General features: G+C 33.5%; 6 protein-coding genes across 9 annotated transcripts; 2 read left to right on the top strand and 4 right to left on the bottom strand.

Moving 5' to 3' along the window:
• Positions 1 to 10,043: 10,043 nt before the first annotated feature.
• On the top strand, positions 10,044 to 11,503 carry LOC111373544 (probable sugar phosphate/phosphate translocator At2g25520). The gene has a single exon (XM_022996087.1). The coding sequence runs from the start codon at positions 10,079 to 10,081 to the stop codon at positions 11,234 to 11,236; it is 1,158 nt and encodes a 385-aa protein (XP_022851855.1). The 5' UTR covers positions 10,044 to 10,078; the 3' UTR covers positions 11,237 to 11,503.
• A 2,750-nt stretch (positions 11,504 to 14,253) lies between these two features.
• On the top strand, positions 14,254 to 16,478 carry LOC111373545 (pentatricopeptide repeat-containing protein At2g17525, mitochondrial). The gene has a single exon (XM_022996088.1). It carries the CDS (start codon positions 14,478 to 14,480, stop codon positions 16,398 to 16,400), a length of 1,923 nt encoding a protein of 640 aa, XP_022851856.1. The 5' UTR covers positions 14,254 to 14,477; the 3' UTR covers positions 16,401 to 16,478.
• A 166-nt stretch (positions 16,479 to 16,644) lies between these two features.
• On the bottom strand, positions 16,645 to 23,571 carry LOC111373546 (protein OVEREXPRESSOR OF CATIONIC PEROXIDASE 3). Of its 4 annotated transcripts, none has more exons than XM_022996090.1 (5): positions 23,231 to 23,571; positions 22,380 to 22,765; positions 21,248 to 21,568; positions 19,011 to 19,129; positions 16,645 to 16,808 (listed from the first exon to the last, which is right to left on the bottom strand). In XM_022996090.1, exons 1-5 carry the CDS (start codon positions 23,436 to 23,438, stop codon positions 16,748 to 16,750), a joined length of 1,095 nt encoding a protein of 364 aa, XP_022851858.1. In that variant the 5' UTR covers positions 23,439 to 23,571; the 3' UTR covers positions 16,645 to 16,747. The 4 variants fall into 4 exon arrangements, with proteins under 4 accessions (XP_022851858.1, XP_022851857.1, XP_022851859.1 ...); XM_022996089.1 differs by having other exon boundaries at positions 16,653 to 16,808; positions 22,380 to 22,763; positions 23,226 to 23,567; XM_022996091.1 differs by lacking the exon at positions 16,645 to 16,808 and adding an exon at positions 18,643 to 18,664 and having other exon boundaries at positions 22,380 to 22,763; positions 23,226 to 23,566.
• A 1,690-nt stretch (positions 23,572 to 25,261) lies between these two features.
• Positions 25,262 to 32,774, bottom strand: LOC111373547 (polyadenylate-binding protein-interacting protein 7). Its single transcript, XM_022996093.1, has 6 exons — positions 32,498 to 32,774; positions 30,817 to 31,728; positions 28,263 to 28,704; positions 28,091 to 28,161; positions 26,812 to 26,936; positions 25,262 to 25,949 (listed from the first exon to the last, which is right to left on the bottom strand). Exons 2-6 carry the CDS (start codon positions 31,600 to 31,602, stop codon positions 25,661 to 25,663), a joined length of 1,713 nt encoding a protein of 570 aa, XP_022851861.1. The 5' UTR covers positions 31,603 to 31,728; positions 32,498 to 32,774; the 3' UTR covers positions 25,262 to 25,660.
• Positions 32,775 to 46,641: 13,867 nt separating this feature from the next.
• On the bottom strand, positions 46,642 to 48,320 carry LOC111373548 (serine-rich adhesin for platelets-like). Its single transcript, XM_022996094.1, has 2 exons — positions 47,793 to 48,320; positions 46,642 to 47,259 (listed from the first exon to the last, which is right to left on the bottom strand). Exons 1-2 carry the CDS (start codon positions 48,116 to 48,118, stop codon positions 46,821 to 46,823), a joined length of 765 nt encoding a protein of 254 aa, XP_022851862.1. The 5' UTR covers positions 48,119 to 48,320; the 3' UTR covers positions 46,642 to 46,820.
• A 20,448-nt stretch (positions 48,321 to 68,768) lies between these two features.
• Positions 68,769 to 70,809, bottom strand: LOC111373549. Its single transcript, XM_022996095.1, has 2 exons — positions 70,588 to 70,809; positions 68,769 to 69,519 (listed from the first exon to the last, which is right to left on the bottom strand). The coding sequence occupies exons 1-2, from the start codon at positions 70,658 to 70,660 to the stop codon at positions 68,915 to 68,917; spliced, it is 678 nt and encodes a 225-aa protein (XP_022851863.1). The 5' UTR covers positions 70,661 to 70,809; the 3' UTR covers positions 68,769 to 68,914.
• Between the last annotated feature and the right edge of the window lie 1,280 nt (positions 70,810 to 72,089).

A 72,089-nucleotide genomic window follows, 5' to 3' on the forward strand; every position in this document is an offset into this window, starting at 1 on the left:
CGTTTCTTTCTTGAATATTCTTTGCCTTTTTTATAAGAAAAAACTTACTCCTTTTCATTATTATTATTATTATTATTATTATTTTACATAAACATAACTAAGTAGAAAAAATTTTGTTCGTGCAAAAAACAATTCTTGAATTTCTTGTTGCAATTTTGAATGTGAATGACTCAAAGAATGATTGTGAAGACTTGACGAAAGAGAGACAAAGAAATTAGAATAGGAAATCAAATAGAAAAGATAAAGATTGTACTTAATGTTAGAGCAAAAGCTCTGATTGGTACTTATGTGAACCCCGTTGTAGGATTTATCTGAGAACCCACACAAGATTTGATATAAATTCCAAGAAACCTTATAATTAATGATTGTGAATGATTGAATTCCACAAAAATTGAAAACTTTGATAAGTTTAGGATAGTTATTTAAGAATAAGATTGAAAGCAAAAAATTCACTTTATAATTAATTTCTTATATGTGTTATTCTTGGGTGTACAGTGAATATTCTTGTATAGGCAGACTTAAAACCCTATTCTACTTCGAAAAAATTCAAAAAATACTAGACACATAGAGTTCTAATCAAAACAAAAAATTAAAATCCATAAAAAAATTTATACCAGGAGTGGGCATGGTATTAATCCTTGCCTGGACATGGTTCAACCGCTTTACTCTTGACTTCTGCAATTTTGATGCTTGCATGTGCAAGGAAATTTAAATCCTTGCGTGGGTATGTCTTTCTTGATCAGCTCCCTCTGAATCAAATGCACAATTTTTTGTTCTTCCTTCATGCACATCTTAATACTCTTGACTTCTTTACTCTTTTATTGGTACATCCACAATATTCGAAGGATATCCTTGCTAACTTGTGCTCCATGATTTTCATTAGTGCACAAGCCCATTTGAATACCTAATAGTAAAAGTATGCACCAGGCAATACCATGATATAAATTTACGTAGTTGAGATTTGTTATTTAGTTTGATTTGTGCTCTATTTTATCATGTTATCTAGTTGTTTTATAAATTAGCTAGGATAGTTTGAGTCCGTCTATATAAATCTTTATTTATTGTAGAAAGAAGAACACATTGTTTGATTAATTATAAAGTGAGAATTCACTTTCAATGTCACTTAATTGAACTATCTAGAACTTATCAGAGATTTTCAAGCTTTGTGGTTTTTAACCCTTTCAGACTTGGCTCTTGATTCTAGAAATCATTGGGGTCAAGATTCTTAATCTGATTTTAGCTTTCGTGGGGTTCGTATCAAATCGTATTTTGGTTCTGGGGTGTACATGCAACATGTATCAAAATGCTCGGGTACTTATGTCAACGCACCCAAATGCACCAAATGGGTCAAATGTACAAATTGCAAGGAAACGTATTAGAAACTAATGAGAACCATGGGACGAAGGCGAGAAAGGATATTTTGATTGTGAAAGAATGACCAATGATGAGAAGGAAGCCATGTGATTACTTTGTTCAAGCCATGTGGGTTGAGACATCAATTGCAACGAGCAAAATATTAAGTTTCAAGATGGGCATGAAAGAAGAACCAACCTCAGTGCACTTAATTCAAGCTAAGTTAGAAGAAGTGAATCCTGGAGTGTAGCCAAAAAGTTGGCAAGTGGATAGGCAAAATAGGTCGCGCTCACACGGAAGTAAAGTTTCAACCTATCTAAATCAATTTGAATGGCATGCACGTAAGAGAATACACACTGTGCACGTGCAGTACAAAAATCTAAAGTCAGTTTAATTTTTCCTTTTTCGTTTAGAACTCTATTTGTTTGGTGTTTTCTTGATGTTTTACGTTATTTAGGTTCTTTTTTTATTCCTTGTCATATATTGCTTCATTCTTTCCAAGTAAATCAATTAATTTTTCAGAGATTAAATCAAAGCAAGGTTGCTTTCTTCTTGTTCTTCAATAAACTGAATTTTTATAACTTATCAAGGATTCATCTTTGTGGTGTTCAACAACTTCATTGCAAAGTTTGTAATTTCTATGATTAAGGGTTCAAGTTCCTTTAAGGCTTCGGTTACTTGATTCAATAAATTATTGGATCAAGCTTCAAATCGGGATTTTAATTTTCTTGGGGTTGTGATTCAATCTTGGGTGAGTTACAGAGCTACTATTGCTACGAGAGTTCATATCAATTGGTATAAAGCTTTGGCTCCAAAATCATGGTTTTATCTTCATTTTTTTGCACTTTTTCCTTACTCACATCTTCCTCATTTAGTCTTCATCTTCTTTTCAATTTTCATTATCTTCTTGAGACCTCATCATCTTCTTGAGTCTTTTACGTCAACACAAATACCAAGAATATTAAAAAATTATTTTGTGCATTAAATATAGTGCACCAATACAAATTTTTTCTGATCGTTCCTTTGTTGACTTTTCCCAAAACATTTAGTGCCAAAAAAATGAAAATTCTGAAAAAAATAATTCTAACAAAAAGAAAAATAAGATTCCAAGCCTTTTTAAGCTGATTTAATTTCAAGAAACACTTATTTGAAAACTCTTGAATCACAATTTCTTTCAGAAATAGGTTTGTTCAATACCTAAATCATCCATTGGTATCATTATTATAGTGGAAAAGGCATAAAATTGATTTCAAGAAAACGCTTTCTTGAAATTCTAGGTTGTGTTTTCATTCAATTCTGTCATTCCTTCTTTTCCTAAGTCCTTTTTATGAAGTCATTATCCTTCTTAAATTCCTTGTTCTTGTGGGTGTGAACTTCACAAGGGCGGAAAATTTTTAATTGAGATCAATTAGTTCCTTACAAATCTTGAAATTCTAGGTTGTGTTTTCATTCAATTCTGTCATTCCTTCTTTTCCTAAGTCCTTTTTATGAAGTCATTATCCTTCTTAAATTCCTTGTTCTTGTCTATGTGAACTCCACAAGGGTGGAAGATTTTTAATGAGATCAATTTGTTCCTTAGAGAAGTTGAAAGAAAGCATTAAGAGTAAAAAGGCAAGGGTGGTGAGATTTTTAGAGGGAAAAAGCCAAATTTGAGTGACACAAGGCATACAAACTCTAGTTATTAGGATGTTTGATTTGATAAAGAAGAATCAATATCTAAAGAGGTAAACAATCAATCCTTCAGATGAGAGCCATGAAACAACCTGGAGGAGTTCCTAACATTAGGAGGTGAGGTAGGCGTGATCCTAGAGTTGAATCTGATGACGAGGACAAAGTGGATAGTGATGAGGAATATTGGATATAGGTGGAAAGGGAGCCTAGAGGAGATCTGTAGACTTTGGTAGAGATAGGGTCAATCGGAATTTGGGTAGCTTTAAGATGAAAATTCCTTCATTTCAAGGTAGAAACAATCCGGAGTTATATTTAGAGTTGAAAAAGAAGTTGGAATTGATCTTTGATTGCCATAATTATTCAGAGAAGAGAAAATTGAAACTATTGGTAATGGAGTTTACCTATTATGGAATCATATGGTGGGATTAATTAGCAACAAATAGGAGGAGGAATCATGAGAGGCCTATTGAAACATAGGGTGAGTTTCATAGATATCATGAGGAAGAGATTTGTACATTGTCAATATTATTGATATCTTTGTCAAAGACTTCACAACCTTAGTCAATGTTCGAGGAGTGTGGAGGATTACCTTAAGGAGAGAGTGATAGCAATGATTAGGGCGAATGTTGAAGAGGATCGGGAAGCCACAATGCCTAGATTTTTGAATGGTTTGAATAGGGAGACAGCTAATATAGTGGAACTACAACATTTTATGGAATTGGTGGACATGTTACATGTGGCTATGAAGTTGGGGAGACAATTACAAACAAAATGCACTAGGTGCTGTTCGGGTTCTAATCCTCCCTGAAAATCGAAGTGGGATAATAATAAAAGTGCTGGGGCTATTTCAAAGGTGGAGACCGAACCGCCAAATGAAAAAGAGGAAGTACCTCACAAAATAAAAACCAAGGCAAATTCTCAGCCTCCTAGAAATAAGGATATCAAGTGTTTTAGATGCTTGGTTCCAAAGCACATTGCTTCTCAATGTCCAAACAAAAGGGCAATGATCTTATGAGATAATGGGAAAGTGGTGAGTAATAGTGAAAGTGATGAGATGCCCAAATTGGAGGATGCTAACGATGGCGATAGAGTAGAGTACCAACTGATAGGTGAAACACTTATCACAAGGCTTGCTCTCAGTACACGAATCAAGATGGTTGACATGGAACGACAAAGGGAGTGTTTCTTTCTGACTAGTTGCCATGACAACAAGGTATGTAGAATGATTATTGATGGTGGAGTTGTACTAGTGTTTCGAGTACTACCCTTGTAGAAAAATTGGACTTGACAATGCTAAAATATTTTCTAGTGGTTGAATGAATGTGGGGAGGTTAGTATTAATAGACAAGTCTTAGTCTTCACAATTGTTATAATGATGAGTGATGTAACGTGGTTTTTATGCATGTTGGGCATATCTTGTTGGGGAGGCCATGGTAGTATGATAGTAAATTGATACATGTCTGGTGCAAAAATAAATATAGCTTTGTCAAAGATAGGAAATTTGTTACTCTTGTTCTATTTACCCCAAAACAGGTCTATGGTGATCAATTAAAATGGAAAGGTGAGAAAGAGAAGAAAAATAAAGAGAGGCAAAAGGGAGTAACATTGATACTTCAAGGAAGAGAAAGAAATAGTGAAGTGGCTGGTGGTAAAGAGAAAATAGTGGAAACACATGAGAAAAGAAAAATTAAAAGTGAGTTTCCTTGTAAAAGAGAGTGAAATAAAGAGGGCTTTAGTGGAAAACTAGCATATATTGCTAGTCTACAAGGAATCATACCTCATTTTGAGGAAACTGCCCAACCCCTCCCCTAGTTTGGCTATTTCTTTGTTGATGAATTTGGAGACTTGTTTCATGAATATATGCCCAGTGGGTTAACACCCATTCAAGGCATTGGGTATGATATTAATTTTTATATCTGTAGCTGTTATTCCAAGCCAGCCAACTTATAGAAGTAATCTCAAGGAGACAAAAGGAGTTTCAAAAGCAAGTGCTAAAATTGATGAGCAAAGGGTATATGAGAGAGAGCATGAGTCCATGTGACATGTTAGTGCTACTTATCCTTAAAAAAGATGGGACTTGGAGAATGCACATTGTCTGTAGGGTAATCAACAGCATAATGGTAAAGTATCGTCATCCCAGACCGAAAACTTACGGGTTCTATTGAATGTTTGGTTGAAAATATTTTTGGGGAAAGTGATTTTTAAAAAATCTCTCCCAAACAAAACCCGTAAGTTCATATTTTATTGTTATACCCCTCTCTAGACATTTGATTTATTGGGGTTCAGTCATTTTTTAGATTTCCATTTCGGATATGAATTTGCAAGAGTATTAGATTAGATGTCTCTTGCTCTAATCCACATGATACTTTACAAATGTTACCTGTTATGGCTGTCGGATATGGATTTTTTAGGACTAAATCCACACGTAAAGCTTGACTAATGTTCGTTGCTGTTTTGTTAGCGTGGTTATTGTTGCTTGAGTATTACAATCAACTGTTGCTTGACATATTTCTGATGAAACTTGTTTTGTTGACACGCGCTAACAATCTCTATCCTTTCTCTGTGTAGTATCTAGTTTTTTATTAGTGTAATAACATTTCTTTCACAAATCTTTTGATTTGATGCAGTGCCATCTTAATTCTGTTGATGTGTTATTGGCAACATGCACCAGTCCTTGTGTGAAAGATGGGAAGAACTAGTTCATTGAACCTTGGTTCATGGATTTCTTTGAATCTCCAAACCCAGTTAATTGGAAGACATTGATGTTCTCCTTGTCTGTGCTCGACGCCATAGAAAATTGTACAACTTTGTTAAATTTGCCTGGCTTTGTACTAATAATTTGGTGACATTATACCTTGCTCTGGATTTATCTTTACCTGGTTAGGTTGTTTAATGTACTGAGGAGAGTATTTTCGAGAGAAGCAAAATCAGTAAACAGCCACAAATGGGTGGTGGCTCGACTTTACTGCGTTCATTTCAAGTAGTTGGCACAAGTACTCAGATTTGTTAGATTGTGGGCTCCATTTTAAATATATATTCGGTTAAGTTGCGTAGATGCTATATATTTGCTGAACAAGGTAGGCCTCTGGGTTTACTTTGTGCTTTTTTGAGTTCATATAACTTGCAAGGCAGTCTTTCATTAGTAATTTGATTGCTATAATTTATAATTATTGGGAACTTTAAAATTTCTTGATGTTCAAATTTATGAGAAAAGTGGGTCTTACTTATGAGTGAAGAAGTCAAAAATGACGGTCGGAATTGTGAAATAATGATCAAAAATTTGCTATCAAAGGGGGCTTAATCAGGCAAAACAATAATATCTTTGGATTGTTGATTGTTTGACATATGTTTGGGTAACATTTGAAGTAAATAAGAGTTTAGTTAAAGTCAATTTTCATTTCAACTACACTTTCAAAGTTACCACCTTTTGTGTTTTTTACCACTATATCAATAATCTTTTTTGAATTGTGAGACCTTTAAAAAAAAAAATTTGAATTGAGAGACCTTTCAAAAAAATCTTCTATTGGTTGATAAATTATCGGCGAACATGAGACAATTTTTTGAAAAAAAGAAGATAGCTTTTGTAGAATTGAACGAGAATCAGAATTAGACGGTTTGGTTCCAATTTAGTTTCGTTTGGTCCTCATTAAATAAATTTTATTTTATTTTTTCTCTTTTATTTTTAAATATACAATTTTACATAAAATAATATTACACGTAAATTGAAAATCTTTTTGTCTTTTTCAACTATTCATTTTTTTTTAAAAAAAATTATTCCATCCATTTTCATTTCCAAAAAATGGATGTCAATAGTTTTAGTGATTTCAATTCTATTTACAGAAGAAAAAAATTTATGATTTGGTTTTGTGATTCATGAAATGAATTGAGCTATCTGATGTCCATTGTATTTGTCCACATGCATTTTTGTGTTTTACATAACTAAATTCTTTTAGAAAATTGAATAATTCACAATATGTAGATTATATGGATACATTTTATTTAATTCATGGTAGATGTTAAAATCTAGATTTTAATTTAAATTAGATTTTAGTCTAAATAAAAATTAAAAATTAATTTAGTCATATATTTAATGTGATTCATATCTTTCAACCACAGTTCTTCAATTTTTATTAAAATTGACTAAAAATCGAATTTTAATCCTATCAAATGGGCATAATAATATCTGAATATAGTTAACCTATGTGAGATTTCAAATTTACGTTGGGCCCACCAAAATAATATTCCTGTGGTATTATACGAGCTGCCTCTTAGTCGTGGCCTCTTCTCCTTGGAAACGAACAAATTCAAATATTCTAAAATCCAAATACCTAACGATTCTCATTTTTTCCATGTTTTGGTTACGGCTGCTTTCAAATTTAGACCAAAGAGGAGACTTATTCTAAGTTAACAATCATCATACATATAATTATTGCTCGGTTAAATGTGTGCGACAGATTTAAATTTAGAAGAATAGTCGAGGGTAAAACTCGATATTGCTTGAATATTAAACTTAGATGTTGACATTTTATTTAAGATTGTAATTTATAATTTAATAATATCAAAGTTCAACAAATTGAAGTACATTCTATATGATTTTATATTTATTATTATCTTCATGGTGTTTAAAATCCAATTAGTCAAGTCTCTGTTTGGTAGAAATTTTTTAAACTAAATTTTGTGAAAATAAATTTTTTGATTTTGAAAAATTTGCGGCTAAAAAGTAGGAAAAATTGAGTTATCTTTTTTGTCAAGGGATCCAGGAATACAAGGTGTCACGTATATTAGCTCGAGGATGTGAAAGACGTTGTATGATGGGTCGAGGAGCCTCCTGAATTTATTGTTTCAATTCTCCTTCTCTCTCACATTTTTCTTTGTATTGAGGATAATTTTGTCTTTCTATACATATTTGAGGCAATGTCGGTAGAAAATTTGTTGAAGACGATGACAAGTGGCTTAAGAAAGATTGAGAATAATAACGTTAAAAAATAAATGTCGAAATTAAAAGTGTAGAACTAATCAAAGAATGGAATCGAATATGACTTCAAAATGGGTTCTCTAAGATAGGGAATATGCGAATATAAAGGGCATTAAACGAAAAGGATAAAAACCTCAAGAAAATGGGTTCTCTAAGCAGGTTTGGACAAGTTTTGTCTTGCTCAGATAAGTAAACGAAAAATATTTTAATTAAATAACAAATATTACTATAAAATTGTTTGTGAATCAAATTTTTTATATTTTTTAATCAAATATTCTCTGAAAATTAACTTTTTAACAAATTTATTCTAAAAAATCTACATCAAACATACCTATATACTAACATATTCCTATTCATGTTTGTTTTAACAATAAAAGTAATTTGCTTATGAAGTCTAGTTATTCATGATATTTCTCAAGAACAAAATCTTTTTCATAAATTATTTGTAATATGTGCAAAATCGCGCAGATAATAAAAAGTACATACAAATTTGGTTTTTTTTTTCCCTTTATTTTCTAATTAATGTTGACATTTAAGAAACTACATATATTTAGGAATGGAAGCAAATTAAAATCTTGAAATCATACGCGTCAAGAAAAGAAAATGCAAATGTGTTCTAATATCAGATTGTTTCATCGAAAAGGAAAGTATTAAGATATTTTTGACGTATTACTTTAAAGTTTCAACAATTCGATTTTTCTCCATTTCATCTGAACTGCCATCATATTACTTATAAATATTCGAAAAGAGAAAAAAATAAAAATAAAAAAATCTTCCGAATGTTAAAGAAGAAAGAAATAGATAAAATTGTTAAACATATCTTGGATTTTCAATTTAATTTCAATAAATGCTAAATCCAAAACACCACCAGTGTTCTTCCATATAAACCCTAAGGAGTGCACTCTCAATTGAAAAATGACTAAAATTTACATTATAAATCAATAAATAATTTTCCTTGACGACCCCAATTTACATTAACATGTGTACTTATTTATTGTTCTATTAAGATGTCTATGAAGACGTATATAAAATTATAAATATTCGCATTCAAAGAAGTAATAACACCTTCAGGGTCTGTTCGATGGTGACTATGATAATTGATTTTTTTGACAAAAAGAGAGAAAAATGGGTTTTATATGTCAGTGAGAAAGTAAAAAATGATGATTGAAATAGTAAAATAACGATCAAAAAATTGATTTTTTGGAATGAGAAATCGCTACCAAACGGGCATAAGTTTCTATTTTGTGATTTCCACGTAACATCAAATAATTCGCCAATTTTGCCACTTAGACACGTTTTGGTGGCTAATGGTGGTAGTAATTTTCATGCTTGATCATTGACAATCATGTACTACTTTTCTCAAAAACTGCAATATTGCAATTCACATGTCTACCGTGTCAACCTCACCTTTCTGTGTATTAATAAATGCATTAAACAAAAATTAAGTTTTCAGTAAATTTTATTAAAAATTAGTGGAATATATTATTAAGCCCCTGCTTAAGTCCCATTATTTTGATTAATATATTTGAAATAGTAATTTTTCGAATAATATATGATTAAAAAGTGAGGAAATTATTTTAATTACGTTTAAAATTATTTTATTAGAAAAATGTATGATTGAAGAAGAATTTTAGAAAAAAATACATTTTAGGAAACGAGGCTCAAACTAGTGTTAAAAATTGTGAATCCAGTAAAAATATGGTTAAATTAATTGTTGAAACCAAATATTTCTAAAGCAAGCAATTCAAATATTTAATTCTTAAAACCATGCATGTCGTAGATTTTTTTATATATATTCAAGTAAATATTAGAAAATATCGTTAAATGCAAAATCAGTATGAATTTTTTTCAAATGTATATATGAATCTCAAGTCTCAACATAATATTTCAATAATTTTTTTTATCCTTTTGTCTAAATAATCCATAATATTGCTTCTTTTTTTCTCTCTTTTTTAAAAAAAAAAATTAAAATGTTGTTTTCTACCTAATAACAAAGAAGAAAGAAATAATTAATTTTTTTCCAAAAAAAAACAAAAATAATAAACAAATTCGCAGCCAGATCCACCTTATATTGACTTCATGAGTGTACCTTTTTCCACATCCCACTACCATTTTGTTTCTACCTCAAATTTTCCGAATCTCTACCATCCACCACCATCGCCGCCGCCGCCTACGCCACCAATGGGGAAAGGCGGATCACTCTCTGATGGGGTGGTGAAAAAAATTATCCTTTCCTACACTTACGTAGCCACATGGATCTTCCTCTCATTCACAGTAATAGTCTACAACAAGTACATCTTAGATCGAAAGCTCTACAACTGGCCTTTCCCCATCTCCCTCACCATGATTCACATGGCCTTTTGCTCTTCCTTGGCCATTATTGCCGTCCGAGTTTTCAAACTCGTCGAACCCGCCGCCCTCTCGCGGCGCGTGTACCTCACATCCGTCGTGCCCATCGGTGCCCTTTACTCCCTCTCCCTCTGGCTCTCCAACTCCGCATACATCTACCTATCCGTCTCCTTTATCCAGATGCTCAAAGCCCTGATGCCCGTTGCTGTGTACTCAATAGGCATCCTCTTCAAAAAGGATAGCTTCAAGAGCAACACCATGTTAAACATGCTCGCAATTTCAATCGGCGTCGCAATTGCTGCCTATGGAGAAGCTAAGTACGATTCCTGGGGTGTTTTTCTCCAATTGGGTGCAGTTGTTTTCGAGGCCACAAGATTGGTCATGATTCAGATTCTATTGACTTCCAAGGGTATTAATTTAAACCCCATTACTTCTCTATACTACGTTGCACCCAGTTGCTTTGCCTTTCTCTCCATTCCCTGGATTTTCGTCGAGTACCCAAAACTGAAGCAGAATTCGGGTTTTCATTTCGACTTCGTCATTTTTGGAACAAATTCCATATGCGCTTTCGCTTTGAACTTGGCCGTGTTCTTGCTCGTCGGAAAAACTTCTGCTTTGACCATGAATGTCGCCGGTGTGGTTAAGGATTGGCTGCTTATCGCTTTTTCATGGTCTGTGATTAAGGATACAGTGACTCCGGTGAACTTAATCGGGTACGGGTTGGCATTTTTGGGCGTTGCATACTACAACCATTTGAAATTGCAGGCGTTGAAGGCCAAGGAGGCGCAGAAGAAGGCACAGTCAGCCGATGAAGAGGCTGGAAAATTGCTGCAGGAAAGAGAAGGGGATGGAAATGGAAATGGGAGAAAAGGAGATTCACAGGCCTAAATTGAAAACATATGGGTATTTGCTATTTGAGATTCGCATTTCTTGCTCACAATTATGTTGTTGTACTTTTATAGAGTAAAAATCTCAACTTTTTCCAAATTTTTGCTACTGCACTGGGTAGAGATTTTTCTTGTCTCTATTTCTTTTTGTCTTGTTTGTATATGAACCTATTTGGCTTATATGAATCATTGCCATCTTTATGTCTTTCTGTCTATCAAAGATATTGAGATTGATTTGGTATATGAATCATTGCCATTTTTAGTTGCATTGTATTGCATATACTTGTCTCAGTACATCGAATGAAGCATAGTGACGCGTAAAGATTCATTTAGACCTCATATTTAGTGGCATATGGTGTGATTAGTGTTTCTGTAGTGAGAGTCCAAAAGGGTTAGTTGCTGTCAAATGTTGATGTTCTCTGTAGGTCAAAGATAGTATAAACTGCGGCTACTTGGTTAGCGGTGAACTTAACGGAATCATGCAAGGAGATTCATGTAGTATGTGTGTGTGGATGGGGTGGAGGGGGGGGGGGTACGATTAGTTTCTCATTGTGGTGTGATGCCTTTTTGAGTGATACCAGAAGTTGAACTTGTATTCAGTTTGTTTATTGTGTGTACTTTAGAGATGAATTTTGGCCATTGAAGGTTAGTTTTAGAGAATGAAGTTGAAGCTTTCATTGCAAAAGATAAAAGTTCTGTGGAAGCACGATTTGCTGTCTAGTTTGATGTCATATAGTGCTTGCTTGTTGCTCGAAGAAATTAGGTTCTGTGTATCGAGCTCTCTCCCTTATTCGACTTGTCCATCCTTCTTCACCAACCTGTTCAACAAAAGACCAAATTTTATATGTGGGTGGGGCAATACCATTTAATATAATGCTTCCGTCGACTGAAGCTCTCTTCGTTGTTCGGCTCCTTCATCCTCCTTCTCGAACTGTACAACAAGACAGAATTTTGTTTGTGGGTTGAGGCTTGTTGAGGCCTTCATTGCTGTTTATAGGGCCATGGCCTTCTTCCGCTACAATTCTACATTTTCCGCCAATTTTTCCGGTTCGCTCCTACATATTCCACGTCCTATGGCAACTGTACTGAAGTGGGTTGACATAATTTTGGACTTATTCTTTAATTGATATTTGAGTTTTCAATAATTTTCTCAGATGAACTCGTTCTCACGGTTGTAGTTTTTCCCAGGTAGGATTGGACTTGGGGGAGGTGGCATTTCGAGTGGTTCTTGTGTTGACTTAGATAAAAATAATATTTTTATTAGATTTTAATAAAAATTGATGGAATGTGTGGTTGGAAAGTTGTGATTTAATGAAATGTGTGGTTAAAATTAATTGTTGATTTTTGACTTATATTTTAATTCAGATTTTAGTTGAATCAAACCGAGCTTAGTAATATTTGGTTAAAAAAAATACAAGGGTAAAGTTAACAAAACATGACAATAGGAAACAAGGGCTGCAAATTTTTCCTGCTGAAACGTAAACCATATGTCTTTCAATGTTCCCCGTTTTCTTTAATTTTTCATAATTATTATTCATAAAGTTTGATTTGATTAGGCAAAAAAATTTGAGATCACAAGCTGATGAATTTCATAAAATGTGTTGTTAAAAGATGGATAAAAGTTGTCGATTCAATAATATGTGTCGTTAAAATTGACATTTGATTGACTTAAAATTTGAGGAACTTTACCGAACGAGAGCTCAATGTTCGGTATAAATAAACTAATAAATTAAAGTCCAACTTATAAATAGTGATTTTTCTATAAATGATTTCTGAATACAAAATAATCTTGTAATTTTCTACTATTGTTCTTAATGAGGAATTTGACATACTCATTTCCTTTCAACACACTCGTAAGGTGTTTGGTAGGAATTTTGAGAATTGATTTTTTGATCGTTACAGGAAAAAGTGAGTCATATCTGTGAGAGAACAATTCAAAAATGTCGGCTGAAATATTAAAATAACGTTCAAAAAATTAATTTTAATTGGCTTAAAAAGCCCTACCAAACACCTCAATAAGCTTTTTCATCGAGTAAATTTAACCAATGCTCATTGAACTTTACACTTGGTTACTACTTGCTCACTCATCTTTCATGGGTTACTGAATGCTCACTCATCTTTTCATATAATTAATTATCTACCACTCGTCTCTTCAAATAATTAGGCGACTTTTGCGGCAACTTTTCGACAACTTTCGACCACCAAGAATGTCAAATTTTGATACCGTTGGAAAGCTCACGATGTCTTCTTCAATTACCACCCAAAATCTCCTTATAACTCCAAGGGATTCAATCGAAAAATTGCCTTGATAGTCGTCCAAAAATTCTGAAAATCTGCCTAGATTTTCAAATTTTTTGGGCGACTTTTAAGGCAAATTTTCGACAACTTCCGACCATCAAAATTGCTGGATTCTGATACCGTTGGAAATTCCACAATTTCCTCTTCAATTATCACCCAAAATTTCCCCATAACTCCAAAAAATTCGATCAAAATAAACCCACAAAGTTAGCATTCTGAAAAGGCGAAAATTTGGACACAGTTCGGGATGCTGATTTTATGGGTTTATTCCGACCGAATCCTTTGGAGTTGTAGGGAAATTTTGGATGGTAATTGAAGAGGATATCGTGGGCTTTCCAACGGTATCAAAATCCGGCAATTTTGATGGTCGGAAGTTGCAGAAAAATTGCCTTAAGAGTTGCCCAAAAATTTTGAAAATCTAGACAGATTTTCAGAATTTTTGGGCTAATTTTAAGGCAATTTTCTAATCGAATTCCTTGGAGTTATATGGAGATTTTGGGTGGTAATTGAAGAGGATATCGTGGACTTTCCAACGGTATCAAAATTCGACATTCTTGGTGGTCGAAAGTTGTAGAAAAGTTGCCGCAAAAGTCGTCCAATTATTTGAAGAAACGAGTGATGGATGAGTAAATATATTGAAAGATGAGTAAGCATTCAATAATCCGTGAAAAATGAGTGAGCAACTAATAACCAAGTGTAAAGTTCATTAGTTAAATTTACTCCTTTCTCATCTAAATTCTCAGTCCCATCTAAATTTCCAGCATAGGTTGAAAAAGTTTTCAAGATCAGCGTTTCAGGTGTTTGATAAATTTCCTAACCGAGCTTTATTCCTCTGTCTTCAATGTGCTGGACTCTGCATTCTCCATTATCTTGCTTTCGATTTTTTTTTCCCAAAAATGCCGGCAATGGATAATCTTTCAACTAACAATGGATAATTGGTGCTGATGCAGTTTTTGACTATTAACAACTCCATGCCCAACATCTACATCAACCTGTCAAAACACTTGAGGAAAATAGTCAACCGACAATTTCTTCTCCTTCGCATTGGATCAAAACCCATCTCAACCACCACTGTCCTAGTCCCCACCCACGAGCAAATAGCCCATCTCATTTTGGATCAAAAATCCGCAAGCCAAGCTCTCGAGACCTTCAGATGGGCATCCGGACTCACCAATTTCACTCACAATCTATCCACATACAGAGTCTTGATACACAAGATATGCAATTTCCGGCAATTCGACATTGTCAAACAAGTGCTTGACGAAATGCCGAACTCAATAGGTTTGCCTCCCGATGATGACATTTTCGTCACCATAGTACGCAGTCTTGGGAGGGCTAAAATGACCCGGGAAGTGATCGGCGTACTGGACTTGGTTTCTAAGTTTGGAAAGGGCCCTCCATCTTTGAAACTGTTAAATTCAATTCTTGACATTCTTGTCAAGGAAGATATTGACGTTGCAAGAGAATTCTACAGGGTGAAAATGATGCGGAGTGGGGTTCAGGGTGATGATTACACTTATGGAATTTTGATGAAAGGACTTTGCTTGACAAATAGAATTGGTGATGGGTTTAAACTTCTGCAAGTAATGAAGACTCGCGGCAAGAAGCCAAATGTTGTCGTCTATAACACGTTGATCAATGCTCTTTGCAAGAATGGCAAGGTCGGGAGAGCCAGGAGCTTAATGAGTGAAATGAAGGAATTTAATGACGTGACTTTCAATATTTTCATATCAGCATATAGTAACGAGAATAATATCGTGCAGGCTCTTACTATGATCGAGAAGTGCTTTAGTAATGGGTTTGTGCCGGATATTGTACCTCTGACTAAGGTGATTGACATTCTGTGCAACGCAGGGCGGGTTTCAGAGGCAGTTGAGATTGTAGAGAGAATGGAGGAGAAAGGAGGGACAATTGACGTTGTGACTTATAATACTCTGATCAATGGTTTCGTCAGAATAGGGAAAGTTAGAGTGGGGTGTCGTTTTCTTAAGGAAATGGAGATAAAGGGATGTCTGCCGAACATTGACACATACAATGCCTTGATCTGTGGTTTCTGTGGATCCGGGATGTTGGATTCAGCTGTTGAAATGTTTCACGAAATGAAAAGAGTCGGTTTAGTTTGGAACTTTGTCACCTATGATACATTAATTTATGGTTTGTGTTCTGGTGGAAGGATGCAAGATGGGTTTAAGATCTTGGAATTGATGGGAGAGAGTGGAGGGGGTTCTATCAGTCGCCTCAGGCCTTATAATAGTATTATATATGGTTTATACAAAGACAACCGTTTGGATGAAGCACTCGATTTTCTAAAAAGCATGAGAAATTTGTTTCCTAAGGCTGTGGATAGGAGTTTGAGGATACTTGATTTCTGTCAGGAGGGTGGTACAAGGGAAGCAAAGAATGTTTTCAATAAGATGATTGAAGAATACAGTTTTCCAAGTGCTTTAATTTATGCAAGTTTAGTTCAAGGATTCTGCCAAAATGGATGTATGAAGGAAGCAGTCGAGCTAGTGAATGGGATGATGAGTGTCAGTTATTTTCCTGTTGCATCGACTTTTAATGCCTTAATCGGTGGGTTCTGCACGCAGGGAAACACTGGGAGCGCTTTGAAGTTCTTGGAGGACGTAATGGAGAGAGGATGTTTGCCTGATTCTGAAAGCTACGGTATTTTACTCAATGCGTTATGTAGTGAAGGGAACGTTCAAAAAGCTTCAATGTTGTTTCTGCAAATGGTCGAAAATGGTATTCTTCCTGACCATCATTCATGGAATGCATTGGTTCTCTGCCTTTGTAAGGGATCGGAATGGATAGAACGCAAGAATATTTTCCATGTGCATAAACTATTACAGTGCCTTACAGAAACCTGAGTTTTTACTATAAGAAATAGTCGTAAGAATCTTTGTTACAAACCTGAAGTTAAATATATAAATCTTTTTTATTCTATCTTTTTAAAGCTCAATTGAAAATACACAAGAACTTATTAAATCTTCTTAGATAAGAGAAATATTTTGTTAGGCAGGTTTTCAGAACTTAGGCTTCTCTTCATGTTCATTCGCGTTGCCAGCAAATCCATTTCTGACTGATTCCAGCAATGGCGGCTTCGTGGTCGGAGCTGATAAACTGCGCATATAAACTGGTGGTGCTTCCGCCATTCCACCACCTGTACTCAGGCAATGCCTTATCTCTGCCTTTTTCACTTGATTCAGTTCCTCAGCTATTTTTTCATTCCAAACTGAACCTGATGAGCCTTGCCTTCTGAATGATTTTGAAGATCTCTGCAAAGAAGCCATAAATGGAAAAATGGAAATTGTTACCGGATTTTGATGTGAATATATGCTTTGTTTTTAGGACTTTTATATGTTGAGGTAAAGAGAAAATTGTGAAATGAAGAATAAGCAAAAAGGCCATAATATTGAATCTATATGTTTGGTGGTTGGTTTCCCTGTAAAAACTCGCTTGTCTTTTGTATTAACTTGTAATGGTTAGGCTGTATAGGTCTACAGTGATGTTATTTTAACGTCATTGATATATATATTAATGACGTGGATTATATTACTTGACTTATTTTTTTCTTCCGTCTTTCATGTCATCAATCCGTACTTATTGATATAAAAAAGTTACAAGTAGGTTTCAACGAACTGTTATATCTTTAGTGAGTAGTGACTCTATTTTGTGCGTATATTGATCCAAAAACCCCTTTATTTGTCATCCAACTTTCCAAAGTTACAAGTCAGTCGATTAGGACCCAACTCTAGTCATACTATTTATTTTGTGGGACAAATAATTTGAGTGCGACAACTCAATCAATGAAAAGAAACCTCAAAAAATGTATATAAAAAAAAGTTGGAAAGTGAGGAAGTTTCAATTGAAGAAGAAAGAAAGGTAGTGAAGAACCGTTAAACACTTTCAATCGACCACTGAAGAAGGCGAAGGCAGGGCTAGAGACACCAATTAGAAACCCAAGATTAAGCCCCCCTCCCCCCAACAAAAAAAAAATTCGTTAAAATTTTAAATTTTGTATTATTATTAGTAGTAATTCTACATTTAGAAAGTAACATAAATCACCTAAAGTTAAGCTGTTTCTTATCTTAAGGATAAAAGTGGTTGTACAGTCCAAAGTCCCCTCAAAAAGGAGGGGCCCCGCATCTTTTTATTAGTGTGGATCCCCTCCTTTGTGAGAGTGCTGTAACCCGTGTTGTGTGCTAACTATGATTTATTGATTTTTCGATAAATTTTCAATTTGAGTGTGCTAATGTAATTTGACAACATGACTATTATTTATTGATTTTTCAATAATGATAGCACTGACCATTTATGTATATTTAGTAAGTTGAATTAAAAAAAAAAAAAAAAATTTGACTTAAAGAAGAACGACACCATGTCATAAAACAGGCTTGTCTAATCCAACACGCTGTGATAATTTGATAACTATACTTCACTTGTTCATAGCTCAAAATATGGCCCTTGTTTGAGTCCTAGAAAATGAATTTTTGAATAATGTATTGATGAAAAATACGTGGTTAAAAAACAAGTAAAATTTTTTGATTTGCGTATAATATTATTTTATTGAAGAATGTGTGGTTGAAATGATGTCAAATCACTGTTGAATAATGTATTTTAATTTAAAAATGGGGCTCTAACAAGGGCATGATGTTTTATTTACGAGCATGGTGTTTTATTTATCTCACTATTTTACACGACAAAAGTCACCATCTCTCTCTCTTATTTAATGTAATTTAAACCAACACTCGTGCAACTAAATAATACTATTTAGCACTATTGATATTTTACACCAGACTAGGTTTTAGCACTATTGATAAATTACACGCTTAATTAAATGAATCATATAATTTTGCATCTAATTGAACTTACCAAATAAACTGGTACTCTTAACACCAATGGTGCGTATTATTCTTTTGTAACTCATCTCATCAATGATTGACTTTGAAAATTTCTAATTTCTTATTTCCAGCAGCATAAAATTTGAAAAACAAGAACATCATTCTAAAAATAAGAATTTGAAAAAACAAGAACATCATTCTAAAAATAAGACAAACGAAGGCATAGAACTATACCACAAACTATCATAGGCATAAGACAAGATGAGAGCATAATAGGCCTTGTTCATGACCTACAATACAATATGTTTTCTTTCAAAAATAATATGAAATGATAATTCACAGGAATGTAATACTTGAAAATGCCAGTAGAAACATACACACAGACACACAAGATTGTCGTAAAATCAAACCAACTTATCATTGTGAGATGAATGGAAAACCAAAATGACCAGTTTCGGTCGGGGGCAAAAGCAAGGTTGAAATAACTTGGTGTCTAAAAGGAACTTGAGAAACTTGAATATCATGAAAAACTAGGTACAGTGTGAAATTGGTTTTATCTACAAAATAAAGCCAACTACAAATTACAAGGGAGAAAACAGAATATGTTAACTGGTAAAGACAGTTTCAGGAGCAGACCGTCGATAAGGAATGCGAGAGTCAGGAACCCCATCTTCAGCCCGTCTATCTTCAAACCATTTTACAACTTTTTTCCGAGGTAGATTTGTCACGTGCACAATGCTGCTAATCATGGCATTCTGCGTTGAACCCAAAGTGAAAATTACATAAGCTTAATGTTGAAGATCAATATTACATAAACAAATGTGTCACTCATCCTCTATGATCTCATGTAAAGATAGTCAGATCCAAAAACCAAATTTGATTCCTAGACAAACATAGTTACAAATTAGTCGAACAGGTTTGTAATGATAAAATTTGAGAAAGAATAGCACACCCCCAAATCTTGTGTAGTTGGTCATCATAAATTCATAATTAGTTTCTATACCAATATTTTCAGAATTTTTTTGGTGAAGTCGTAAGTAGGATCTAGGGACTGGCATGCTGCGAGGAGATGAAAAGGCAACCAGGACCGAACAAGAGGGGGAGAAAAAAGGGTCCTTTCATTCATTTTCTCCTTTTTCATTGCTATCTCCTTTCATTTTTCTGTTTTCATAAACAAGAAACTGAAAAAGTTCATTTTTCGATTAGAATATTGGTCTTTCTTTTATACCTACCGATAAGAGGTATGATGTAAACTGGAGCTTGATTAGAGGGAAGAATGACCTTTTTTATGTTTATCAATGGAATTTCTAGCTGAAGTTAATGGCAAGGACTAAAATGATTAAAACTTCATGTAAAATATTGCAATTTGGCTCAAACCAAAAGGGCAAAATTGAAAATTATATATGTATTGTGTGGTTCTGTGTATGACACAAATGAAGAACTATTCTCTGAGTTCTATACATTGAACTAGACCATTTACTAACAGAAGATGTTAATGATTTGCTACTGGCATATATTACTTCATATTTATTTTCTAATTAATTACTACAGATATTTTGATGCTATTCTTGGGTAATAAAATGTAATGTAATCCATCCATATAGTATCTTCACAATCACTACAATTTAGATATATAATATGGTGTCAGCCAGAATTGATCTCGATAGAAGTTAAACTGCAGAGCTCAGAGCTGCTTGATGGGAAATAAAGATGCTTTAGGAGAGATGGGATTAGCAATAGAGTTTAGTTTAGACTATGTTTTATTAGATTCGACAAACTAGTATTTTTTGGACTAGATCATCAAATACAACAGCTGCCAATGCTTTGTTGTGTCAGTTAACTTTTTCATCGTAGTCCTGGGTAACACTTCAACAAATTTCAACCTCCGGTGCTTTTCAATTTTTTTTTTAGTATGGTGAACACTACGAGAACAATACTTTCATGAGAATCTGGTGAGAGAAAACAGTAGTCTATAATACCAATTGAAGCACAACTCGATACAAAGAGAGCAGAAAGGAGAAGGAATAGAGAGAATAAGAGAGAAATAGAGAAGAGAGATAGAAAGAGGAAGAAGAGCAAGACGAAAATTTGGGGACAATTTCAATATATCAGTAATTCAATAATCACAATCCATTGAAATCCTATGTCCTCCTTTAAAAAGCAAGGGTCTAAATTCGAGGGGACATTTAGCCCCTGTTTAAGACCCATTTTTTAAAACTTATTTTTCTCCAAATTCAATTTCAATAATACATTTTTCCAATAAATAATTGTGCACGTAAACACTCAAAGATTCCGATATGGCGAAATGAACTGGAGATTATTCATCTATTGGGAGAAGTCACGAATGAGCCCTACAAATGAAATAGAGATTGAAAGAGTAAATATTCGCCCGCGAAAACCATTTTTTTCCAGTTGCAGTGATGTATGCAACTGAGGCATCCTAATAGACCAGTAGACTTGAACCTTTACTCTTTACCCAGCATTCTCCAAAAAAAAAAAACAAAATTCTCTCTTTACGAAATCTATTCTAAAAATTTGGGGCTCAAACAGGGGGCTTAATAAACTACAAACTTATCAAAATATCTAAAACAATATAATCCAAATAGATGGTGAGTCCTGATTAACCTACAACCAATCTAATACAAAATCAGAACCAGGTGAGTCCTGATTAACTTATAACCACGTTAGTCCGATTAACCGTCAACTTACACGTTCTCCATTTCTATTTTCTACAACTGTTCTTCATCATAATAACCTAGAGATGCCATCTACAGACTGCAGTCGGTTTACATTCTCTATCCTGATCTATTTGAGGGCACATTAATAAAACTTCTATCAATATATGGATTGAAAATGGAACTAATTTTACTCACAGTTGGGCGCTTTGTACGTCTGTAGACTTGTTCAAGAGTTTCAAGCTGTACTTTCTTCAGTCTTTTTTGAGCAGACCAGTTATTCTGCATAACATGAACTGGCAGTTTCGCCTCAGTTTCCGGCTTTCCATCACGAGTTGTGTTCATAGGGAGTGTGCCCGTGGGAACAGTTGTATCAGTTTTCTCTGCAGGCTCCAAGATTGTTGAAACAGGTTGATCTGGTAAAGCAACACTCATCATTACAAGATTTGGAGGAGGGTCACGAAGTAATTGAAGAACGACAGCTCTATCAAGACATAGTTCTGCAGCAAGATTTTTTATCTGCATAAAAGAAAGGAACAAATATCAGAGATCTACATAGAGATAGAGGGATATTCATCGGGAGTATGTTACTGTACAAAGATAAAAAGCTCTGCTTCTATTATTTGAATATTCTGCTATTTTTGAAAGTTATCTCTGATAACTTAAGAAAAACAAATTATATTGCTATACAGGAATTTCATTTAATTAATAAATATATAACTACAGAAGATACTTGAAGAAACATGAACAAAAGATGACTAAAATAAAAATTGGTTATATGAACTGTTCCAAACATCAATTTATAGGCAAACTACTAAGAAGAATATCAACTTTTGTCCAAAGTGGGATACGCATTTAACAGAGAAGCAGCTTATGCAAAATGAAGCAGATTAGTTTGGATTCAATCAATATTCATACCTTTAACAAAGAGCACATGCTAAAAATGTCCAAGTCAATATAGGTAATTTTTTTCTTTTTTTCAAGTAGGCAGATTAAAACCAGACTGAAAACTAATATGCCTTGATGACCTTAATTTGCATATCAATATCCACATATTCAGAAAGAAAAGTCAAGAGGGTACGATCATCACAAAAGTAAACATCAGAAATTAGATTACTAAATAGAAAGTTTCTGCTCCTTGTTTTACTCAATTTGGAACTATTTTTACATAATTAAAATCATATTGCACATGAAGTAGAGAATAATAATGGTTCTCAGTGCTCTGATTTGTACACACATGCGAAAGATTAAGTTTACAACCAAGAAGTGGTATGCATCCGCAACAATATAACAAGTACTACCTAAAGAATATTAGTAAAAAATAACTTACACTAGTCTTACGCCGACCATTTCTAAGAGCATATGCCAATCTCCTAAGTTGCCAATTCTTGAGATTTAAAGGCATTTCCTCTTCTTCTTCTTCATCATCGTCGCTTTCACCTTCATTTTCATCATCATCTTCTTCTTCAACTTCATTCTCAGTTTCTCCACCTACATTAGAAGCAAGTGCCCCTAATAATTCATCATCTGCCAAAGCCTCCGCTAATTCATGCTCGAGCTTCAACATTTCTTCCTCAGTTATATCATCGTCTTCACCATCTTTTACAGATAAATTATCATTTTTCAAGTCTTCTTCAAGCATGTGGAAAAGTGAATCGAAAGCATCTTCATCTATATTATCATCTTCTTTGACCGTTTTGTGAGTCAATTTTTTCTGTGCAAAATCATGTAACAAAAAAAACCAATGATTATCTTAAATACCAAACCAACCAATATTCGTTATCACTGATTCATTGATATTGAACCTGGTATCTACATATAAGCATTGCTCCAAGTCACAAACACAATTATACGCATACATTCATGTACAGAATGGAGCTCAAAAGGCCACAAAATAAATTAATCCCCTCAGAAAAATTCATTATTTACTTCCATTACATAAAGTTAAATGCATATTTAACCAAATGCATTTGTAACAAAAAAAAAAAAAAGAAAAAAGATATTTATTATATATTTCCAGCTGTCAATAAATGTAAAAATTTCACAGCTAAAATTCTAAAACCCGAAAATAAAAACCGAACTCCCCTTTAATTCTCTATTTTTATTTTTCTTCCCGACTAAAAAAATAAAAATAAATTTGAAGTTTACTATTATTTGTTGTTGTTGTTGTGAATACCTTGTTGACTTTCTTGGAAGCCATGGGAGAGGGGGCAGTGGTGTTCCGGCGGCGGCGGGAAAAAGTGAGGACAGAGGTGCGGAAAGAGGGATGATGTGGCAAGATAGGATAACTTATAGTGGTTCTGGGAGGGCCCAGAAATAGGGTTTCTTTGTGGGAAGTTGTACGGTGGAGTGCAATGGATACACCGATAGACGTAGAAGCAGAAGCCATTTTCGTTTTCCTCTTCGAGCTTTACTTGTCAAAATACACGATGTCTATCTCCAAATCAGTTGGCCTGGCAGCGATTTCATTTGGATTGGTTTCGACTCCAACTTGAAATCAAAATCAGTTTAGTCGGTTTGGGTGAATGTCAATATAAATCAACCCACAGTAACTCTAAAACTCGGTTTGGTTCAGTTGATCGCTTTGGACTTTTAGTTCAACTTGAATTTATAAAAAATAAATAAATAAAAATTGTTCAAATTTTGAGCTCAATTAGATTATAAAATTTAAAATAATTAAATAACTTTATATTACAAAAATTATCGACTAACAAATAAAATCAGGTTAATAGAAACAGATCAACAGAAAAACTTAGGAATTTCGTTGCCTTTTTGATTCATTATGTAATGTAGCTGTCTGAGTAGGGAATAATGCTAATTACAACATAATGATCTTGTGAAAGAAAATTTTCGGTACTATTACTCATCGGCGGCAACATCACAAATTGGAGAGATTCGTGATATAGTTATAACTTATGAGATTAGAGCTTATCTTTTGAATTTTTTTTTTAAAAAAAAAAGATAAACATATAAGTGGATTAAGTTTGTTCAATTAACCAATGATTTGAGGTTTCAATCCATGACTGATCCAATCAATCATGATTTTGTTTTAAAAAAAAAAATCAAACCAAATCAATTATCTGTGTCAAACCGACCCGAATCGGTTCGTTTTTCAACTATTTTGCCCAGGCCTAATCTGTAGCATCACAAATATAGGTAAATTTCACTTATGGCCACTGAACTTTGCACTTTGTACCACCATAGCCACTAAACTTTAATTTTGTTTCAGGCACCACTAAACTTTACCAAATGCTTCATTCAAAACCCCAAACCGATTTGACATCCATTTTTTAACTAAAATTCTTAAGCGTTCGTATACCATGTCATCCAAAGATTGGTCTAGTTTTGCATGTGAGACCATATCTCTATTTTTGGTCTTATTGCGAAATCAAAGGGAAGGTAGGCAAATTGACAATAGCATGATGTTGACGGTAGTGATTGAAAATGAGGTGAAGGACATAGTTTTTATAGGCACGGACACAGGTGAAGAAAATGACACATTTTAATTTACAAATTTTTTTATTTTGTCATTTTTATAAAATTAATTATTTTAAATGAGATAATTTTCCCATTTTGCCTTTCTTTTATTTAAGAAGGGAGAAAAATTGTCGTTTCACGTGACCTTAACGATTAAAACGGATGGAAACCGTGAAAAGGGATTGTCTACTTATTTTCCAAAAGATCGAGGATGGATGGTGTCAATAAAATAATAGCCCCTGTTTGGACTTCATTAAAATTAAATTTTGAGAAAAAAATATGTTTTCAAATAATAATTTTGTAGAGAATGTGTAGTTTAAAATTAAAAAAATATTTTTAATTTATATGTAATATTATTTTATCAGCGAGTGTGATCAAAAAATAAGGGGAAAAATTCTATTATTACAAAAATGGAGCTCAAACATGCATACATCCATTTTTTAAAGTATAGGAATGAAATGTACAATTTTCTAAAATAAGCCAACCAGTAGGCTCACTGACCCAGAACCCCAGCGCATTCGCCCTGTGGAAGTGGACACAATGCAGAGTTCCAAGTTAAGCAAAATAAAGTTATCAACTTTGTAACGAGCATAATATCACTGAAATTCAGCAGTTCAGGTCAAGTCCGAAACGCCGTGCCGCCAAGAACCCTGGACAGACCAAGGCTTTAAGCATATCATTCCAGGCTCTGCAACCTGAAATGAAAACTCAAGCCGTATGAAAACTCCAGAAGGCTGGATGAAATTTGAGCCATCTTATGTAAACGAATTCTATCAGTTTTACATCTGTGCAAATTTTAAAAAAATGAAACCAAAAGGCAAAAAAAATGAAGTTACAAAATTACAAAAAGAGGCCGATGCAGCATAAAAAGTGTATTTTTGAAGTCGGCCAGCTAAACATTAACAATACAGATTTCTAACTCCCCCTTGCTTCTTCTTTTTTTTTTTTTATTGTTTCCCCCTTTCATTTTTTAACATCCTTCATTTTTGTTCTACCTTTTTTCTTGTGCTGAGTAGTCCTACTCCAGATTTTCCCATTTACAGATACAACAAATTTTCCTTTTTCCTTTTTTTGGTGATTGATTGACCGATTTCCTGGGTTATGATGTGTCAAAAACTCCTATACCATCTTGACTCAGTATATAACAACTCGAAGGAGCCCTGGCTGTGGTTCAGAGAAGTCGAGACCCTCCTCCTCAAGCAGGTAGTGCTGAACAGCAGTAGGAAGTCGAGCAGGAGTACGGGAACCCCTGGTGTGGTGGCCAGTCCCAACACATATGTAAACCAGCAGGCGCTGATTTGCCAACCTTGCTGCATTCCTTATTACAGACAACTCGCGCTTTAGGACATGGATAGCTTCACTCACATGTAAACCATGCAGATCAATCATTTTCTCTCTCCCGTTTCCCTGTATCTCCGAATTCCTGCAAAATAATTAAACACCCACAATGACATCAAAGCCCACAATGCTGCCCAACAATTCTAAGAAGTCCCCCTCACCCCCCACAATGCAGGAAAAAAAAAAACCCTTGCTACAGGCAGAAAATGTGTCCACGGGATGGTGTTTGTGTCCACCAAATAATATAAGAATTAAGGGTGTGTTTGATAGGAGCCAATTTCATGAAAAATGAAATTCAAATTCCATTTTCCACCCAAATTGTAGTGTTTGATAGCACACTTTTTCCATGGAATTTCATTTTCTTGATTGTCTTGGAAAATGTTCTTTTCTTGGTTTTCCAACCTACTTTTACGTTTTTTTTTTTATTTGGCAATGGAAACAAATTTTAAGAATTATTGTAAAAAAATATTTCACTTTAATTGACAATTTTCATGTAAAATAAAGCCAAACGAACACCAAAAGATAGATGATTTTCTTGAATTTATTATTATTATTTTTTTGGTTGGCAATGGAAACAAATTTCATTCTCAATATAAGTAAAATCTATCCCTTTAATTGACAATTTTTATGTAAACCAAAGCCAAACGAACACTAAAAACCACTTTTATTTCAACATTTTTCACGTAGAAAATTATACCAATCAAACACAATAAATTGACAATTTCCAGAAAAACAATTTCTAGGCAATTCAATTCCCTGAAATTCGTTTTCTTTCTATCCAAATTCCATCTTTGTAATCAAACGGACCCTAATATTAAAAATATAGCAGGATTATATCTCTAGGACGTGGAATATTTTCTTTATGGTCTTCTGCTAGTATATCTTTTGGCCCTCTTTTAATTACTTCAGACACGAACAACAGTTAAAAGGTCCACAAAATCACAAACCTTTGACGATAAATAGATTCCTGAGCCTTCCCGTGAGCTGCCTTCATTTTCATGTTGTGCAACTGCCCTTTAATGCTCAACTCCTTGGCTAAAGCCTTATTACCGATGAGGTATGCCTGTCGTGCCTAATCTTATACACAAATTTCAGCAGACATAGATCAAACACAAGGAAAGACGTGGCAATTCACCAATGCTTACATACATTCAAAGTAAACTTCATATAGTAGTTCTGCCAGCAGAGTTCAATAAAATATATGATCCATGGCATGAGGTTGCCAATCACCAAAGTTGTGCAGGTTTCATTATTTTCCTTTTCTTCAATTGATCTTCAGACTTAATAGGGGAGGGGAGGGTAGGGTCGGGTTGGGGTAGGGCGGGGCGAAGATAAGTATCGACATCCATTAACATGTGCAAGCAGCGTGTTTTAAGCCAAATGCCAATCTACCAAATCCATAACGGAACAAATTATGACTCTTCAATCCATATATAACAAGTTTAAAGGACAAGTGCGAGGAGATGCGAATTATGGGGAGCCCACACACAAATGGGCAATTGCTTATACTCTTAAAAGTGAGAATGTGGGTGCTCACACACACCAACACATGCACACCAAGAAAGAGAGAGCCTGGTCAAATAACATACTCTCTCCACATAAAATTTATCTTGAAGAGTAGAATTAGAAGGTGAAGCACTCGGATGAAATGTTGTTCAAGACCAATGAACATTTCACAAGAAGGAAGGAAACAGTGTCTAACGAAGTGTACAACATTGCAACTTCTTTCCACAATACATGTGCATGTTTCGCTAACCTTATATGAAAAGTAAAAGTTACTTTCAAATAAATGAAGTGAGTTACTTTTGGCTTCTAAATATTTCTTACATGTGCTTTATTGTATGTTTAAGTTAATAAAAAAAAAAAAAAAAAAGGCTATTTATGTTAAAAGTAAGTTTTTCCTTCGGGTCAACAACTTGAGAATAAATACTTTTTTTTACTTGAACACTGCACTCATTTACTTATTAAGTGAACTGTTTAAGGGTAGACAAACATGCTCATAATCAGACATTATGTTTCATAGAAATGCATTACCCTCAAATCAAAATAACATATTATCAAAGTTGCAGTGTGTACATTGTGGTCCCCACCACGTGGAAGAGTAAAAGAAAACCAAGTCAAAAGCCTTAATAGAAGTAATAGAGAATGCAAATTAAGGAAGATATCATTCTTCATTTCTCATTCTTTTCATTTTCCCAATTTTATATGTCTACTCAAATGCCATACCTGTTCAAAGTATACGTTACGTAGGCGTGCATGATCACGAGCTTCCTCCCGCATTTCAGAATACATATTTGCTGCCATCTCAACAATGTTAAAGCATATATACATAAAAAGCATTTGTTCTGCAACTAAAGTTTTGCAGAACAAGTGAAATTTATTGCCTCAAAAATATTACCAACTGCTTCTCCAGTTTCAAGCCAGGCAGGAGCTGGACGAGCTGATCCCCTATTTTGCAACCTATCGCCATAAATGCCTCTCCCCTGGCCACTGTTGTAAGAGCTCATGGGCATTTGTGAACTTCTACTTGATCCTATGCTGGTACCTGAAGAACCATTTGTACCGTATTTCCAAATGCTAGAGTCTTGAGGTGCCATTTTCTTGACGGCAGAAGCAAAATCTATAGCGCCTCTGGAAGAACTAGATCTAAATAAAAGTGTGCTTTCCTTTCCTGAAGACTGATAAGGACTACTGTGTTGCTGGAGATCATCATTAGTAAAATTTGGCAAGCCATTTTGACCTTCTGTTCCTGAAAGTGCAGGAAAATCCAATGCGCTAAGATTTGGAACCGACAAGGCCTTTGAATTTGGATTCTGATTGAAACCTCCATCAACCTGAAGCTGCAATCACAACTCGTACTGTGAGAGCTAAATGGGATATTGTGTCAAAATTGCCAATATATCTGCACATCGCTTAAAAAACACGCACATCTAGTACAATAATAGGGAAGAAGTTACTCTCAAATTCTGTTTATTATACCAAATAAAGAAATGGACAATAACTGTTGCAAGCCTAATTAAATAAACAAAATTATCTAGTACAGCATAGAATGCTTGGCATTCCCTCATGTATTATCAGTAAATCACTTAATTTTTGACTCTATCGCATTTACCTCCTCATCCATCACCTCCCCGAGAAACTAAAAACTAGCATAAGAATTACAAAATGCATTATGGAATCTCAAAAATCTAATAGGAAGAAATACATTCCCTGTGAAGAGGGCATCAAAAGAACTCGTTCCCCTTTCCCCAACTCTTCTGAAAATAAATAACTCCTTTTCATCTTATATGGACATTTAACATATATCAGATACCAACACTCGCCATCGCACCAGGCATGTATCGATACATGTCGGACTTGCCAAGTACCAGGTCCACCTTTTTAGGTTTTTATATCGGACACATATTCGACACAGCATAAGCAATGCGGAGACACCGACAAAATCTTGTACAGTAAATAATTTGAAAGAAAAATAGAAACTAACATGGAAAGTGATTGGAAGAGAGAAGGGAGACAACTTGTATTTATAAACCCTACAAAGTAATGGTATGTCTTGAACTAAAGGAATTTCAGCCATAAAATATGGTTTTCCTATTTCACAATACATTTCATTAATTTAGAAAATGAGACACATTATTGGAAGGCACGTCTTTATCTCCAACTGCAAAAGACCCATGCATTTTTAACTCTAATAGCAAAAAGACCCGGGTGACTTAACTCATCTTGCAGAAAGAGCTGCACAATTAGGAAGACTATAAAAATTTCAAAAATGATTCTACACTATTGAAAAAAATAAAAAAATTAACATTATTTAATATACGTGCCCCCAACATGTTGTCCCCTACTTCATGAAAAATCACGTGTCGGCCAGCCTGAATAGTGCCGTGTCCATGCCTGTGTCTCGTGTGTTCATGTACAGCTCGATGCTTCCTAGGTTCATTGCTTATATTTATTACACTATTATAACACACGATTTAGTAGGAACTCGAACTAGAAATAAGAAGTTTAACACTAATCACATGTTAGCACAGGCACAAAGACATATATAGTCCCCAACAGTTTCGTGGTCCAAAGAATGAACGGTTGCCAGTTCTGATAAACTAGCGCCAACACCAAACGATCAAAAATATCTCCATAAAAGGAAAGATACAGATTCTTTGGTAGAAATTATCCAAATAGGACACGAGGCAATTAGGGGGCAGCAAAGATTGAAAAGATACATAAAAATCGAACGTCAGAGGAAATTAAGATTGGATGATAGGAAGCAACAGATATAGAATTGAAACAAATAAAACCAGTAAAATATCTTGGGCAACAAAGTTGCCAAAATACATGTCAAAATTCCCAGAAGGTTGAACACAGGAGCCCAAAGACAACTTGAAATCATGAAACAAAGATAATGCCAACAGTTTATCCAAGGATATGACTATTCTAAGAATGGATGGCACAATGATCCACACATTAATCTTTAAGGATTACATTAACGCTCTTAAGTTAATACCCCAAAAAGCAATCATATGCAATGGACATTGGCTCTTAACACAATTTCCCCTCCGTAGCATGCTTTCACGAAATAAAATAACTCTGTCCAAGACATCTGCCAACTTATATAGAGATATAGAGATGACATTTATCCTTGGCTCCAGATTTCTATTACATTTAGAATTCATTATAACTAACAGCTATGTGCAACCAGTAAGAAGTTGGAGTCTTAATTAGATTTTCTGCATTTTAGATTAAATGTGTACCAGGAAGAAGCTTTGTCACTAGAACAAACTACTGGAGTTGGAAACTAGATCCAGCATAGGGAAGAAGAAAAAGTACAGGGGGAATATCAGATAATAAGTTGATGAAAATTCAACTTAAATCTATGGAGGATGATTACAAGATATGATACCTAAAACAAAGCGAAAGCTGCTGAATTATTTCAAAGCTTAAGAAATAGGGCCTACCTCAAGCTGAGTAAGCATCTCAATTGTCAGGTTCAAGTCACCTCCATTAGCAAAATACACCTCTGCAAGGCTTTCTGCTGCAAAACCAGGGAATTGTGAAGCCAAAAAATCTATAGGGTTCATATCTGTATTTTCCAGTAATGTCTGCTCATTTGACATGTCAGATAGGAAGCCATGAAACGAATTTCCATTATATAGAGGCCCTTCATTAACATTGCGAAGAATCTGATCGTCATTGACAATTTGCTTATCCCAAGGTTGAGGAAGTGAATGCTGAAACCCTGTAGGAGATGGATAGTCTGCATACGAGGCGGGAAATCTCAGCTTTTCAGCATAGTTGTTATCATTTCCCGGATGAGGAGATAATTCCTGAGCGTCCTTTAAAATAAAGCCACTGCCAGTTGAAGCAGAGAATCTTGAGCTTTCACTGATATCATGCAAGGATAAGCTTGAAAAGGTTAAGCCATTGATCCCTTGAGTATCATCTCCATCCATAACCTTAAAGTCAGGAGTAATGTCGTCAGGGAGCTGGTGGTCCCAGTATTGGTGGGCCTCTTCATCTGAATCATTTGGAACAGATGACTCTGATCGATCAAGTACAGCTTTTCCTGGTGTTGAAACTGATGGTATGGCAAATTTAGACACTTCATCAACTCTACTTGTGCCTCCAACAGGTGATCTGAGAGAAAAAGGAATAAACTCTGCAGCATTTGGATTCAAAGATGGTACTTTTGCAGCAGTTAGCTTTTTGTCACTTGTAGAAGCCCCTTTTCCCAAGAAGCTCATTCTATTCCTTTTTTTTTTTACTATTTTGGTTTTTAAGCAGGTAAACGGAAAGGAGTTTCTACATGCAGAAGAAAAAATTTCACTTCAGCAAATGAGTCCCAATATTGGCGTTGTATCAGCCGAGCCCTGCAAACAAACGAAACCTTCCGAATTCAGAAATTATAATCAATTCAAGATGCTTAATCATACAAAATTGAGCTTTTCCACTTCGTTGACAGCAAAACAAACAAGAACTGGTCCAGTTAAAGAGTTTACAAAAAATCTTGCAGCTTTATGAGTCTAATGATCATTAAGTAATTGATGTACAATGACATGACACGTGATGTATGAGTTGAGATAATAACTGAAACATGTAGATCAATGGCACATCCTCTATTACAATATATACAACTACTTAATATCCACGAGATCAAAGTTTGTGAAGCAGACAAATTGTTTCTTTGAGAGGGTAAAGATGAGTCACTTGAAACAGTACCCACTATCATAGCTTGAATTAATATCTGTCAAAAGACAATATAAAGCATCTATGACTACAATAAACAAAACCCACAATCTTCACACAAAAAAAAATCATTAAAAAAACAGTTACACCATCTTCAACAACAAAATTCGAAACGGCTAAATTGTTAACTAATTATGCTGCACATGTTCAATCCCTCCATAAAAGAAACAATATTAAAACAAAAAAACCCCAGAATGGTCCTGGTCAAATTTATCGCCTCTAAAACAAAATAAAAATCAAGTAAAAAATAAGAGCAACAAAAGCCACATACTGCAATTATTCAAACAAACACATCAAAACAGATCTCTGAAACTTTGACCCAAAAATAAAAACAAAAAACATTAACTTAAAAAGTGAAAAAGATGTAATATAATAAGATCTGGGCGTATATACCTTTACGGAGCTCTGTGATGAAACAAACCATATCAAATGGATCCATAAAGATAAAAGATGGTAATTCTTTTAGATTCAAAGCTCAAAAAGAATAAATAATAAAGTGAGATATACAGATAGAGAATATTTAGGTATGTGCGAATATATAATTACAACAAAAAAAAAGTGATGAATTTTTTTCTTTACTGCACTTGAGATGTGAGCTGAAGGAGGATTGGGTGTTGGAATTGAAGGTTTGGGTGAAGCCAAGGCGGCGTGTTTTTTTTTTTTTTAATATTTTCTGTGTCTAATCTTTTTATCTCTGATTCAGGCCTCTCCCTCTGATTTTTATTTTTATTTTTATTTTTTATTTTGTTTTGTTTTGTTTTGTTTTGGTAATTATTTTAAAAATTGCAGAACTGATCCTCAGCCTTCAGAACTTCCAAAAACTTAGTCCAGAACCTTTTGGATGTTTGGAGGTTTTTTTGTACTTCTGTTTTCTATCATATTCAGTCTATGAATTCAAGACCTATAGTTTGAATTCCGATATAAACCTTTCACTGGGGATTAATCCTTCCTAGTTGTATATCAAATCTTCAAATAAGAAGAAGATCAATCAGCAACAGAAGAAGAAACAATAGAATGTAATACCAAAAACCAAAATAGCAGCATTAAATTGGTAGAAATTGTAGAACTCTATAACTTATATAATTAAGGAGATGAAGAAGAAGGTCTGGAAAATGAACAATCGAAGAGTCAAATATTAAGCTCCTATTGTGATAAAAACACTGACCGTAGTGAGTTATAGAAGCAGCAGCTAGAAAGTTTGTTATGTGTTTGGATTTAATGCATCAAAGTTACGAGGATTTCGACGATAGAAATCGAATCAATAAATTCCTCTCACCTAATGATGAGTTTGTTTCACTCATGAATCTTGCACAATTTTAATTTGATTATTTGCTAGATTTTGTGAGTATAGAACGTTTTTTATTTGTTTATTAGTGTTGTTTTGAAAATTAGGAAAGGCGATGCAAAAGGAGGAACTAAAGCGGACGAAGAGACCAAAATTAAGGAAATTGGAGCAGAAAGACAGCACCTAGGCGCTGCATTCGGAGCGCCTAGGCGCTACAAAACTGAAAAAAAAATTTTGAAATTTGAACTCGAGAGGCAGTGCGTAAGCGCTGTAATCATAACTCCCAGGCGCCACCATCAGCACTTAGGCACTGTAGTTAAATTGACGCGACGCTTAGGCACTGTCTTCTAGTGCTTAGGCGCTGCGCCATGGTCATCTATGGCGCGTTTTTAGGCCGTTTTAAAGTTCATAAAAACTCTACTTTTTACACAAAATGGAGGGGTCACCTATAAATACATATTTGTCAGACCTTTTGAGGGGGTTTTCCATACATTGGGAGGCAAGACAACATAAAGGGATATTCAAAAGAGAAATTCAAGGAGAATAATATCAAGCAATTGAAGATTTGAAGTATTGATTGGAAGGGGAAAGAGATCTTGGTGCAAGAATTTTACTTTTTCTTATATATCTTTATTACAAATCCGGTGATATATTATAAGACAAATGATTGTTTTTCTTCTTGCATTATGAATAGTTAAATTTATTGTTAGGGCAAATAATGTAATCAATTGAGATCCTTTATATTCTTTTATCAAAATTCTTAGTTTTTAATTTTCCAATATATTGATTTTGCTATGAATTGAATGCATTAAATTATCTAATCAATAATTTGATGATTTGTGTGAATCATTTACGAATAGAGATATGAGTTTATGATCTAGACTGTAGTATAACGAGTAGAGATAACTATACTATTTATTGCGGTTATAATTGAATTCCTAGGATAAAGAACTCGTTTAACTAAATTAAATTTGCATAGAGATATGAAATTTAATTAGTTGAATATGTTCAATGAGAATTCGAGAGGGGTAAATTGAATAGAACAGAAAAATTCAACCGAACACTGTATTAGAATTGAGTCTTTATTTGAGATGTAAAGATCATCAATAGATGAAGTTATTTTGCCCTAACATCCATTTATTATTTGATTTTCCAATCAATTGTGTGAGCATCCATTTATTTCTTAGAATTTAGATTAAAACTCAAATTCTACAACTTTTAATTTGTTTTAGTCAAATAGTAATTAAAGAAAAATTGAAATAAGTGCTAAAAAATAATCCTTGTGAGATCGACAATCCGAACTCTTCTGTCTACTATTACTTGTTACGATTCGTTCACTTACGGGATATAAAATCAACAACACTTAACTAGAATTTTCATCTCCTACACTTACTAATCTAAATAATCAAACCGAAGTAAGTTGAAAAATGACTATTTGAAAGTGAGATATTTGATTTTGCATGCTTTAATTTTCTGAGGTGGGAATATTTATGGATTTCTCCCCAGATTTTGAGATAATTCAGTCATTGAGAATAAATGACAGATAGCAACCCCTTGCTAATTTGTAACTGATTCTATTTGTAATATCATGTTTTACTCACTCATCCATGTACGCTTCAAAAACAGATTCTAGCCAACCTCGATGGGGAGTAATTCGCCTACGTTGTGTGAGCCTCTTACACTTGGTTTCCCCTTTGCATCATTTATGCCTCACAAGTAGAGAGCAAGGTTCGCAGTGTATTTTTGGCTAAACAAATAGTCTCGAATTTCGATTTTATTATTTATATTAAATCTAAGACTTAATACTATAATGTCATAGAGCCGCGAACTTTTTTGATGACTTCGCCCAGTTATATTTTTTTCCAATTTTTGTTTATTGACAATTAACGCTCAGGGTTACATGAATTTTTTTTTTATTCTTTAATGCTTATTCCCGCTTGATCTCAAGGAATGCGTCTTTGACTTTTCCCATTACATGCATCACACATGACTGCTTTTGGTCATTCATTTACGTCCTTTCATTTTTTAACAGTTGAGATTTCGTGACGTTTCAGATTATAAGTCCATTAGGATTCAATGGTTGAGATAGGCTCCTCTTGACTCATGTGTCCTAACACTATATTTCTTGTTGATTCTGGGGAAGGGGTACTTTTAAGTTTGACCCAGTCAAAGGACCTAAATTTCACTTTGACTTTCAAAATCATGAATATTATGACATTGGCCTCTTGTATGGTAAAAGACAAAGATGCCCTTAAATGTTTTGTACAATTACAAAATAATATATTGTTGAAAGGACTATACTACCCTTTTAGTTAATAATTGAAAACCAAACACTTTCCCACTTATAAAAACTTCAAAACGAGCTTCCAACACAGGAAAAACTCTCATCTTTTCATCTGCTTGAACCTCAAAATCTAGAAAAACTTTGAAACGTTGAAGCCGAAATTTTTTTCATATCAATTACTTCAAATCGGTAAGTACATTTACGCATATTTAATTTCGTTTTCAGTAAATTAGTATACGTTTGAATAGAGAAATTTTATGTCGACATAGTAGCTAGCATAAATTTTTTTTTAACAGATCTTACCTATCAAAAAAATTGAACAGATGTATAATATTTTTCTTTAGAACCATATTCTCCTGCGCAAAAACAGCCAAACAGTCGGCTGTGTTGGCTGTTAACAGCCAAATAGCCGACTGTTGGCTGTTTAACAGCCAATTAGCCGACTCTGCACTGATTTTTGTTGGCATCAATTTTTTCTTATAATTAATAAATGAAGTTGATTAAAATCATTTCCTCATGCAGATATGATAATCCCCGTCTGTTATTTCGGTGATTTCGAATTGAATGAAAATAATCGGTGGGAATGGAGATAGACGAGTGACATACGTGGTTATATTGCAATTCTCATAACAGAGAGTACACCATATTGAGAAATGTACCACGATTTGCAAAATAAGCTGAATGTCGATCAATCTCAATACGATATGCAATTGAGATATCTATTCAACGGTTATGGGGATTCATCCATTCTGATGCCACAAGTATTCGTTACTAATGATGCTGAATTGAATTATCTATTAGAATTGAATAAAATGCATCGGATTCCGACTATTCTTGGTGTGACTTTAATTACGAAGGATGTTATCGAAGGTGAACGCAAAGATTCAGATAGGGCGGATAACAATGATTGAGGTTTTTGGGAGACAGTGGAGATAGTTCCTGCGAATGATGTGGGTATTCCTGAGACAGTTGCTTCTGATCGTGATGTTGCTGTTACGCGCAGAATTTCGTCGACAATTGAAGACAATGAGAATATAAACAAGTTTACAAATGAGAATTTGATTGTTTTATCCCGTCAGAGACACGAGCCGGGTGAGATCTCACAGGTTGGAACAAGTGGACCGTCCTTCAATTCTTCCCGTGTGGTTCCTGATGATGAGGACTTGCAGGTCGAGCAACTGTTTGAAACCAAGAAAGATTTGCAGGAAGCTGTGCACCGGCTGACATTAAAATATAATTTTGAGTTCAAGGTAAAGAAATCAAACAAGTCATTGTTGACAGTTGCTTGCGTCGAAAACAGTTGCAATTGACGCTTGAGAGCAACTAAGATGGATACGAATGAGTGCTTCGTAATTCGCAAGTATTCACGGGAACATACTTGCGAAGTGGGAATTTTTCGAAATGATCACAAGCAAGCTCGAGCATGGTTTATTGGTCGATAGATAATGCACAAGTACCAGGATCCATGGACAATCTACAGACCTTCGGACATCATTAATGACGTCCGTCGAGAGTACGGAGTGGTTATGAGCTACCAGAAATCGTAGAAGGCTAAAGAATGTGTGTTGGAGGATTTAATGGGATCGGCTGAAGAGAGCTATGCTAAATTGGCTAGGTATTGCCATAAAATGGGGACAATTAATCTTGGCACGGCATTTTTTATTGAGACGGGGGGCGATAATTGTTTTAAGTATTTCTTCATGGCTCTCGGACAATGTATTCGGGATTTTCGAAATGCAATGCGACCCGTAATTCTAGTTGATGATACAATTCTGAAAGCTAAATATCAAGGCAAATTAATTATTGCTACATATCAAGACGCCAACATCCAAATTTACCCTATTGCATTCGGCATAGTCGACAGCGAGAATGATCTATCCGTGCGTTGGTTCTTTTCTAAACTGAGAAAAGTGATCGGGGAAGTCGAAGACCTTGCCTTTGTAACCGATCGGGGACAGTCTATAATAAACGTTATCGCTGAAGTTTTTCCCGGGGCATATCACGGGTATTGCATGTACCATATACAAGGTAATTTGAAAACTAGGTATCGGGGCACAGGCATCGTGTCATTGTTCAGGAAAGCAATCGAAGATTACAGTGCTGAAGAGTGTAATAAGTTCATACTCGGGATAGGAAGTAAATCATTACCGGCGTTGGAGTATCTGACGAAGATGGGGATCGAACATTGGGCGCGATCATACTTTCCAGGACGTTGAAACAACATGATGACGTCGAATAACGTGGAGTCTCTCAATGCATTGTTTAAGAAGGATCGAGAGTTACCAATTATCGCAATGATTGAGAACATTCGTAACAAACTACAACAGTGGTTTCATGACCGACATACGGCATCACAGCGTTGTAGTAGCGTGTTGGCCCTAGCTCAAGAGGAGAAACCGTTTAAGGCGACAGAGGTTGCGAGGAAGTTGAATGTGGAAGCACTAGATGAGTTTCACTTCTCCGTGCAATGTGCACGTAATACGCCATATATGGTGGACTTGACTGATAACACATGCACTTGTACGAGATTTCAGTTGGAGAGTTTTTCATGTGAGCATGCAGTTGCGGTGGCCATGTGTCGAGGCTTTGCTGCGAGAACGTTATGTTCTTTGTATTATACGACTGAGTCTTGGAGAACAGCACATGCCAAAACTATATTTCCTCTGCCGAATGAAGCCAAGTGGGAAGTTCTCGAGCACATTCTCCCATTTCATAATTGGTTACCACCCGCAGTTAAACCGCGTGATCCTGGACGTCCAAGTACATCTAGAATATCATCTACCGGAGAGTTTCCTCAACCGCGTAGGTGTGGCCGGTACAGAGCCGTAGGGCATACTGGACAATTTTGTACCAGTCAAATTTCCCTAAATGACGACTAGACAGGTACGTGAAATGAATAATATTTCCTTTTACTTTACACTGTTCAATATTTGTTCTTTATAAATCTTCAATGTTCAATATTTATTCTTGATAAATGGTATTTATAATTATTCATATGAAAAAAATAGTTCCATACTCGGCATACGTGTAAAATAACAAAAAATAATTAAATTTTCAATTTGAATGTTATATACATTGAACACAAATTTACAATTATTTCATAATTACAAAAATAATTAAATTTACAATTGAAATGTTACATATATATAAATGAAATTTACGGGTCAGCATTAAATTCGAACAAATCACATGCTAACTTCTTTCTCCAGTTCTGTATCCACAACTGGTTGATTCAATCAACATTATGTCCTATACTTAAAAATTCAACGTACTTAATGGCAAATATATCGCAGTCGTCGCTGCAATTGAACAAGAATGAATCAGTTTAGTACTGTGTAAATAAAAACTAAATCTGAAAGATGAAAACAACAAAGTTCAAATACTTACCTAACGGACTGTTGCGCTGTCGTCGTTTTCCGAACGATCCGCAATCTGTTCTGTACATTTATCCCCGCTCGTCTGGTCATCATAGGAACAATTACAGCCACGGACTCCAAGTTTTGCTCCAACTGGCCTTGTGTCAAACATGAATGATTTGGGTTATACACATATATAGTCGAGTTAGCAAAAATGATCTCCAGCGTAACATAGTGCTTATTGATGCACGCTGGAATGTATATATGTGTACAACCCTCCCATGATTTTCCCCCGACACTCGGTGACAGTCCTATCACCCACTCGAGCATATATTCTAGCACCATGTACTCGTTACCCATAAGTTCAAGCGACTGATACTCTATGGTAACGGCACACAGGAACTCGGTATTTAATATGACTCGATCATGGACATCAAATGATTTTGGATCTCTTTGAGCTCGATCTCGCAGCAAGTCCATGGCCAGGTCGATGTGCTGCAGTAGGAAACACCAAAAAAATATGAGTTATTCATTTAATAAATACAAGGTCACATATACATAAAAAACACGAAATAAATAGTTCACTTACATCGTCAGCGGGCCAAGCTCCCGCAGTGGTTATATCGTGGAACCACTTGTAAGGGTCCGAGACCGTTCTTTGACCTATCGTGCAGCTAACTCTGTAAAAAACAGAGAAATGTTAAAATAAGCGTAAACGAGTTAGCGTACAGTGCTTTATTAAAATCATACAATATTTACCCGGGGATAATTCTCCTCCACTCTGTCTCGAACGCTTTCCACTTGGCATTGTCCACCTCTCTGAATAAGTTCGGGTATGTCCCATCGATGAACGTCCTCCTCTTGGCCTCAGCCGTGAAGGGGGAAACAACATACTGTGACGGCACTCTCAACCTCTTGTCGATCACCTGCTTCGTCTCGTCAACAGCATGTCTCTTACCCTCAATCACGCCGGGCGTCCTCTCGACCTTTGGGGCCACCTCCTCCGCCCCTCCCATTGGGGCCTTCCCCTCCGTCGCCACCTCCTCCGTCCCTCCCGTTGGGGCCACCCCCTCCGTAATCCCCTCTCCCATCTCCATCGGGGCCACCCCCTCCATAGACAACCACAATGACTCCAATGTCTCATCACTCCAAAAATGTGGGTGACCCCCCTCTCCATCACCATCTCTGCCACCCTCTCGATCATGATCTCCGCTATCCCCTCTGTTCCCCATCGTTTGCTTGCTAAATCTCTTCTAAGAGCCGATATTGTATCCTGAAGGTCGATAACGGAAGACTGTAATATTCCAATATCATGGGATAGATCGTCAACCCTCCCTGTCAACTCTCGTCCCAGATCGTCGATCCTCCTTGTCAGATAGTCGACCTTCCCTGCCAGATCGTCGACCCTTCTTGTCAACTCTCGTCCCAGATCATCGACCCTCTCCATCAAATATCGTCGTAGCGCGCCGACCTCCTCCATTATAAATCCAATCAAACGGGCATACAAATCATCACTGTGTCCCAGAGACACACGGGAGAGGTGTCTGGACGGAGGTGATGCCAGTGGCGGCGGTGATGGCCCCGGCGGAGGTGATGTCATTAGCGGCGGTGATGCCCTCGACAGAGGTGATGCCAATGATGGCGACAATACCCTCGGCGGAGGTGATCGACGATCAGCTGGACCGCCCTCCTACATAAATAAAATTAAAAATTATTCAATAAATTTATACGTTGACGATATTCAATAAATTATATTTCATTCACATACCAAATTTCGGTCCAATCAGATCAAACATCTCCTCGTCTGGGGTGTGCGGAACGCCTAAATCCGGCACAAGACTCCGAACCTCCTCTTCCATCGACGGCGTCAACTCAGGTATGACTTCAAGCTGACATATTGACATTTCAACTATTTAACGATCATGTAAACAAAATTTTAAACTACGTATAATATAAATCACAAATGCATAATACTTACCTGAGTATCGTCGAGGAGAGCCGATAACTGCTTCCCAGTGGGAAATCCCTCCGCTCGCGATGATCTCTAATGATGCATCTGAGGGCAGTGTGTCTCCCCTCGCTGCGCAAAGCAGGCCCCCAGTACAGGAACTGTCTCATACACTCGAACCTGTAACACATACACTTATTAAGCATCAATGTAATACACTAAAACTTTAACTTTAATTATATTAAACATTTACTTGCGCCGCTAAGGGCAATCCATATGTATCGTATTTACGCATCGACCCCCTGAGCCTCTAGTGCAATCTGGTGAACACATGTATGGTGTCTTCGTAGCATCTCCGGCCCCATGGATAGTTGTTGAACACATCGATGTCGTCAACAACTTGCAAATGAAAAATGTCAATGACAGTCTCCTTGTGATGACACCTCATCACACTCTCAAGGATGTAGACCAGCCCAAGCTTCAATCTATCTAGCATATGGTCACACCCCCTGATCGCGACCATCAAGTCGGGTAGAAGCACCGACCCATGTCCCTGGAAGTACGTCTCATACAGCCTATTGCTTCTCTCCATGGCTGCATCGTCGCCCGTAATCCTTAGTCCAGTGATCAATGTAAACTTAAACATCGAGAAACTGACGACCTTGCCCCCGAGGTCGAACTGGAAAGAATCGTCGTCGATGGGGCTCAGAAGCTGACATAGAAGTGCATCAATGATCTGTCCCGAGTACTGCACCTCTCGCAACTGGTCCAGTGGCCATAAGAAGGACTGTTGTAGCATATCTTCGTACTGATCATCGAACAACTCCAACACAGCAGTAAAACTCTCAAAACTACTGTTCCAAATAGCTTTCCCCGCCATCCGTCTCAACTCTGCATCTAAATGATACTCCATCCAACAAAAATTCAAATGTTATAGCATTGAACAAGAGATAACAAAAGAAAGCATAATCTCACAAAATTAAGGGAATCGAACTCTAACTACCATACAATCACAAATATTACATTTGAAAAATATATCTACAAAAAACAACAAATCAAATTAAATGTATTGTCAAAAAAATTAAAGAATATAAATATTATTTAAATAAATTGAAAAAAAATCAAAGATTTTCATAAAAGAACAATAAAAGAAACAAAACAAATTGTTAATTTCGAACAATATTATATATTCAATTATTAAATTATATAAAAAAAGGCAATTATAAAAATTAATTAATTAAATAAAATAATTATTATTTGAAAAATATATTTACAAACAAAAAATTTCAAATTAAATACATTTTCGAAAAATGTAAAGACTATTTATATTATTTAAATAAATTTGAAAAAATAAATTAAAGATTATTTCATAAAAAAAAAAGGAACAACACAAAATTGTTAATTTTAGAATATTTCAATTATTAAATTATATAAAAGACAAATATAAAAATTAAATAAATAATTACTTTACATTTTCAAAAAATGTAAAGACTATTTATATTATTTAAATAAATTAAAGATTATTGCATAAAAAAAAGGAACAACACAAAATTGTTAATTTTAGAATATTTCAATTATTAAATTATATAAAAGACAAATATAAAAATTAAATAAATAATTACTTTACATTTTCAAAAAATGTAAAGACTATTTATATTATTTAAATAAATTTAAAAAAATAAATTAAAGATTATTGCATGAAAAAAGGAACAACACAAAATTGTTAATTTTAGAATATTTCAATTATTAAATTATATAAAAGACAAATATAAAAATTAAATAAATAATTACTTTACATTTTCAAAAAATGTAAAGACTATTTATATTATTTAAATAAATTTGAAAAAATAAATTAAATATTATTTCATAAAAACAAAAATAATAAGGAACAACACAAAATTTTTAATTTTAGAATATTTCAATTATTAAATTATATAAAAGACAAATATAAAAATTAAATAAATAATTACTTTACCTTTTTTTAAAATGTAAAGACTATTCATATTATTTAAATAAATTTGAAAAAATAAATTAAAGATTATTTCATAAAAAAAAAGATCAACATTGTTAATTTTACAATATTTCAATATTATATTATATTGACAATGATAAAAATTAAATAAATAAATAATATAATTACTATTTAATCAAATAAAAAATTTAATTAATTACAAAAATTATAAAAAACAAATAAAAATTAAATGTATATATTTTTTACAAAATAAAGCAAACTGTTAAACAGTCTGGGCCGATACAGTCGACCCGACTGTTAACAGTCGGGTAAACCGACTGTTAACAGTCGGTTATGTCGAAAATCGTCATTACCGGTGACAGAGCTCCAAAAATTGCAAAAAATCCATATTTTTCACACTCTGAGCATGCCCACAATATAACTATTCATGCCCATGAATCTAATTAAACCGAATAATGTAAAGAAAATGCTAAATTTACTTATTCAATAAATTTTCTACTGAAACAAAAAGTCATCATGAAAACTAATCGGTTATTTTATTTCCGGTGTGGATGAAGGTCGTTGACTGCGACGTTGGTGTAGTTGCCGGTGGTTGATCGGTCAAATTTCTGGCGACTGTGCGTCGATTTCTTTTTTGTCGATCGGTTAGACAGAATTTTTCAAACAGTCTGAAGGGTAAAATCGCCTTTTACTGTGAAATTTTTTTTTAACTTAATTTGTTTTTTCTTTAATTCATTTAATGGGTCAAAGGTCAATGTCAAATTTTGCTACAGTGGAAGAGTCATTTTCGTGTATTTCCTCTTCTGGGGAAAAAATTCTTATCCTCCCCCAAATCTTTTTAAGCGTTGTTGCTTGTTCTTTATTTTCGTTCTTAATTTCACTATATTCTCTTGATGAATCCCCTTTAGTTATTACACTAGTGTGTAACTGTGTTATATAATCGGACAAGATCTTTGAATTATCCTCATTTCTTTCCTAATATAGTGCAGTTGCATATCTACGATTATGATTCCGGTACATACGATTCAGAATACAAATAATGGTTCGAAAGATTACAAGTTTGCTTTCTTTTGTCTTTTTCCACACATATGCATCTATGATCGATTACTATGAAAGGCATAGTCCCAGATATTGTGATAAACCCCCATGTCTTTCCTTCTCTACAAATGTCTAGTAATTTCTAGAGGCTACTTTGGGAAAAGGGATTATCCTCATCTTTTGACTCAAGAAATTCTTATGAATGCGAACAATGGACGTAGGGTAGTTTAATTTATATAGTTTTCCTTTTGACTATGTAATAGAATTTGTTTTCAAACGATACTTGTCTTGTACCCTTTCTTTATATCAATGAAAATTTTCATTTTATCATTTTTTGCTTCACAGTCGTTCGATTGGTTAAAAATTATTCGAATCAATCGAAATTTTTGGTTCAAATTGATCCGATTCGGCTCAATTCAATTGAATTTTTTGCACAATCGTACTCATGAGTATATTTTATAATTAGTATATAATTTTAATTTTATTGCTTTTACTAGTAATATTAGTCTATTAACGTGTTTTCAAGTACTTGTAAATAGTAATTTTATGAAATGTATGGTTGAGATAGATAAAAATTATGTGTCTAAACATTATATAGTTAACATTGATGTTTAATCAATTTATAGACACTTTGCCACGCTGAAGTCGAGATAAATTGTGAGTAGATATATAAATATAAGTAAAAAAAGGAAGAAATAAAGCAGTGAAATTGGGCTTCCATGGACGAAACAAAGCCTTGAAAATGGGCCTCCATACTGGACGAAACAAGATGAAAATGGGCTATTGATCATGTGGGAAGCCTAGAAGAAAATAAATAAAAAACCCAAAGCTACTTTTTCGAGTCAATTTACAAATCACATTGTAAAATAGATAGTGGATTTCTTTTGTTGATCTTTTTCATGGTTCGATAGATAATTTGATAATTCTTCTAGTTTGATGTATGGAATATATGACATGGGTGGATGCCTGAGTGGGATGACGGGATATTACCATTTGAGTCCTGTTTTTCATGCTTCTTACGGAGGTCTGGAAAAAGCTGCAATCAAGAAGATTTTCCTTAAAAAGTTTATTATTTACATACATACTTTTATATTATTTTACTCTCAAAATACATTTTTATTTTTTTGCAACACAACATGTAATCTTGTAAAATTATATTAAGCACACTTCACCACCTAATTTCTATCGACACCACATAGAATATTGCACACATTGTCTGTCCATCTATTTTCATCATCACAGTTGCCATCACTTGTAACATTTAGTGTTACACGACCACCACTGCAGCCCCACGACTAGTAGTATTTAGTGTTATGCCATCATTTACTATATGCATCTTCTCATTCAATAATAACATATTGTATTACCACCACCATCCACCACAGGACAACCATCATTACCACCTTACCTCACCATCACACTACTACTCAAAAACATTTTAAAAGTTGAGTGACTAATGAAATATAGCGAGTAAATAATGAAGTGCAATGTATTACCATTCGAAAGTATTTTAAAATTCAATTAGTAAAGCATAACGGATGTATAAATTAAGTGACTGATGTAACGTTTAACTCGCCCTACTTGCCACATATTTTTTATCAAGAGTAAATTACAAAGACCTTTCCTTAGCTTATGACAATTGCAAGAACATCTTTTCCAAATTTTTAAAGTTCCATAAACCTTCTATTTTAGCATAAATTTTCCTTCCTCTATCTCTCTCTTACTTAACTTTTTTCTTATTAATTTTAATTTAGACAAAAATAAATTATTTTAATTTAAAAACTTTAAGCTTTATCTTTTTGTGCCAAGTGATTTCATTTTAATTATATTTTTTGATCTTTTATTTCTTTATAAAAATGGACAAATTAAAATTGATCTAGAATATTTACTATAATATGAATTAAAAATGAAATCTGGCCTATAAACTTTTGATATCAATTTTAGAAATTATATAGTATAAAAAATGTTGCTCATTTATAATATTTCATTGTCACAAAAAATTTGAATTATAGATGTTCAGTTTTAAGAGCACAATTTTCTATCCTTTTTTTTCCTTTAGTTCGTTTGAGATTCATCAAATCATCTCAACAAATTGATATCAAATATTACATTTTACATCACTTATAAAATATTTCAAAATAATGTGTAATGCACATTCAACTCTGCCAGTTAATGTAAATATCAAGAGTATAAAGGAAAAAAAATTAGAAAAAAATCCTATTAAATCTAGCTATATAAAATATCTAATAAATTTTCAATAAGCTTTATTAAATTTTTTATGCATTAATCTATTATCATGTATATGTACATGTGTATACACACACACACATATATAAGAATGATCTCCTATTCACCAATTAAATGGTGTATCATGTCATCGGTGCTTAACAAAATGCTAAGCACTAATGCTACCATAAGCTAAGGTGCTTAGCTTATTGGTGACATGCCACATCATTTAATTGTTGAATAAGTTAATGATAAGTCTTATGAATATAATGATTCACCAATTAAATGGTGTGTCATGTCACTAGTGCCTAATATAAATTAAACATCGGTGCTTAAGAGATCATTTTCATACATACACACACAAATATATAGACAAGTTGAAACAAAGTGTATTTGGTTGATCAAAATAAAACATCAACAAAGTAAAATACTGTAAGTAGATTTTCTCTTTATCTATTGAGAGTTGGCATAGATTAAACGGGGACATGAAAATATTAGAAAGTCAAGTATAGATCAGTTCTTGTGACATCCTAGTACCATGACAGCATTGAGAGTTACATCAGTTGATCATCATAGGATCAAAATTAGGCTGTATGTCAATTATTGTTTAGTTAGTATCAAGGTTCATAGCTAATTGTTTTGAAGATGTACATGTGGTTGTAGTAGTCACATTCTGCTGCAAATCAGCCAATGAGAAGGACCGCCACACGGGGAGATTCTTCCGGGGAGAAGATGACGAGGACGATCCGGAAAAATTGCATTCGGTGGGATGCGTGTCACTTTCCGAGTTGCTCATGGCAACGGCCAAGGCCAATGTGGTTCGACCGGAGTTGGTCATTCTCTTAGAAATCCCACCTAAATTACTCCTTGAAAGGGAGCTTCTATTCTTGACATCCCAGCTAGCGATACTACAGGCGATGAGGTTTCTTCGTTTCCTTGTGTACGCATTCTCGGGTTTCGAGATGTTTCTTATAGACGACGAAGAAGCATCTATCAAACTTGCAAATGACTTGGATTTTCCATTATAGAATCTTGAAATGCCTCTCCTGCAAAAATAGAAGTCTCAGCTTAGCAAGTGAGGACTGTAAACTGCATGTCCCGTACGCAAACTTAATGATACAAACTTTTCAGTATTATCTAATTCTCCAATTCTTCCTATGATTCGATTTAAAACTTTGGAAGTCATTGTTTCAAAACAAAGTTTTATCCTCACTACATTCGAAGCCCGACTATTCGAACTTCTTTTATCTCCAACTCCTTCTAATCATCATTAGAGTAAAATTAAGGTCGATTTTATTTATTTTTTTATTACCATTTGATCGACTCATCTCAAATTTTTATGAAAGGATCCAGTCACCAAAGCAAACTCGTCCAAATACCATTAATATTTTCTTTTCTTTATAAGAAAAAATAAAAACATTGAACAACCCAAAATCTGATTGGACAATGTTTCCCAAAGTCAAATATTAAAGCAATAGGAATCTAGGAAAAATCAAAATAATTTCGATGAGATCAAGGTATATAATTTAAACTTGAAATGAAAAATAAATTGAAAATGATAAAGAAAATATGTACCAACCTCATCGGTAAAACTTCCTCCAAGGCATTCATGGCATCCAAGGGCCCTTTATATGAACTCTGAACCTCTTCATTTTCATCAAAATTACCCGATGATTTCTCAGAAATATCACTATTTTTTCCTATAGATGACGATTCTGATTCAGAATTGCCAGGATCCAATCTCTTTTCTTCTTTCTCTCTCTTCTCAACGTCCATGAAACCCACCTTTTTCGCCACCGGAAACCTCCTATCGCCGCCGTAAACCGCCGGCGTTTCTACACAAGACATCACATGCATGCACCCACCACCTTCAACTCCATCCTTGTTCATGACCCTTGTAGGCATTTTCAAAAACTAAAAATTCTATAAATAGATAGGATATAAATATATTGAACCCTGCAAAATATATATCGGCAAAGGGCATTGAGAAGAAGATGAGATCTATGAGTAAAATACAAGATAAATATAGAGAGAAGAAAACATGGTTTATTGGATAATTCTTGAATCTTGGGTGTGAGATAGCCAAATAGGGAATGGATAGAGAAAATAGTATATAGTAGTGATTATATATTTATAATGTTTTTATTTAACGACAAATGAATGAAAAATTTACATAAGGTCGAATTAAATTGAATATTCGTTGTGGATGCTGCCTCGATGCTTATAATAAAATAATAAATGGGATAAAGGGGTTAGGTCTTATCCTCAAATTATCATCCACTACTTTAGTTGATATATTTATTTATTTATTATTAGAAAAAGATAAAAGTTTAATATATTTAAGATTACTTTGATTAGAAGCTTAAGTACTTATTGGTTTACGTTTTTTCATATATATGTAGGATTATTTGGTCAACTTTTTGATTTTGGTGAGTGAGTTTAATCACACCTAAACCATTTTTCTAATATTTTATCATTACTTCGTCGGTTCGTAGGCAATTGATATGAATTGTTTAACGATTAAATTAAACTTATATTAAATTATTTTGTCAAGCATAAATTTCATTTTTTTAAACATAAATTTTATTGGTGAGTGAGCTTAATCAAATCCAACCATTTTTCTAATATTTGATCATTACTTCGTCGATTCGTAGGCAATTGATATGAGTTGTTTAACAATTAAATTAAACTTATATTAAATTATTTTGTCAAGTATAAATTTCATTTTTTTAAACATAATTTTTATTGTTGAGTGAACTTAATCAAACCCAACCATTTTTCTAATATTTGATCATTATTTCGTCGATTCGTAGGCAATTGATATGAGTTGTTTAACGATTAAATTAAACTTATATTAAATTATTTTGTCAAGTACAAACTTCATTTTTTAAACATAATCTTTATTGGTGAGTGAGTTTAATCAAACCCAACCATTTCTCTAATATTTGATCATTACTTCATCGATTTGTAGGCAATTGATATGAGTTGTTTAACGATTAAATTAAATTTATATTAGACTATTTTGTCAAGTATAAACTTCATTTTTTTAAACATAATCTTTAAGCAAGTGACATTTAAGTTCAAAAGTTAATTGATTGAATAAAATTTCAGTTTTTTTATTTATTGCTTTTAAATTCATCTACGATTACATTTAATTTCCTTTATTATAATTATTATAAGTGGAAAATAATTGAGATAAGGAGTGATGATGCTGCCTGAAATACACAGCCTGCTTGGCTGTTCTTTTCAGGAAGACAATAGTTGATGGATCAGCGGAAATGATTGTGCAGCTAAAATTGATGTGTAATTTCAGAAAATTAACTTTTAAGTAAATTTAAATTATCAACTTTTTGTTGGTCAAATTTCTTATTTTGATTTAACATTGTAGTAAATAACCCTTGTGCTTGTTTGGTAGGAATTTTGATAATATATTTTTTTGATCGTTAGAGATAAAGTGGATCTTATCCATGAGAGAATAATTAAAAAAATAACGACTAGAATAATGAAATAACAGCCAAACATATTAAGTCCCTATTTGGTACTGATTAAAATTAAATTTAATATAAGTCAAAATTAATAATTAATTTTAAATATATATTTTCTGAATTTTGCAATTTTTCAACCATTAATTTTATCAACTTTCATTTTAATCTATTAAAAATTTAATTTTAATCTCAATCAAACATCGGCTAAGCATAGCCAAACATGCACTTGCAGACAATAAATATCTGGTGGGTTTGGTTAATTCTTATCCAAAGTTGTCAACTATGGAGCATAGTAGTAATTGATGCAGTTGGAAATTAGCTGTGTAAAATTCAATAATCTACAAAAGTTTTTATTTTTCTTAAATGGGTCCCACACATTTACCCCTTGGCATTGGATAAGATCATAAGGATCTTTGTCATCTTTTTCTCTCTCCTCCATAATTCACCCCACCTCTTTCTCTAGGGGGAAAAGAAATGAATTAAAAAAGGAAAAATAACAAATAAAAGTCAGCTCATTCACATGGGCTTTTGTCAATTAAAGAAGTCTTATCTTAAAAATCATTTAAACTTTGTCCATTAATAATTGGAAAAAATTCAAATTTTGGTAATAATTTCTTGTACCAAGCATATTTGATCCCTGGTGTTTAAAAAAGAGTAAAATAATCATAACACTTTCATCATAATTGCACAATTCATCAAAACATCACGCTACATTATCTTTCCACCCTCATGGAAACGTGTTCATGTTCGAATTTGAAAGTATCAACCCAAATCGAGAAGCAATTCTAGTTTTATAAAAGTTGAGGACCTCGTTGCTAATAGGACAAGAACTTGGAGACCAATAGTATAATTTTTCCTTTAAAACTTGGGCCTATGCTATTAAAATCCCAAGTATTATTAACTCATTGGTCCAGCTAAAAAATGATCAAAATTTAACATTTCATTTGACTCAAAAAAATTTAATCACGTATTTCGTCAATTTTTATCAAAATTTATTAAAAATCTAATTTTTGTCTAAGCCAAGGAACTCCTCAATTTATTATTTAGGTAATTTGACTACGCGATTTTGAATAATTTGACCAAAAAATCATCAGAAAATGAGGAAAATTGCACCACAAATCTAAAAATAATTGCTCGAGTAGCTTTATGTCATGCAAGAATTCTAATAAATTTCAATTTTTTTTATTAATATTTCATAAGTTTTTGTTTAATTATTACGTAACTTGTGCAAAAAAAAAATTATCATTGCTTATTCCAACATAAGATTAGCCTTTATTTGATTTTCATTCTTTGAAAAAATACATTTTTAAACAGTATTTTAATATTTTCTCAACCACATATTCTATAATAAAATAATATTACACGTAAATCCAAATATTTTTCTTATTTTTTAACTATATATTTTTTATCAATACACCATTCAAAAATTTATTCTTATCTAAAGAATGGGGCTCAAACAAGGGCTAACAATCTTACCATTGAGCTTAAAATTTGAGAATTTTATCTTTTAAAATTTATCCAGTAGGAATTCATAATCAACAAAAAGGACAAATTAATAAAATAATGGGCCCATGATCCAAGTATATAGGCCCACGAGATATGATCATGTAGGCCCACATATATGCCTGCCTGGATATCACTGAGCCACGTCCTATCGCAGCAGTTGAAGTTTGTCGCCAGATAAATAAACACAAGTCATTATCCGTACGGACGATAATTACTTCAATTTAATTATTTCCTTTAATTTTGATTTTTGTGACCATCACAATATTTTATTTTTTAAAATTCTTTCTTGCAGGCTAACACGTGGTTAGAAATCATTAAGACCATATTTTATGTTTATCAGCTCCCATTTAATTTAAATAAAAATCAAAATTTTGACATGTTAATTGAATGTTCTCGAAAAGTGGATCTCGAAAATATGATTATAGTTGATTAACTTTAATTTAAATTTAAATTATTTCATAGTTGAACCAAACATGAACTTAGACGTTTTAACATAAATTTAAAGCTATTTTAAAAGTCATAAATTAATATACACAACAATAATGGTGAAAAAGGAAATGATAAAATAAATACTCGCGGATCTTCACAGATGATGAATGTCAAAGAATATGTTATTAATGTAACCCGATCCATCGTATAAGAAATATTTTCAACAAGATTATTGTTTGAGAAAATAAAGGTCGAGTGTTGAAAATAAAAGCTTAAAAGATAAATTGATCCAAAAATCTTTGGCATCATCTTCAAGTATCCCATTGTCCATGTGCCAACTTTTGGCATGACAATAAACCGGCTTCAAATAGATTTCGCTTTCTCAAAGTCTCACCTATGAGTAGTAGCAAATTTAGAAATGAACCTCAACTAGAGCAATTAATGATCGTTGATCATTGCCCATCAACAGTTAATGATCACATATAGAAAAAAGGTTAATGAACCTCACAAATAACAAAATTTTCAAGTTATCATTTATTACAAATCACAGTCCACGGTATCATATATTCACAAATTTTCCAATTTTCATAAATTATAAACCTCGCCAGCAGGTAGCAAGCTCACATCCATAATTCACAAAACATAGCCCCGTTTGGTTCCCATTACATTTCACTTTTCTCTCTTTTATTTTTAACCACACAATCTTCCATAAAATAATATTACACGTAAATCGAAATTTTTACTTCTTTTTTTAAAAAAATAATGTTCCACCCATTTTTACTTTGAAAATGGAAGCCGAACGGGAGCATAAATTATAAATCATTCCCCAATAAAAATAGCATCCAAAAATTAACTTTAAAAAAAAAGCCAAAAAAAGGAGGCTTAATGATTCACACAACGATGATAGATAGTGGTGTCAAGGGCTTTGGCCCTGTCCGCCGAGGGCGCCAATTATCCGTAATTATCCGTGGCGTCAATGACTCAATGACAACAACTCACAATCTACACACCACTGGCCTAGATTTGTCCATCTAAGTTCTAACATTAACCATTAAAAAAAAATAAAATTGTAAAGGTAGTGGTACTGTGTACAAATGTTAAAACTAATAAAAATTAAGATGAATTCCCATAAAATGACTGATCAAGAAAAAAAGCCCAATCACTCAGAAGGTTGAAGGCTCGACGACGGAGTCAGGGCAGACGGTTGCACAACGGAAGAGAAATATTGCATAAAGGGTTTGGTTTGTGCTTTTCACCTTTGTCTATCTTCTGCAAAATTCATTTTGTCGTATGGTATGGAGACTAGGATACAATATGAAGCAATCGTAGATAAATTAATGGGCCAATTTTTTTAAATAAAAAGCCCAAAACAAAATGCTCAAGTTCAAACTTATCTCTTTTTCCTCCTTCCATAATCCATTAGGCTTCTAACTTCTCGATGGCAATTGCAAGTCTGCAACAATGGCGGCATCCAACCTGTAAATTATGACGGAGCTAGCACGGACGAACGCGCCACCTCGCTGCCAGTGTCTACGAGTTTGAAAGTCTTCTTTACAAGTTTTCCGATAGAGGGCAGTGGTCCTGTAGATCTTGAAAACCCAATCAAAATAATAAATTATAGTGCTGGGCCAATCCTTAGATTTTAGGAGCCTTATCCTAAATTCAAATATGGGGCCTTATAAATATATAAATAATAATTTTAGTTGAATAAAAATATTCAAAATTATAAAAATAATAATCTAAACTTTCAAATGTCTAAATTAAATTTACTCTTCTAAATTTTTTAATAGAAAATTAACAATTATACTATTATAATCAATCAATCAATCAATTTTAGAACTTCTTTTTCAATAGATACCATAACCAATTCATTCAACACTTTTCATGATATTGTTAACCAAATGTAAAATTTTATCAACTTCATTTTGAGAAGCTATTCTTGGTAGATGCATTTTCAAAATCGGTATATTCAATAATATTCTACAAACAGCCACACATATAAAAAATAATAATATGTTATTTTAATATAGTATATCACTTCAATCGTCTCTTTGATCTCTTCTGGCAAGCATTTTCTCAAGCTTGGAGCCCAAAAAATAACTCTTACCCATAATATCAGAATTTCTATCGCGTTTCAAAAAAATTTCAAACGTATCACAAAAAGAATTATCATCTAAAGTCTTTAATTTTTTTTTTTTTATTTTTAGAATCCAACAAAAATCCAAAAATATTTTCATATATGTTGAAATTGTTCAAACCTTAACTTAAGAAAAAGTCTGATCAACATATATAAAAAATAATCAATTCTAAAAAATTATTCAGTTGAATATGTTATCTCATCATTGAAATTTTTAACAAAATGCTTCTTTCTATGAATAATACATTTTTCATGAAATATTTCTTCAACTTCTATTTGAACAACAATTTTTTTAGCAGCAATCTTATTAGATTCAAATTTAATTTCTCGATATATTTAAAAAGATGAAATAAGTGCTTTCAAGGACTAACAGTAGCGTCATTGTCCTTGGATTCTAATATTTTGCTTACTATACTAAGAATTGTTATGTATTATACAAAATAACCTTGCAAAAAAAAAAAAAAAACACTGATAATTCATATATATGTGATCTAATAAGTACCGGAGTTCATCTTATTTTAAACACCGATGATGTGTCATATGCATCCATTGGTGAATAAACTTATGATGAGCCTCAAAAATTGATTTAGGTTTAAAATCCACCAATAGATAGATGTACTTGACAAGTCACGATACCAAACATAAGATTAGTACCAATACTCAATCGATAATTTTTTTTATACATAAAAATATATAATAATTCATTAAACAATTCTTGCCATGAGGTATCAATAAGAAATTTAAAAAAAAAAAAATTCTACTTTAATTAGACTTATTAAAATATCTACATAAATAATATTTTAATACTTCTACAAATAAAGACTAAACTAACCTTACGTATACATTTTTTTTAAAGATTAATACATTTGCTAATTGAACAACTTAATTTGCTTGGTTAATTGCGTTCAATTTTTTATTTTTCACTTTTTATGAACTATATATAATAATTTGTTTAGGGGTCCTAAAAAAAGTAAGGCCTTAGACGAACGCCTATCTCACCTGTAGTTAGAGGCGCCATGACTGAAATGCTTTGAAAATACAATTCCTCGAATTTCTTCTTTACCTACTTGAATACAAGTAAGATCACTAATCTGTTTGGCCACAATTAAAATGCCCATCACGGATATGTAAAATTGAAAATTGATTTGAAAAAATGAAATAGAAACAAATTTGGATTGAGAAAACGAAAAACTCATGGATCAGGTACCTACCTCCGGCAATTTGCAAAATCTCACAAGCTTTCGTTTTCTTTAGGTTCTGACATTTCTAAGCTCTTAGAGCACTCCAAAAATGATGGTGTATGATGTGTAAATAGGACGCTCTTTAACGTAATGAATACAACGAGCATATACATTTTTCTTTCTTTTTCGTTGTTCTAATATGAATAACACATGCTTCTCTTAAATCAATTTTTTTCACATGCTAGCATAAAACAATAATGGTGATGTTTTAAATATCTTTACGAATTTTCTTCTATGCGATTCTCTTAACAATAATGTAATACATGAAACATCTTTTTAACATTTTCAATTAAATCAACATCAAAGTATTTTCATACTATCTATTTTTCAAAAAGAATACATCAATATACTTTGATTTGAGAAACTCAAAATACATTTACATATAACAAAATAATTTAAAAAATTCATTTTAAGTTATTCAATCAAATTAAAGACAGAATACTATGTTGATAAAAATAAAATACTAAATATTTCATCTTTATTTTCTTGTCAACTCTCTGTCTAAGCAAAAAGAATAAAGACTAATTATAAGTTAGCATACCCATGAATATTTTAAAAATATAATCACATTACCTATCACCCTAAAAAAATTTCCTTTACAACTATCGAATTTCAAATTACTCATGTAAGATAAAATAACAACTAGAATCCCTCCATCTTGTGTTCTCCAATATAATTATTCAAATAAATAAAATATTAAATATTTTTAAGAATTGATAGCCTAAATAATACATTTTTTGTTGATTTAGTTAGAAGTGTTAAATGATATTTAGGTATTACATTAATTACTAAATGAGATATGAGGTGGAAGAAAGTTCATAAGGAGTTTTAAGCATTATTTATGTTAACATGCGAAAGAAAAGTGGTCGAGAGTGGAATATGCTATTCAAAAACTTGGGATTTTTATAATTTTTGGATCTTTGATAAGGGAGGTATTGTTATTCAAAACTTGGAAAAAATGGCATTGTGGAATTTTTGAAAGAGAGGAGGGTTCTTTGAAATTATCATATAGCTTGGGGGAGATAGACATTATTTAAAACTTGAAATATGAGAAGTTTGTGTAACTTTTGAAAAGTAGGGATATCCTTGAAATTATAGAAATCTCAAGGAAGGTCTCTGTAATTTATCCTAATAAAATTGATTTCATTTTTCCTTCAAAAAAATTGAAAAATGATTTCGTATTAGGATTTACTTTAAAGTGGATCTTTGCATTGTAGTAAAGGATCTTAGCTCTTGTTTGGTAAAGCTTTTGTTTGCTAAAAGTTGGTCAAACTTCATCTTTAATTAAACGTTTGATTGAACTCACACTTTTTATTCATTTCTCAGCATATATTTTATGAAATCCACTAATTTTAATAAACTTTTAGTAACATCATACATCGTCTTAATCAAAGGAGCCGTGCTATGTGTGACATGCTCCTCAAAAGAGAGGGGGCCTGCGCTTTTTTTATTGGGTGCAAGCCCCCTCCCCCATGTGAGGGGAGTGTACACGGACGTGTCAATCGCTCGTGTACAAGTAGCAATTTTCTAATCAGAGAGAGGGAGACGGGTAGGGAGATTGGTTTGCTTCAAAAAGTTGAGCTTTTCGGCTCGCTCATCCTATTTGGTAGGGTCATGAGAGACCATTGTTATAGTATTAGAAATGAAGGAGCTTATTCAGCATACGAAATACATAGAGAATGGATAACGGGAATAATATATAAACACTCTAATAACGGGTAAGTTTCGATCGCCATGAAAGGCGCAATGATATATGCACATCCTTTTCTACAAAATTAAATTTTAGTAGTAGAGATATAACTTAAAAATTATATTTTGCACAAAGACTTTTGCTTGCTTTAATATCATATTGAATTACTTGTTTTAAAATATTTAATGATTAAATATAGTCGTATGTATATCGTCTAAATATCATCTTTAACATATACTTTTTTCAACAAAATCATCGTACGTGTTTCATATTAATTTTCTTCAAGTGAATTTAGAAAACTTGCAAATTATCTTACCCAATTTGAATTGACAACTTATCATCTAATTGCTTTCAAATCGTAAAAATTGCACCATATGTAATTGTATTTATACAAATTTTACATGATGAAATTTCAAATAACAGCACAAAACCTTAAAATACATACTTTACAAGCTTTGAAAAACTTTGAAAATAAATACTTTACAATCTCTGGAAAGATACGCAACCATCTCAAACCACCGAACCTTTCAAAAACTGAAATTTTCTTCAACCAAGCTTGTTTGGAAAACAATGATACACTTATCTGGGCCGTTAAATGAGATTAATTGTAATAAATTTTGATAACTTATAACTTAATTAGATGTTAATTTTATTTCTTAAGTAAAACTCCAGCCAAATTGGTGAAATTGGAAGAAATGAATGAAAAAATAGGCGAAAACGAAAGCAATTCAAAGTTTGAGGGACCAAAGTGCAAACATTAAATAGTTTATTCGAACCATAAAATGATTATTAAAATCAAATATGATTAATTGGATACAATTGGAGGTCAAATGAGTGAATAATTAAAGTATTTTCACAAATCAATTTCTAGCCAAAAAAAGTTATGTTTTGGATTTTGAGTTTTAGATTGAGACTCATTTTTGGGTAGCAAATGGTCGAATTGAAAATTTTTTATTTTTAGAAGAATTGGATCTTTTTGAATTATCTTTCCAATACATTTTGAATCGCCTCAATCGAATATCGAAGAGAAAATTATGATTAAAATACCAATGTCGCTCAACGACAAAATCGGGCATACTAATGTGCGAGGGCAATTCAGGCAAGTAACTGTAAGACCAACTTTTCTTGACCTAAGTGCAATTCAGCATGCTTGCATGCACACGATAGCTATACTTGTGCGTGCGTCCGGGCCAAATTCTCTACATATTGGTAACTTTAAGACGATTTCTTGATATAAATTCGATCCTTACAAATACAAAACTTGGGAAAAACATTGAAAAACCCTCTTTTGCCTCTTTATATACAATAGTATCATCAAATCTATCAAGAACAAGAGGTCAACTCATCACTTTCGAGAGAAAAGATCAAATCCTCACAAGGAATTGAAGCCAATTACATCATGATTTTGAAGAATTCAACTTTGAAATTGAAGAACAAGATTTCCAACATTATTTCATGGCCCGAGTGATAATTTTCCATTATTCTTCTTGTAATTTATTTAAAAGCATGCTAGGCTAGATTCTTTTTGTATTAGATCAAATGAACCCTATTTATTATTTATTTTTAATTCAAGATTAGTAGTTTAATTTATTTCTTGCGTCTCTCGATTAATTTTGCATACCCATTGTATTACTGAATTGTTTGACCATTAATTAAATAATTAGTTGCTTCTTGTAGTGTTGGAAGACTCACAATAAGTTTAGAACGTGACAAAATTAAAATATAGATAATCTAAAATTTAATGCACTCTAATTATTCGAATTCGAATTAAAAATAGATTCAAGTCGTGGTTAGGACATATTTAATTTGTCTTGCAAGAGGAAATTATGTCATAACATTATCGATTGTCAAGAATGCATGCACGAAACTAGATTATAAATCAAGAATTGAAATAGATAGCAATAGGCGGATTCGAAATCCAATATAATCATCATTAATTTCATAAAACCCAAGTTTTTCATTTTTTTTAGATTAATTTAACATAAATCAAATCAAACACTCTTTTACTTTACATAATTTGGATTCCATACAGATAAATACACTTGAATTGAATTTATTCACAGTGGACGATACTTTTAACTTACTAAAATCTATTACTTATCAACAATCTCGTATGCTTGCAAAATTTTATGGAATGAAAAACAATAAAAAATTAGAGAAATCAAATAGAAAATAGGCATGATATAGAAAAAAAGCTTGAATTCTCTCTTGTTGATCTATCAAGTAGTGCAAAGAGTGGCATAGAACCAATCCTTGCCACTGTTTTATATTTCTAGTTCAAAAGCATTCCATAACAAATTTGAGAACCTAATGAGGAAATTTTTCTTTTGATAACAATGAATTGAAAGATAATATTCTAGATAAAGTGGTTAGATTTGAGATGGTGCAAAAAAATTTGTGTATATATATGCATACTAGTATGTGTGGGGTTCTATGTATACAAATGGAATGGATGAAATTCTTTTTGGACTTTTAAAAAGTTAAGGATTTTATTGTGGTTGAGATGGTGGTGGTTGGTAGTGAATTTGAAGGTTGGGATGTCAACGAGTTGAGTCGAGCCGATTCGCGAGTCCAAAGTTGAGGCTCAGGCTCATTTCGAGGAAAATGGTGTAAGTTTTTTTTGAGCTCGAGCCAAGCACCAAAAATTTTAGGCTCAGGCCTTTTCGAGCCAGCCGGGTAGGCTCAGTGACTTTTTTATAAATACAAGTAAACGCTGCCTTTTAAGGCAACCATTGTACTGCCTCAAGAGGCAGCACAGTTGCGACTATAAACTGCTGCCTTAAAAGGCAGCATTGTGCTACCTTTTTGAAGGCAGCCAAGTGCCGCCTTTCCTTTTTTTTAATAAAGGCCCATGAGCTTGAGCCGACGAGCCACACCGGTCGGCTCAAGCTCGGCCCGTCTCCCCAAAATGAGGCTTGGCTCGAGCTTCGACTCGGTCTTTTTCCGGGTTGAGCCACGAGCGGCACGATCGGGAATAAGATTTGAAGTTTTTTTCCTTTTCTATTCTTAATTTTTTTAAGAACTTTTTTTTTTTTTTTTTTTTTTGGGTTAAATCAGGATAAGAGTAAATTGTTTTTGAAGAAATATTTTTGTTTGTTGAATGAGGATAAGAGTAAAATTATCCAGTTGGGATCAAAGTGCTACTAAAATAAAAGATTGGAGAATGGAAGTTCAATTGGCGAGGTTTTGGGCCGATATGATATTAGAGTTCAAGCTCCAGCTCGTCATGTATTCAACATGCTGCAACTAATCTTGGCGCAAATTGTATAGATACAAGATGTTAATTACCTGTCATATAGCTGTAATAGTTGGTTAGATTCCTCTTGTATTTATATGGATCAAATGTATCGTTTCATGATTGATCATTTATGAAAATTCTTTTCTTCCTTCAATATGGTAATCAAAGCATTCTTTATCTTTTCCCTACAATTTTTGATTTCGAGTTGATTTAATAGCTTGATTAATAGATGGCTACAGAAGTTCCAACTCAATCTGTTCATAGCTCTACATCATCAATAACCAGTTCCGCACTTGATGATCATTCGAATCCATATTTTCTCTATCATTCAGACAGTCTCGTTATGGTGCTTGTTTTAATATCCATTAACGGGGGACACATCTTGGAGATGTGCTATGGTCATAGCTCTATCTGTAAAGTACAAGTTGAGATTTGTTAATGGTTCTACTTAAGGCCAGACGGTTTTGATGATACGCTTAGTTCATGGATCTGCAACAACAACATGGAAGTCTCTCAGATCCTCAACATTATGTCAATGGAGATATCAGCGAGTGTGATGTATTCGGAATCAACTCACAATATTTGGATGGATCTTAAAGAAAGATATCAGTAGAAGAATGGTCCACGCATTTTTTGCTTGAGGCTTAAACTGATGAACCTAACATAGGGACAATCATCTGTTAGCACTTATTTTACCAAGCTGAAAACCATTTGGGAGGAACTTAGTAATTATAGGCCTTTTATGCTCATGTGTAAATGCGTTTGTAGAGGAAACATAAAACTTGCTGAACATTATCAAATGGAATATGATGTCTTTCCTAATGGGATTACATGAGTCATTCACTCAAATAAGAGGTCGGTTGCTATTGATGGAACCAGTCATTTCAATTAACGAAGTGTTTGCACTAGTTGACATGAGGAGAACCAAAGGAAGGTTAACATGAATGTTGATGCATCTAGTATCAATGAATTTATGGCGTTCAATGTTAAAAATGAAGCCAGGAAACCAAATATATGACAATCATTTAATAAAGCTCAGAAAAAAGAAAGACCAGTTTGCACATACTGTGGACACGCAGGTCATGCTGTGGACAAGTGTTACAAACTGCATGCTTATACTCTAAGATATAAACCTAGGTAGAAGTTTGGGAGAACTATCAATCAAGCAGGCCCAAGCAATGAAGTAAATTGTGCAGTTGCTAGATTGATCTCCGAACATGTACATAAACCAGATCAAACATAGAATAAGGTTGGAAATTTTGTTCAAACTTTAAACCCCGCTCAATATCAACACTTGATGAGTATGTTGAACAATCATCCAGCATTGCAAAGACTGACACATGACAGGAAACTAGTTATGATCAACCGACGAGTATCTGTGCCATTTCTATCAATCCAAAGTTAAAAGTCACCTACAATTTGTATGGTTAATTAAAGTGCCACAAGTCACATTTGTTCAAATCGATAAGTTTTTAACACATTGAGATATGTTCAGAATGCCTTTGTTACCTAACCTAACCATGAACAAATTCTTGTACAATGCATTGGAAATATGAAGCTGTCCCCGGATTTGGTTCTTGAAGATGTATTGTTTGTACCTCAGTTCAAATTTAATCTCCTCTCAATGAGTTCTTTAACCAGAAAATCCTCATTGAGCATTAGATTTCTCACCGATAATGTGTCATTAAGGTACTGCCAATATTAAAGATGATTGGCACGGGTAAAAGGCTGAAGACCTCTATGTCATTGATGCAAATTGCCTTAATTCAGTAAAAAGTGTTGCCGCTATTTTTCGGAATGTCTGTAATTTTGTTTATTCATTGATAAATAATGTAACTAATCACACTTGGCATAATAGGCTTGGACATTTATTCTTTGAGAAATTAGATATATGAAAGACTAGTTGAAATTCGATACTAAAAGAAATGATTTCTCTTCCATGCTCTATGTGTCCTTTAGCCAAGTAGAGAAGGCTTTTTTTGCATCAAATAATCACCTATGTCCTGCTGCTTTTGACCTTATTCATTGTGATGTTTGGAAACCCTACAGTGTAGCTACATATGCAGGTCATAGATATTTTCTATCCTTGGTTGATGATTGCACAATGTTTACCTGGGTGTATATGATAAGGCAAAAGTCTGATGTTGACTTCATTATCCCCAAATTCTTTGCTCTCATAGAAACTTAATTTCAGAAAGTGAGCTTTAGATCTGACAATCAATAGAACTTAAATTCACAGATTTCTTCAACGAAAAAGTTGTTGACCAGAGCAAAACTCTGTAGTTGAAAGGAAATATTAACATTTTCTCAATGCTGCATGTGTCCTATTCTTCCAATCTAGAGTTCCTATTCAGTTTTGGAGAGAGTGTATTCTCACAGCCACCTACCTAATGAATAAAACCCCATCACAAGTCTTACAAAACAAAACCCCTTTTGTTTGTCTTTACAAGTCTCCAGTCAATTATGATTCTCTTAGGACTTTTGGCAGTCTTTGCTATGCTTCCACATTGTCCTCCCACAAAACAAAATTCTATCTAAGAGCCAAGGCATGTGTGTTTTGTTGGTTACCCCCAAAAGTTATATGATATTGAATCTAAGCCATTCTTTATCTTAAGGGATGTTATGTTTCATGAACACATTTTTCCATTCCAATCTGCTCCTCCCACCAACGATTGCATCGATTCATTTCCTGATACCATTCTACCAAAATTTTGTCAGGCCTTACCTCCTGATCATCCACATACCAACTCCTCATATGTTGTTGATCATAATGATACCCATAATGACTCTGGTTCCCTCTTCTACTCATGGCCAGAGACTAGTTTGCCTCCAAAATCAAATTTTGTTTAACCTCTTTCACCTATGCCTAGAAGAGGCAACCGCATGCGCAAAGCTCCTTCTTATCTTGGGGACTTCCATTGCAGCCTAATAACTAACAACTCACCTCCTCAGCATAACTCGTTATGCCCTTTGTGCAAATCCTAGTCCTATAATGCTTCTTCTCCATCACATATGTCCATTCTCTTTAGTATATCTTCCACCTTTGAGCTACAATTTTATCATCAAGCAGTGAAGTATGATCACTGGAAAAAGTCTATCAATGATGAGTTGGCAGCCATAGAAGCCTATCACACTTGGTCTATCACCACTTTGCCGAAGGATAAGTATTCCATAAGTTGCAGGTGGGTATATAAAGTCAAGTTTAATTCTGATGGTAGCGTAGACCGGTATAAAGCCCGCTTAGAAGCTAAAGGTTACACCTAACAAGAAGGATTGGATTGTATTGAAAACTTTTTTTTCCAGTTGCAAAATTGGTTACAGTCAAAACTTTCCTTGCTGTTGCTGCTGTCAAACAATGACACCTTGTTCAATTGAATGTAAATAATGCATTCCATAATGGGGAGCTCTTTGAGAAAATTTACATGGATCTACCTATGGGCTATCCTAAGCAGCATACTGGTGGTTCTCAAGGGAAGAAACTAGTATGCAAACTGGATAAATCGATTTATGGCCTTAAACAAGCATCTATGCAATGGTTCTCCAAGTTGTTTCAAGTTATTCTAAGGCATGAGTTTCAGCAATCTAGGTCAGATTATTCACTATTTACCAAGGGAACTGGTGATTTTATTATCACCTTGTTGGTTTATGTCAATGGCATTATCATCACGAGATCAAATAAGAGAGTAAATGATTCATTAAAAGCTTTCCTATACAGTCAGTTTAAACTGAAAGATCTTGGAAAATTAAAATATTTTCTTGGTTTAGAGATAGCTAGATCACAAAGAGGCATTTATCTATCTCAGAGACACTGCATTTTATAGTTTCTTGAAGACACTGGATTTTTGGCTTGCAAACTAGCTCAATTACTAATGGATCCTAAAGTTCATCTAGATTCATTTGAAGGAAAACTTCTTGAAGATGCATCTTTGTATCGCAGACTAGCTGATCGACTGCTATATCTAACAATATCTCGGCCAAATATTACATTTGCCGTTTGCAAACTAAGTCAGTTTGTCTCTTAGCCTCATTCAGATGTTGTCTATCATCTTCTCAAGTATCTCAACACAGCACTTGGTCAAGGCTTGCTATTTGATGCCTATTATTCTTTCCATATTTGAGCTTTCTCAGATGCAGATTGGGGGTCTTGTGTTGATTCAATGCGATCAATCACTAGCTTATATATTTTCCTTGGGAATTCTTTGATTTCTTGGAAGTCTAAGAAGCAAGCTACCATTTCCATATCATCAGTAGAAGCTGAATACCGTGCCTTATCATCCTTTGCTTGTGAGATTGTTTGGATTTATCAGCTTCTTCTTGATATGCAGGTCAAAATTTGCTTTCCACCCTTTGTTTTCTATGAGAATCAGGCTGCTATCCATATTGCCACCAATCCAATTTTCCATGAACGAACAAAGCACATCGAAATTGACTTGTCATTTTTTTTAGATAAGGTCAATAATGGTTTCGTCAAGCTTTTAATGGTTCGCAATCAACACGAATTGGCTGATGTCTTCACCAAACATTTGCCATCATCTCTTATTTTTCCTCTACCATCCAAGATGGCTATTCTTGATTTGCATAGTCCATCTTGATAGGGAGTAATAGAGTTCAAGCTCCAGCAGCTCATGTGATCGACATGCTGCAACTAATCTTGGCGCCAATTGTATAGATGCTAGATGTCAATTAGCCATCATACATCTGTAGTAGTTAGTTAGATTCCTCTTGTATTTATATGGATTGAATGTATCATTTCACGATTGATCGTATATTAAAATTCTTTTCTTCCTTCAATATATGATGATAGTTGCATATTTATGTCATGATGGTAAATATACCTACTCACAACGTGAGATAAAAATTAGGAATCTAACTTATGTAATAGAGTCGATCCACTATGCACAGCTTTGAAGGTTAGGGACAAAAGTGCAACATGCAACAAAAGTTGGGGACGTCTGCTGCTATTTACCTAATTGAATTTAACGCAGGCAGAATCCGATTCCAATGTGATGCAGGTGCACCACTAGAGTTGAGTGTATAAGTGGAGATTAATGCTTCTCTTTTTCTCAAAGTTATGCCGATCCAAACACAATCTCATCGCCAGCTTACTTTACAAGCTGCCCAATAACCTTCCTTTGGACACACTCCAATGTCACCCTTTTAGACACGAAATTGACTTTGAAGAGAAAAGAATATTAGCAATGGAGAATGTTTGGCCAAGTAATAGTAGAATATAAGTTACTTTTAAGTAAATTTTTTTTTTCTTTTTTTTCCACGAATTAAGTTTGTTGGAATTTAAGGTTCCATTCCTAAAGGCTAATGTTAACCTAGTTTGTGTGAAGTCGATTTCTACAGGAAGGATACCCAAAGTGCTTATAAACCCGCAAGACATATTTTTCACGAGTGATGTGAAATACAATTAGACCGTTAAGAATGAAGTATCATGCCATCTCGATCTCAAATCCTTACAACTTTTTAAAACGTTCCAAGTGAAAAGATATAATACATGCCTTCAAAATAACTATATTCTTACCCTCTAATTAATTTACTTATCGACCAATACAAAATTATATGTCTTAGAACTTGCTTACAAGTAAACTTTTAAAGCTCAGCCAAACATGTTCTAGAGAATAATTATAAAAGAGAATATAGTTTGTTATTTATAATGGTTTGTACCATTAGTTAATTCGCCCTGAATCAAATTTATGTCTAGTTGTTTCAATGGAGCAAGATCAAACGGCTATACTGAGGAGAAGAAGAATTACATCACATGATCTCAAGCTATTGGTCATAGGATTTTCAATACTTGCTATATTATCTCCATTATATATTGATCGGAGATCCATATTTGAGCCAGAAATTGAAGAAGTACCCATATTTTTTTCTTCCTGTCTGTCTCTTCTGCTGCTGGGTCTGATATTGGGAATTGCTTTTTCATGTTTCCTGGAGACTGGATTCGCCGGGTTTGATCCTTACTGGATTCATAGGGTTGGGGGTTCTTCAACTGGGATTATAATTGTTTTAGTTGTTCTCGGTTTAGTTTTAAAGTTTAAATCCTCTTTGGTATGAACTCGGTGTATCTCGACCGTGCTGAACATTAAAATAAACAAGATTTAACCCCCTTTTTTTTTTTTTTTTTTTTTTAAATTTTAGTTTTTTTAAAAAAAAAAAAAATAAAAAAAAAAAAAATTAACCCCCTTTTTTTTTTTTTTTTAAATTTTAGTTTTTTTAAAAAAAAAAAAAATAAAAAAAAAAAAAATTAACCCCCTTTTTTTTTTTTTTTTAAATTTTAGTTTTTTTAAAAAAAAAAAAAATAAAAAAAAAAAAAATTAACCCCCTTTTTTTTTTTTTTTTAAATTTTAGTTTTTTTAAAAAAAAAAAAAATAAAAAAAAAAAAAATTAACCCCCTTTTTTTTTTTTTTTTAAATTTTAGTTTTTTTAAAAAAAAAAAAAATAAAAAAAAAAAAAATTAAAAAAAAAAAAATTTAACCCCCTTTTTTTTTTTTTTTTTTTTTTAAATCTTAGCTATGTTCAAGAAAAAAACAAGTGTATACTATCACTATTTTAGGCGTTTTCAGTACAATAAACAAGATTTTGATTTTGATTTTTATTCTTTACACTATAGTCATTTTACAGGAACGAGGATTAAAACAAATGTATAATATCATTGTTTTAGCTGCTTTTGGACTAGTTTGGAAGTGTAAAGCCTCGAGTATGAATTCGAGGCATGAACATTTGGTATGTAATGCTGACAAGACTCGATACTTCAATAAATTTTTGACTTTGTTCCCAAGTATAGTCTTATTAAGAATTGTTTTATTGGAATCAAACGTTGGACAAACTGGTAAGTCGTACTGTGGAAGGAACAGAGTTCAAGAAAGGACAAAATTATAATCATTTGCAGCAATCATTTATGTATAAAATTGCTTTGTTCCAAATTTATTGTTTTTTTTATAGGATGATTATTGGTTTCTTTACTACCTTCAATATTTTTGTCAAGAATCAACGAAATTACTTTTGAATCTGGTGGATGATGAAATTCTTCCTTCATACTTCAATCCATGAAAAACTTAAATGGATTCCTAATCTAAAGGTTCTGGATGGCTAAGTTAATTTAGGGAAGAAGGTGAAGTAGCCGTTTAAGGCACGTGCATTGTAGATTTTAGAGTCCCGCGAGCTCGAGCTTCTAGACCCAGTACGACCTGACTTAGACGAGCCAAACTCAATTTCTACCCATTGATGTGGAGTCACCTTATCACGCTAAGTTGGCACGATCATTTCGTGCCATATTGGATGTGGTGTAGCTTGCTTCATGAATCACAAACAGAGACTTGATGAGATGCATAATAAAAGAAACAAATCGAATCGGCTAGGAAACACTAGACAAGACCTTCCAATCTCATTACTGACAAAGTTGACACCTAGCATTGTCAAGGTTGAAAGCATCAATTCAGGAATGAAGGGTTTTGCACAAGAGGTCAAAGCTCAAATGAGAAATCCATAGCGGCTTCGAAAGGCAAGTCAGAACTCAAATAACAAATTCGTAAAGGCTTCGAAAGTTGGACGAAAGATCTCAGGATCGTCTATAAAGCCAACACTTCAAAAGGATACACAACTCATTATGCACATGCGCCCAAATAAAAAACGTCTCATAACAAAATCTAGGGACGTGACCCCACCTGATCAAAAGGAACGATGCAAGGTCACCTCATCAATATGTAGAAAGGGCCTCGACTCTCTCTCTATGAGCATCTCGTTCTATTACATTATTCCGGTACTATTGAAACTCAAATATGCTATTTGTAAGCTCATCTCTGTGGCAATGGGATCATTGCCGCATTCTCCATTAAATTAAAATGCATCCCAACTTCATTAGAAAATGTGATACTGACACACTGCCACATAGACTGCTGTTTGTAAACATGGTTTTAGAAAAATCATTACTCTTGAAACTTTGTTCAAATGTTTTCTAAGCTATAGTACTAGGAGAAAATCAGCAATTCACACTTTCAATAGTCGAGCTCCCTTACCAATATATATATATACACACACACATATATACATTTATATGTATGTATGTATGTATGTATGTATGTATGTATGTATGTATGTATGTGTATATATATGTATATGTATGTATGTAAGTATGTATATGTGTGTGTGTGTCTATATATATATATATATATATATATATATATATATATATATATATTTATATATATTTATATATGTATGTATGCACACACACATATATACATTTATATGTATGTATGTATGTATGTATGTATGTATGTATGTATGTATGTATGTATGTATGTATGTATGTATGTATGTATGTATGTATGTATGTATGTATGTATGTATGTATGTATGTATGTATGTATGTATGTATGTATGTATGTATGTATGTATGTATGTATGTATGTATGTATGTATGTATGTATGTATGTATGTATGTATGTATGTATGTATGTATGTATGTATGTATGTATGTATGTATGTATGTATGTATGTATGTATGTATGTATGTGTATATATATGTATATGTATGTATGTAAGTATGTATATGTGTGTGTGTGTCTATATATATATATATATATATGTATGTATGTATGTATGTATGTAGTTTGCAGTCTTATCCAATGGATTACTGCTTCCAAGTTAAAAGGAGTTAGTCAAGTAAAATTTCACCATCAACAAAATATATATCTAGTCCTTGCAGTACTAAGCAGCCACATAATAGGAATGTCAAATGTTAGACAAAAATTCTGATCACAGAGGCATAAACGTTATAATAATGTTTCATGACTATATTGCAGATCAAAATGTATATTTTGAAACATTAAATGATGCAATTATATATATTCAAGAATCACACATTTAAACTCGAGATCAATTGAATGAACAAACAAATACAGAGAATACACCATAACTAAGAAGTTGCCTTACAAATCAAGTCAAAAACAATTTATAGCATATCAAATTCCGAAGGCACATACCAATGCAATTAAAGCTCCTACTGCAATTGGCAGAAGACGAGGGGTTTGGGATAAAGCAGGAGCACCACTGCACTGATCATTGGCACCGCTGAAGCATCCGGGTCGACTTATCTTAGCTACACCTTCTTCAGGGACAAAACTATGGTTGGATTTGCCATTGCTGAACAGCACACACCAGAAATAGGGACCACCACCATCAGAGCCACTCACGGCAGCACCCACTTCTGTGTGATTCTTGTTATGGACTATTTCCAAGCTCTTATCATTCTTCATCAGAATTTCGGAAAATGCTTCTGATGGCTTGGCGTATTTTGACTGGCATCCCAGTAGTCGGCCGGTGATTGGAGTTAGGGTCGAGGCCTCTACACCACAAGTGGGTGCAAAAGTTTCGGTAAACTGAGACTCGTTTGGTTTTTTGGCATCTACCCCGCCCACCACACTACAGTCGCCTTGGTATGCTTTTATGTATTGGAGAGCAATGCATGCAAGGCCTTGATTGCTGTACAAAGACGATGATTTACTCGCGGTTCTGTTACTGTTAATCAATGCTACTAACTGATCAGCAGGATTATCTGTAACTTTGTCTGTGTTTCGACCAAAAATATAATAACTTTGTTAGCTCCATCTGTTTTGCAATAGTCTTATCATAGCAAAATAAAATAGCTGTCTCGATCATAAAGCTTTAGCATTTGTTATCCATTGTTGATAAAAAATTAAATTGTTTCCTTTTATATCACTCTTTGTGAGCATTGAGAGGCAGGTGTTCACTGTTCACTGTAAATAAGTATTCTCTGTCTTGCTCTGTGACCAAAAGCAAGAAGCTCTAAGTCTTACAATTTTGTTTTAAATTATCACTCTTATTTCTTTACATACACTTATGATCTGATTATTAGCAGTGATAATCTTTCTAGCATTTGGGTCTAAATCAATATTTCGACTCTCTTAGTTACTCTTTAGGCCCGTATTAATTATCACGAGCTAAACATGCCTCTAGCTTGAGCAAGATTGACAGACAACAAAACTAAGACAAATGCTAAACTCAATCCTATAAATGGACCTTCTCTTTCTAATCATATGCTCAAGGGACAATTTGTCGACAACCTTGCACATGTTACCGCTACATGTGCAGACATTGCTTATGTTCCCCTCATTCATATCTCACTACACCCTGTTTTTATATTCTCCATCATATCCCAAGGGCACTCTTCTATATATACACACTTATGTTTGAATTAATCTCTGCAATTGAACAAGTACACAGATCTTCAATAGAATTTTATTGCGGAATCCCAGGAAATTAACCATTCATCTAAAGATCTTTCTTCAAATTGATTATAAACACAAATAAAATTCATTGAGAATCACATTATTTCCTTTAAAATCTACACAGAAGTGTTAATTATCAAATAAAGAGGAAAAAAAACTTAAAGAGACAGTAATAACTACTCAAATGCAGACTTTGAATACAAGCATCAAGAAACCAGTGAATTAAATGAACAAAAAGAAAACCCAATTTCAGTAACAAATCAAATTAGTACATCGACATAAATTTCCTTGTAAAAAGAATAAAGCCATAGTGGGACATTGCACAGATAATAAATATTTTCTTAAAATTAAAGGAAGAACAAAAATGACAATAAAAAGATTCTTACTTTGGACATTCGCAGTGGCAGAAGCCGAAATGAAGAGAATGGACAGAACAAGAAACCAAATTGGCGTTGCCATTGTAGTAGTTTACAGTGAGAAACTGATGTGTATCTCTCTATAAAGAGAGAGAGAGAGAGAGAGAGAGTAGTTGAAGCAAGCTGTTCGGTGAAGGATCAACAGTGGCAAGTTTGTTCGTATGTCTGCTTCGATCTGATGGTTTACGAAACTAGGCATTGATATGACATGTAATTACGGGGATGCCACCAATCGACTGCTTGCTCCTCAACTTTATGTAGAAACTCTAGAATTTTACATTAAAAGCCCCTATGGTCTATCTTAACGCCCAAAGTTAAATTGAACCGACGGCGGTAGCGTGTGGTTCAGGGCAAATTAATTTCTCAATAATTAAGAGTATGTTTGGTACAACTTAAAATTCAATTAAAATTAATTTTTAGATTGTTATTTTACTATTTCAGTTGTTATTTTTGAATTCTTCTATCACCCGCAAGACTTACTTTATCTTTAATGTCCAAAAAATCAATTAATAAAATCCCTACCAAACAAACACTAAATTTGTGTTTAAAAAAATTTAATTACAAAATAATAATTAAGTTACTTGTACAATGATGCTGAGAGGGACTAAAATGCATGTCACATCAACATCTATAATGATGCTGTGAGGGACTAAAATGCATGCCACCTCAACATCTATCAAATAATCTAAAAAGAAATTGTACAAGTAGCATGATTCACAAAATATTAGTAGGTTGACGGGTCGTTGCCCTTCAAATATAATATTGTGTGGAAGTTTTATGCAAATTTAAGATGATATTTGAGTATTATGAGATTTTGTTTTATAGGTATTACATTTATAATTTATTATTTGGACTTGAGATTCATCTTAAAACGTTTATCTTATTAAAAGAAGTAGTTTAAACTCTTGTAAGTTCGCTTATATTTTCATATTTATTCAATATTATATTATATCCCTTAACATGTCCAGTAAAATGGTGACTTGTTTAAACAAATTAATCTTGAAATTCATGTGTTCGTTTTTAAGCTTTAATGGGATCAAATTGTTCATTAGATTTTAATGAATTTTGATACAATATTAAGATTTGAAGTTCTATATTAAAAGATTAATCTTATTGAGAGAGTACTCTAAACTTTTAAAAGTTTGTTTACTTTTTCATCTTTATTCGATGTGAAATTTTATCTCCCAACACTTATTAGGTAGGTGACGAACATGCTTTACAAGCTCATTTAGACTTTTAAATTTATCTAATATATGATAATTTGGTCGAATTTCTAATCATATTAGTGTATATATTGTTTTGTAGAAGAAACCCTCAATTTAAATATTATCGATGTAAAAGAAGGGAAGTTTAAGCATGATAGGACCAAAAGGAATGAAAAACTAATGAGCATGAAGTTTGTTGCAAAAATTTTCAACAAAATTATATACCATTGAAAAAATAATTGAATTTGGAGTTCAATGCAAAAAAAA

This window comes from Olea europaea, unplaced genomic scaffold (assembly GCF_002742605.1).
Source record: "Olea europaea var. sylvestris unplaced genomic scaffold, O_europaea_v1 scaffold1142, whole genome shotgun sequence".
In the NCBI taxonomy this organism is placed as follows: Eukaryota; Viridiplantae; Streptophyta; class Magnoliopsida; order Lamiales; family Oleaceae; genus Olea; species Olea europaea.

Bases quoted from the DNA above. Each gene is read 5' to 3' on its own strand.
- LOC111373544 (XM_022996087.1), top strand. From the start codon at position 10,079: ATGAGTGTACCTTTTTCCACATCCCACTACCATTTTGTTTCTACCTCA.
- LOC111373545 (XM_022996088.1), top strand. From the start codon at position 14,478: ATGCAGTTTTTGACTATTAACAACTCCATGCCCAACATCTACATCAAC.
- LOC111373546 (XM_022996089.1), bottom strand. From the start codon at position 23,438: ATGGCTTCTGCTTCTACGTCTATCGGTGTATCCATTGCACTCCACCGT. The intron at 21,569-22,379 runs GTAAGTTATTTT...TCTTTTATGCAG, and splicing joins ATGGTCGGCGTAAGACTAGT to ATAAAAAATCTTGCTGCAGA. The intron at 19,130-21,247 runs GTGAGTAAAATT...GGTTCAACGCAG, and splicing joins GACGTACAAAGCGCCCAACT to AATGCCATGATTAGCAGCAT.
- LOC111373547 (XM_022996093.1), bottom strand. From the start codon at position 31,602: ATGAGCTTCTTGGGAAAAGGGGCTTCTACAAGTGACAAAAAGCTAACT. The intron at 26,937-28,090 runs GTATGGCATTTG...GTATAAGATTAG, and splicing joins GTAACGTATACTTTGAACAG to GCACGACAGGCATACCTCAT. The intron at 25,950-26,811 runs GTTTGTGATTTT...ATTATTTTGCAG, and splicing joins GAATCTATTTATCGTCAAAG to GAATTCGGAGATACAGGGAA.
- LOC111373548 (XM_022996094.1), bottom strand. From the start codon at position 48,118: ATGCCTACAAGGGTCATGAACAAGGATGGAGTTGAAGGTGGTGGGTGC. The intron at 47,260-47,792 runs GTTGGTACATAT...CTATTTTTGCAG, and splicing joins GAGGAAGTTTTACCGATGAG to GAGAGGCATTTCAAGATTCT.
- LOC111373549 (XM_022996095.1), bottom strand. From the start codon at position 70,660: ATGGCAACGCCAATTTGGTTTCTTGTTCTGTCCATTCTCTTCATTTCG. The intron at 69,520-70,587 runs GTAAGAATCTTT...GTCGAAACACAG, and splicing joins TGCCACTGCGAATGTCCAAA to ACAAAGTTACAGATAATCCT.